The 61,616-nt window shown below is 40.2% G+C and overlaps 1 protein-coding gene across 1 annotated transcript; it reads left to right on the top strand.

The window, feature by feature from the left end:
• The first annotated feature begins 39,335 nt into the window (after positions 1–39,335).
• LOC146723232 (uncharacterized) lies at positions 39,336–43,181 on the top strand. Its single transcript, XM_085482741.1, has 7 exons — positions 39,336–39,628; positions 41,696–41,954; positions 42,123–42,185; positions 42,325–42,427; positions 42,591–42,735; positions 42,923–42,999; positions 43,174–43,181. The coding sequence occupies exons 1-7, from the start codon at positions 39,336–39,338 to the stop codon at positions 43,179–43,181; spliced, it is 948 nt and encodes a 315-aa protein (XP_085338867.1).
• Positions 43,182–61,616: the final 18,435 nt, after the last annotated feature.

Genomic DNA, 61,616 nt, shown 5'->3' with positions numbered 1-61,616 from the left:
GGTAGACGCGAGAGAAGACCGTCTTGTGCAAAAGGTAATTTATCGCCAGATGAATTATTGGACGTAACAGTATCATAATAGCTGCATACCCAGTGACCATCATATTTTGATATACTGCTATGCAAGATTTGTATATGATGTTGCATAGCTGAAATAGGCTCTATTGTTTCGGGATATTGAATCCTCCACGTATCACGAGGACAAAAAAAAGAGTAATTTTTTAATATAGTATTAAATGCATTCGATATGAATATCTTCCAACCACATATTATTTTGCTTGATAATATTTATGTAATTTGATAATATTATATTACATAATTTTTCATTCGTAGAACAATGTATATTACATTTTTTTAATCTCTTACATTTACTTAACACGATTTTTTTATTTTATTTTTTTTTTATTGTATTTAAACTTTTTTTTCTTGCGTTATAAAGATGAATAAATGTATAATTTATAAATATAACAGTAAATAATATTTAATCGCCAGTTGAGAATTCAAAATTGAGGTTGATATTTTCCTCGACCAAAAACTGGCATGTAATTTAAATATTCCTTTATTAATTAAAACACAACGTTTTAATTAATAACCATTACATAAAGAAACATTTAAATTACATGCCGGTTTTTAGTCAAAAAAAATATATACTTTAATTATAAATATAATTTTGAGAAAATATTATTTTTAATAATAATTAATTTTTATAAATAATTATCTTGACTAGAAATAAACAAAACAAAGTAAACAAGTTACAATAATTTTTTGCGTTGTATTTATTTACAATTATATTTATTTACAATCCTATAATTTTATTTAACAAAAAGTTTAATTTACTCTTTGTTGCGAACGCGCGGCATGAACCGTGGTCCGACACGAAGCTGCGACGAACGAGCATGCTCGGCCTTTTTAGGGCCGCGTCTCGCGCGCCGCCTCTCAGATCCTTCACCCTTTTTTTTTTTTTCTTAGAAAGAAATCATAGGAATCTCATGAGAGATGTGATGGATGGACAATAGGATAATTATTGAGTGGACTGTATCTTAATAGTGTGATTGCGCACCCATGTGTGCGTTGAAATTAATGATTTATGCAGGAGGCCGAATTGAAAAGGAGTCTTGAGTTTGATGAACAAAAACAGATCAATTTATTATATCACACGTCAGAAAGTCACCTGGACTTGACACAAACAAACCAAAGAAAAAACAAAAACTCGATATGAGAATCGAAAGCGTTTACTGTACGCGCAGCGAATTTACATTTGACAATTGATCACTTATCGAACGCCTGATTGTGTATCAAGCGTCGTACAAAACAATTATTCGTTTCGAAGCTCGCGATCACAAAAAAGAAAACTGTTTGTTCGATATCGACACCAATGTCTTTTGTCGCAAGAAAAAACAATGTCCTATTTGAAAGTCACGATCGCGAATCGTACAATAACAAATTTGTCCTCTTGTAGACGACCGTTATAATTTATCGAAAACGCGCACATATGATTTAACGCGACTCAATAATTGTCTTAAATTATCTTGTTCACGATCACTTCTCACAACGAAAATTAACTCACAAAATTAACGCAGGATTACAATCGCTCGACGTCAATAATGCAAGCGATCCTGGCCAAATCTTTGAGTCGATAGCCGCTTGCACGTGCACACCGCGTGAAAGATTTTGGAAATCGAAAACACTGTGACGACACTCCTGAGAGAGGGAGAAAGGGAGAGAGAGAGAATGCACGACATGCATTCATATGCAATTAACTATCACACAGAATCCTCCAGAAGAATTCGAATATTCGCAGGAGTCGATCACGTGTACGCAGCGTGCCCAATACAACGGCGAATTCGTCGCGACGGCGTACTACGACAATTGTGAGAGAGAGAGAGAGAGAGAGAGAATGCACGACATGCATTCACCTGTACGCGAATATCGCAATGAATCCTCCAGCAGGATCCGAATACTCGTAATGTTCGATCACGTGCACGTAGCGTGCACGAGACAATGGCGAATTTGTCGCGAGAACGTGTATGTTGCGTCGCGAACGAGATCCGATTACCCGTTAACTTTTCACTCTCGATATGTCACAAAATACCGCGCAAATCTGTTCGTATTTGTCGTGATAATACATTCACGCACTTATTACACCGTAACGCGAATTATTTAGTCTGACTTGCGACCAAAGCCGGCTCTCTCTCCACGACGACTGTCTCCGACGGAATGCCTCATCGATCACGCTATCGACCGTGTGATCGCGAGGGGTACACGCGGAACGCGCTAATTGGCCGAAAATTTGCTTCCGCGACGCTTCCCGCGGTGCGTGCCGCGAGGTGCTGCCGTGTTAGGCCCGCGGCGATTGCCTTTACTTAAATTCTCGACTGATCCGTGAATTTTCGTTTGATCGAGCGCGGCGAATTTTTCTCAATCCTAAACACTCTTCTTTTAATTCTACCCGGAAAAAATAGTTTATGTATAAATAAACGTGAATGTATATAAATATATATATATATATATATATATATATATACATATATATATATATATATATATATAATTTATATAAAAATATATATAATTGTATAATTAAATAAAGCTCGATTAAAAAGTAAAGTATCGTCCAATCGCTGAAGTAAAGTAATGCTTGAACATGATCAATATTTAGATGGGTCACCGCTTGGGAGCATTATTATTTTGTATATATATATTTTGTATATATATATATATATATATATATATATATATATATATATATATACACAAGGTAGTTCAAAAGTCCGGGAACGATCCAAGAAATAGTGGTCTTATGAATAAAATATAAAAATTGCAGGGTTCAACCCGGGAAAAATTTTTTATATATTTGGCAAACTTGATTTCGACGTAACTAGCAATTTTATTTAATTTTTTCACGACGTTTCGACCATTTGGTTGTGGTCCTTATTAAGTGAAAATTCTATAACATAATATTACACAATCGTTTTTATCAATGTTGAAACATACAAGAAACTATCTAAATGTTAAGTTAATAATATAAATATAAATTTTATAAACATATCCATTAATTAAACTGAGATTAACGCAACATCACACCGGTCTTATTTAAAATTAATAGTTAAAAGTTAAAAGAGGAACACGTCTCATCGCTATGATGTTTCGTCAACGACTAACTTTGAAACGCGACACTAAACAATCTTTATTATTTTGTCGTAAACATTTGTCAAATTCTCAGTGTTTTTCTGTAGGTTAACAGTATTATCATGCTTCTTTATGAAGAACATTTTAGCAATCTCTCTCTTTCTTACATGTTTCTCATTATGTAAAATGGTCGGTGATTTCCAATCAAAGTTATGTCCAAAATCACATCTGTGTTTACTCAAAACCGAATGATTAGACTCATGTAATTTAATATTGCTGGCATGTTCCTTCACTCTAGTGCACAAATGTCTCTTAGTTTGTCCAATGTATGAGGCATTACAATTTTCACAATTGATCTTGTATACTACATTCGTTTTTATATCATTAGTTATTAAATCTACCTTTTTTTTTTTTTTTTTTTTTGGTTACTCTGGGGAAACCTCATGGTACCGCTCACCTCCGGGGAGAGGTGAGGGTTATGTGGGACTCCCTGTCCCGCCTGGCCGGTCCGCCGTAGCGGGCCGGAGAGCCGGGACAGGACTTACCGTACTAAAACCCCAGAGGATGTCCTGCTCGGGGCGTTGGATGGTGGGTGCCGAGGATGCTAAGATACCCATGCCGTCTCGGAAACCACCCCCCCCGCCCATTAATCTCCGGGGAGCCACCTCAACCTTGCGGCCGAGACACCTCCCCGACCGCACAGTCATTGACTGTGCGGTGTCGACGCGGTTGCGGCACGAGACGACATTGACCTCATGCCGCGCCTTCCCAAAGAGTTTGAGGGGCGAAGCCATGGCTCGAGAACTTCCGCTCGAGCCATCGCCCCCTGCCCCCCAATGTCGCAACTCCCGGACCCCCAAGAGGGTGGTCCGGTTCGGCGGTTCACTGAGGGAGCCCTCATCAGGGGGGTTCCTCTTAGAAGGAGAGAAACCCCCTTCCGTGGACAGTGTTGCCCTCCCACCGGTGCCTTGTGGCTTCCGGTGAGAGGGCCCCCACACGTCACGTTTCCGTCCTTGAGAGGGGCCCAGGCGCCCCGGACGGAAGGGCAATGCCCGCCCGCCAGGGACACGTGGCCCCCCCTCGCTCTTGGCTCCCGCCGGTTGCGACCTCCCCCCGCCCCGTTAGGGGTCAGAGTTCACCCGCAACCAGGAGGGGCCTCTCCTTCCCGGAGGGTGTGGGGGGGGGAGGGGAGCGCCTAGGCGCTCCCATGTTCTTCCCGACACCTTCATCCGGCGTCGATTGTCGACGCTGGTATGTGGCGGGCCCCCCGACCCCCACCGCCGCGGACGGCCGCACCCGTGGGCACGACCGCCAGCGACGGAGGGGAGAGGGGAGGCACGCCCCCCGCCCTTCGACCTCGCCGGAGGTGCTGTTAAGCACCCCGGATCCCCAACTCGATGCCTGGCCGGCCGTCGGAAGTCCACACAAAGTGGACACCTCAGATCGGACAGGCATTCCACCTCCTTGTAGCCAGGGGAGCCGCAGCGGTAGCAACGGCTACCCCTGTCCACCGCCGAGGTGCACCGGCGCCATGTGTGCCCAACACACACGCACCGGTAGCACCTCGGCGCCCCCATAACATTGGCGACAGTCGCTCTGTCGCCAACTCTCCTCTTGCTGTCCTCGCCGGCAGCCACCCTTGCCTTCCTCGCCTCCCCCCACCCTTCCCTTCCTCCTCCTCACCACTTTCGCCCATTCCCCGGTGGTCCTCTCTCTGTCCTCCTCCGTCTCCGTACGTCCGTCTGTCTTGGTCTCCGTCTCCGTAACAGTCCCCAAGTCCATGTCCGTCTCGTCACTCCTCGAGGCTCTCCGGGCCACTTCTGTCCGGCCAGACCCCCCCCTCCTTAAGGCGCCTCTCGATAATCTCCAGCCGGTCCGAGTTGACCGCCAGTCTCGAGGATATGTCCTCAAGCCTGGCCACCAACTCCCCCGGCAAAGGAGCCCCCACAACAGGCACCTCCTTCTCCTTCTTCTTCTCCATCTCTGTTCCCTGATCACGAAACACTTTTCCGCGGTCAGGGACCGCAGCGACATTTCTCGCGGCTTCCTCCCCGTACCGGACGCATTCGCGACGCGTGAGATCGGAAACGATCCACGCATGCTCCTGCGTCCAGTACTTCACGTGCTCGGTGAATCTCCTCACCTCCTCCTTCACCCGGCTCGGAGCGTCCGCACGCAACCACTCACCGATTTCCACCACGAATTCATCGGCCTCTTCACTTATGGTCTCGCACCCCTTGACGGACCTAAGGAACAGCTCAGTGGTGGGAATTTTGGCGCCAGCCTCATCCCACCAATCAGCCAGATCCTTCCCCCAGTCGAGGCCCGGCAGCATTGCCGCCGGCCTCCCCATGTTCGAGGTCTGAGGCTTTAACTCCATTGGAACCCCAGACCCCACCACCTCCGCTGCCTCGTGCCCGTCGTGCGATGACAACGGGGTAAGGGCCGGGACTATACCCCCCTCCCCGCCGGGCCCTGGGGCATCCAAAACCCCTGGGCCGGTAGTAATCGTTTTCGATTTGCGCCTTCCCATATTGTTTTATTTGGTTTTTTTACTTGGTGGCCTTCCAAAGGTTGCCGGCCGAAGCCCTTTTGGCCCCACCAGGCCCATCCATCCACACACACATTCACCCAATGTCGGGAGCCAACCAGATCTCACCCACAGCCCGTTCGACATGGGAGACCCTGCCGGGGACCAAAGTCTCCGTCGACATGGCCTGTGAGATCATTGATCCAGCGCTCCCGACATAAACACGCACACCAGCTCGGGACCCCCGGGTGCGCGAGACCCGTACCCCACAGGGGGGGTACATGACCCCTCCTGCAGAGTCTCTGACGGTGCCCTCCTATACCGGAGGGCCGGTGTACCTCCCTACAGGAGGTCCGCTCTTAGCACCCCTCGCAAGAGTATCCTCTTGCGAAGAATGAGCCCTCTCACCATGACAAGGTGGCGGACAACGAGAGGGAAGAATTTAATATAAGACGAGTAAGACTCGAATGCCCCCTTTAGTTCTCCCTCTGCTAGGGTTCCCTTCCCATCAAAAGGAAATCTGAGTATCTTTCCCAGATTTCCCTCTTTCCCTCGCGTGTCGTTTACCGGTTATTTATAGTGAAGTAAACGATCTTCCACTAGGCAGACGTCTGTGTTGAGTCAAAGCCGCCACTCCCGCAGATCCCCCAGGAAAATATGGAGCCCCTCCTGCGGGGCTCCTTCTCCTTGTGGGCATAGCTCTTTGTTTTTTCTCTAAGAGTGCAGCCCCCCAGCTGAATAGAGGGCCCAGACCCCACGCATGCTTTATGGGTTGATGTGTGCCAAACATCACCCAGCGTACGCAGGCTCGAATCCGCAGGAGTACGTGCCTTTTTCCGTTCAGACCATGCCATGTCTAACCAGGATGTTTCCATGCTGAATACATCCCGGCACCGGCCGCCTTACGCGTTTTTATACGAGGGGTAAAGGCAGATCCCTGTTTGTATGATGTCTGATCACTCGAGATAAGCTCGAGCAACCATCATCATCTCTACCCGTGTCCCCGCCTTCGCGTTTTTATACGAGGAGGAAGGCGGACCCCTGTTGCTGGCAATGTCAGCCTCTAGGAGCATGTCCCGTCACTTAACATCACCGCGCCCCGGTGGGCATCCGTGTCTCGAAGTAAATGACTGGAAGTAAGTGTGCTTACGAATTTCCGGAGGATTAAGCACAATCCTCACGACCATCTCCTTCCACACCTTTTCAGGTGAGTGAGAAGGTAGTCACGCGAGCAAACCCCAGGCGATCCATGGGACAAGGTCAGCGGATCACCCCGGCACGGCTAAAGCCCGCCGGTACATCACCACTGCCCAAGTCCCACGGTGGGGCTGCGCCTACCCGCTTATCTCCCATCCTGGAGATATAGTCTACTACCGAGGAGACGGTTGTTCCCAGGAGGCTCGCCGGTGCTAAGCCGTCTCTCCCCAAGCCACCGCCCCCCCGTGAGTGCCCCACAAGTGAGGCACCCGTGCCGTGTCTCCATAAGATTTGGGACTTGAGCCAAACTATGGGTCCCTCCTCCTATGGACGGCTAATCCAAAGGAAAAAGCTCCCTCGGATTCGCGCCTAGTGCGCCGCGAGACACTTTTAGAGTCCTCAGCTCCCCTGGCCACGGCTTAAGGACAATTGTCCCCGCCCTACAGGCCTAGGCGTTCACCCGGCGTTCGAGCGTGACCGTAGCACTCGGGAGAGGGGCCGAAAAAACCCCGCCAATGCCCAGAGATGTATGTCGGTACACACACTCTGCCCGAAACCATTGCCCCGTTAGCCGCCGAGGGGGTACCTCGACGTTTCCAGCTCTCACCGCGTAGAGGTGGGGATGGCACATGGACCGACGTCCTTTGAGAGCCTTATTAAATCTACCTCGTTTTATCAATCTATTCAACTTTTTTGGCAAACTATAAACGACATTTAAGTTAGCATTTTTAAGTGACCTTTTAATACTGTCGCTGACGTCTTTAACGTATGGAAGTGGAATTACATAATTCTTATCTTGAGCCGAATTCACATTATCGTTATTATCCAAATCATTACTCAAATTGTCGTTATTATCCGCATTGTGACGGTTAACATTTCTATTGTTATTTAGTACATTAATTCTTTTATTTACATATTTATTAATAATACAATCCGGAAAGCAATTATTAATTAAAATGTTCTTTACAATCTCAATATTCATATTATGAAATTGTTCGTTTGACAGTAAAATTGCATGATCTACTAAATTGTAAATCGTATTAATTTTATATTTAATAGAATGACTTGAAAGAAAATTGATGTATCTACCAGAACATGTAGGTTTCCTAAACCAATTAGTTGTCAATTCATTCCCATTGCGGATAACTGTAGAATTTAAAAAATTAATAGAAGAATTGGTCTCTATTTCATGCGTAAATTTTAATCGTTTATGATAATTATTAAATGTACTTAAAATTTCATTTATTTTAGAGCTAGGTAAAATAACAAACTGCTCATTAAATTGAAAACTAGTTGAAGTAAGTATTACATCAATAGCGTATAGAAACTGTTGCAAATTAAATTTAGTTTTTAGACTTATGTCACTCCAACGACTTTCAATTGCAGAACAAACTAAATCTTTTGGAATATTCGTAAACAACGAACAAACATTCAAGGAAATCACTACGTCATCCTCATTAATAATATAATATAATAACGACAATTTGAGTAATGATTTGGATAATAACGATAATGTGAATTCGGCTCAAGATAAGAATTATGTAATTCCACTTCCATACGTTAAAGACGTCAGCGACAGTATTAAAAGGTCACTTAAAAATGCTAACTTAAATGTTGTTTATAGTTTGCCAAAAAAGTTGAATAGATTGATAAAACGAGGTAGATTTAATAACTAATGATATAAAAACGAATGTAGTATACAAAATTAATTGTGAAAATTGTAATGCCTCATACATTGGACAAACTAAGAGACATTTATGCACTAGAGTGAAGGAACATGCCAGCAATATTAAATTACATGAGTCTAATCATTCGGTTTTGAGTAAACACAGATGTGATTTTGGACATAACTTTGATTGGAAATCACCGACCATTTTACATAATGAGAAACATGTAAGAAAGAGAGAGATTGCTGAAATGTTCTTCATAAAGAAGCATAATAATACTGTTAACCTACAGAAAAACACTGAGAATCTGACAAATGTTTACGACAAAATAATAAAGATTGTTTAGTGTCGCGTTTCAAAGTTAGTCGTTGACGAAACATCATAGCGATGGGACGTGTTCCTCTTTTAACTTTTAACTATTAATTTTAAATAAGACCGGTGTGATGTTGCGTTAATCTCAGTTTAATTAATGGGTATGTTTATAAAATTTATATTTATATTATTAACTTAACATTTAGATAGTTTCTTGTATGTTTCAACATTGGTAAAAACGATTGTGTAATATTATGTTATAGAATTTTCACTTGATAAGGACCACAACCAAATGGTCGAAACGTCGTGAAAAAATTAAATAAAATTGCTAGTTACATCGAAATCAAGTTTGCCAAGTTTATTTTCACTACTAGCGTCCAATATTAATTTTGATTAATTTTTTTATATATGATTATACGAGGTGTGTTCAAAAAGTATCGCGAATTTTGAATTTCCGCGGGTTACGTATATTCGATTTTCGATTTTTTTGTGGCGTTATGTTGGTACTCATGTTTCTCATTTATGCCGACAAGTACGGCCATTTTGAATGTTCAGTTAATTTTTGACAGCTGCTTTGCTTGCACGTGTTTTGGCTCGTCTTCGATTTTTGCTTATTCCAAAAAATGGATCAAAGAATCTGTATCAAATTTTGTGTGTTGTGAACCCATGATTCGTCACCAGTTATGACCTTCTGGAGCAAATTTGGGTAGTCGCGGACAGAGTGCAACATCTCCTGAGCAATGTTAATGCGATGCTGTTTTTGGTCGAAATTGAGCAATTTTGGTACGAATTTCGCGGCGACCCGTGTCATGCCCAAATCATTGGTAAAAATCGAATGGCACGAGCCAATCGATATGTTTAGGTCCTTAGCAACTTCTCTAACGGTGATTCGACGATTGACCAATACTATTTTCTTCACTTCATCAATGTTTTCGTCTGTTGTTGACGTGCTCGGGCGTCCGGCACGCTCTTCGTCGTTCACATCTTCTCGGCCCTCGGAAAACATTTTGTACCACCGATAAACGTTGCTTCGGTCCAAGGTAGCTTCACCATATGCCACAGTCAACATTCGGAATGCGTCCGCGCACTTAATTTTGTTTTTCACACAAAATTTGATACAGATTCTTTGTTCCATTTTTTGGAATAGGCAAAAATCGAAGACGAGCCAAAACACGTGCAAGCAAAGCAGCTGTCAAAAATTAACTGAACATTCAAAATGGCCGTACTTGTCGGCATAAATGAGAAACATGAGTACCAACATAACGCCACAAAAAAATCGAAAATCGAATATACGTAACCCGCGGAAATTCAAAATTCGCGATACTTTTTGAACACACCTCGTATCTAAATAATTATATAATTATACATAATTATATGTGAAATATGTTCATTTTATATATAATTAAATTTATTTATATATAAATTATGAAGTTTATGTATAATCTCATGTCAAGTTATATATGAAACATTATATATATTTATATATGTGAATACTTTATTATATATATATTGCGACCGTCTCTCCGTCCTCTCTCTTCAAAAGAGAGAGAGTGCGAGAAAGACCGCTGCGCAACTTCGTTGCGCCGCTCTCCGTTCTCTCGATCGCTACTCGGTTCGTATATTTGGGCGCCAGGTACGGTCAGGCCGCACCACTCATTATCATCGCAACAACGAATTAGCGGACACGACGGCTCAGTCTCGGAAGCTCGGTATCAACAGGGGGTAGAGTGTCGGGGTTCTTTCCGCAAGGAAAGTCGGAATCGCAGTCTCGGAGAGAGAGAGAGGAAATATCGACATAAACTACGACCAAATATAAAATAAAATAATAACAGTATATTTCCGGTTAATAGTGTACAGAGACAAGGCGTTTCTATAATCTAATTGTCGAGCTTGGAGGAGGTCGCTAGGTTTTCTATAATTATTTAATTACTGTTACTCTCCTCCTTTTGTGGTTCGCTCGGAATCGTGAACGCCATACATTAATTAAACAAACGTTATTATCAAAACTTGGTAATTAATGACTCAATATAATCTTACAATACTGATACGATAACAAGGTGACTGTCGACTCGTTTTCGGTGCCCTCGGAAAGGCGAAGAAGGCAAAGAGATGCTTAAAAACGTAATTACGCGGAAATCGACGCGAGTCCCGTGTGTCTTCTCACAAATTCTCGGTATTCTTTTCAATAATCTAATACGAGCACAAATCCTCGGTATCGCGAAAAGATTTTAATAACCCACGGGTCTCGGCCGAATCCGCGCTTACCGGAATATCGAGGAGGTGGCCTTACAATAATGCGTTGCAGTGGCTCGATGCGGGTCGTCGTCTTCGTGTTATCAGGACACCGGCTTGCCGAACAGTCACTTTGCTTCGGGCCGGCAGGACCTCAGAAGGTCTGCGGCCAAATCCTAACTCCCAAGGGAGCGGAAGGAGCCGCAGCCGGGGACCGAGGGGGGGCCACGTGTCCCTGGCGGGTGGGCATCGCCCGTCCGCTGAGGGTGCCTGGGCCCCCCTCAAGGACGGAGACGTGACGTGTGGGGCTTTCTCACTGGGAGCCATAAGGCACCGGTGGGAGGGCAACGTCGTCCACGGAGGGGGTTTCCCTCCTTCAGAGAGGAACCCCCTGGTGAGAGCTCCCCCGGTGGAACGCCGAACCGGATCATCCTTAGGGGATCCGGGGGTCGCGACCACCGAGAGGGCGGGAGGCGATGGCTCGAGCGGGAGTTCTTGAGCCATGGCCCCGCTCCCCAAACTTTTTGGGAGGGCGCGGCGTGGGGCCGGTGTCGCCCCGCGCCGCAACCGCGAGGGAACCGCACAATCATTGACTGTGCGGTCGGGGAGGGGTCTCGGCTGTAAGGCCGAGGCAGCTCCCCGGAGACGGCATGGGATACCAGCATCCTCGCCGTCCCCTATCCAACGTCCGAGCAGGACACTCGCTGGGGTTTTAGTGAGGTAGGCCTTGGGCCCTCTGGTCGAACCACTCGTGGCTCGATCAAGGGGAACAAGGAGTCCCACATAACTCGCACCTCTACCCGGAGGTGCGCGGTACCATGACGGTTTCCCCAACGTCACTAAAAAAAAAAAAAAAAAAGGACCTCGGAAGGTACGCTGGGGGAGGGGGAGACACTGCGCGCCACCCCAGCCCGATTGCCAGGTTTCGCGGCAGCGTTGCGCCTCGCGCCAGGCTCAAAATCGATCCTTGTATCGATCTCCGTCTGTCGCGACTGGTCGCGGACTCCCTGCCGCCAAGTTCGAATGTCAGCCCTCGGTAGTGACGACATCGCAGGTCCGTTATTGGCGGTCCCGTCCACACCTCGTCTGGCTGCTTGAGGGTGTTCTTCACAGCTTTTCTCCGGGGGGGGGGATCGTCCCAGGATGATCGGTCCCGGGCGATCTCCGTGTTCCCTTCGACGTGTGGTGGCGGGCTTCTCACGGGTGATCATCCTCGTGGAGGGATGCAGGCGCCTTTTTGTTCCTGTTCCGGACTGCTTAGGTTCGTCTATCCTAAAACGCTTCACCGGGTTCGTGCAGGGCTGGGCGCAGGATCAGGCGTATATAGTCATTGACTTAACGCGCCGTGAATGCGCCCGGCTTGGGAGATGTGCCGAAAAGGGCGTTGGCACGGACCCTGATACCGGAAAAAGTTCCGGGATCGGGGTATACAGACAGGGGCGCCCCCTGACCCCGGAAGGGGATCCAGGGATCAGGGGGTGCAGATGGATGGGGCCCCTGGCCCCGGGGGGGGACTTCGGGACCAGGGGACACAAACGGAAGAGGCCGAGGCGATGGAGATCGAGGCCCCAGAACCGGGGGCGGTGGAGGGCAGGCTGGAGGAAATATCCTCCATACTGGCGGCCACCGCGGACCGGGTGGGGCTGGTCGAGAGACGCCTCGGCGTCCTGATGGAGGGGAGAAAAGGGGTCAGTGGGACCCTAAAGGAGGGGATCAACACCACCGCTGCCACCGGGGAGTGGGTAAAGGTGGTGAGGGGGGCGAAGAGAAGGAGGGGGAGGGGAGAGAAAGGAGATTTCACCAATGGTAGGGGGAGGACGACCACTAGTGGTGAGGAGAAGAAGGGGAACGGCGTCAACAGCGACGGTGGGGCGACGGTCGCAAACGCCATGGGGGCCGCGAGGTGTTATCGGTGCCTATTCCCGGGGCACACTTGGCGCCGATGCACCTCGCGAGTGGACAGGGGTAGCCGCTGCTCCCCTGCCCACAAAGCGGCGGAGTGCCGATCCGGCCTGAGATGTCCACTATGCGTGGACTTTCTCCGGCCGGCTCGGCAGCATCATAGGCTTGGGGACCGAGGGTGCCTCGCGGCACCACCTGCGGGGCCTAGGGATGGGGGTTTCCCTCCCTCTTCCCCGTCGTCGGTGGTCGTGGCTAAGGCTGCGATCGCGGATGGCGGCGGGGATTGGGTGAGAGGGACCCGTAAAACCCCATTGTCGTTAGACGCCGGGTGAGGGTGTCGGGGGGGACATGGGGACGCTTAGGCGTCCCTCCCCCCCCACAACCTCCGAGAGGGATGGGCCTTTTTTTTTTTTTTTTTAGCTTTACGTTGGGGAAACCATCATGGTACCGCCCACCTCCGGGTAGAGGTGAGGGGTTATGTGGGACTCCTTGTTCCCCTTGATCGAGCCACGAGTGGTTCGACCAGGGGGCCCAAGACCTACCTCACTAAAACCCCAACGGGTGTTCCTTCTCGCGGCATTGGTAAGGGGTACCAAGGATGCTGGGATACCCTTGCCAACTTGGCACCCCCCTGCCGATTGCCCCGGGGAGCCGCCTCGACCTTGCGGCCGAGACACCTCCCCGACCGCACAGTCAATGACTGTGCGGTATCCTACGCGGTTGCGGCACAGGGCAACACCAACCCCATGCCGCGCCCTCCCAAAAAGTTTGAGGGGAGCCATGGCTCGAGAATACCCGCTCGAGCCATCGCCCCTCGCCCCCCAGTGTCGCTACCCCCGGACCCCCAAGAGGGTGGTCCGGTTCGGCGGCTCACCGAGAGAGCCCTCATCAGGGGGTTCCTCTCAGAAGGAGAGAAACCCCCTCCCGTGGACGGTGTTGCCCTCCCACCGGTGCCTACGGCTCCCGGTGAGAGGGCCCCACGCGTCACGTCTCGTCCGTGAGAGGGGGCCAGGCACCCATACGGAAGGACAAGTCCGCCTGCACGGGATACGTGGCCCCCCCTCTTTAGGCCCCCCCGACTGCGGCCTCCCTCCTTCCCCTAGAGGTCAGAGTTCGGCCGCAGCCGGGGGGCCCCACCCTCACGGAGAGCGTGGGGGGGGAGAGGGTACGCCTAGGCGCACCCATGTCCCCCCCGACACCCTCACCCGGCATCCTACGATGCCGGGGTTTTTTGGGTCCCCCTCCATCTGCGTCCCCTGGTCTCGCCACCTTTTGGCGAGATCAGAGGGCGTCTGCGTCCTCCGGCTCCGGACTTCTTTTCCGGAGGCGGAGGGCGTTTGCGTCTCCTCGTCTCGGGTTTCCCGAGCAAGGCAGTCCTGGAGCTTTCTCTCAAAGGCCGCGTTGTCTCGCTCCGAGATCTCCAGCCTCTCCTCCATGAGGTCCATGCACTTCTGCATCCTCATGAGGCAGGCTCTCCATTCTGCCAGTCTCCCGCAACTGATCTTCGTTGCTTTTCCCTCTTTCGTGCTGTCCTGCACTGCCACCATCTGCTCGATGGTATCAGAGCAATCCCTCCTACTTCGGTTCAGCAGGCAGGACAGCATACCGCCTGTTTCTCCCTCTCCGTACGGCCTGTGCGAGTCCCCAGACCCCAGGGGGTCAAGGGATCCACACGAAGCCGCCATGGACCCTTCATCCTCCGTCGTCTCCATCGCCTGCCCGTCGTACGTTGACGACGGGGCGGAGGCCGGGACGATACCCCCCTCCCCGCCGGGCCCTGGGGCATCCGATTCCCCTGGGCCGGTAAGTTTTTTCTTTTGGGTCCTTCCTCTCATGTTTGTTTTTTGGTTTTTTTACTTGGTGGCCTTCCAAGGGTGGTGGGTCGAAACCCTGAGGCCCCACCAGGCCTTTTGTACCTCTACAAGAGGTACAGACCGCTCTTGGCACCCCTCGCAAGGCTATTCCCTTGCGAAGGGTGAGCCCCCCCACCACGACAAGGTGGCGGTCCACGGGGGGGATACGACGAGATAGACTCGAAGGCCCCCCTTTGGTTCTCCCTCTGCTAGGGTTCCCATCCCGTCAGAGGGATATCTGAGTTTCTTTCCCAGATTTCCCTCTTTCCCTCGCGTGTCGTTTACCGGTTATTTATAGTGAAGTAAACGATCTTCCACTAGGCAGACGTCTGTGTTGAGTCAAGGCCGCCACTCCCGCGGATCCCCCAGGGAAAATATGGAGCCCCTCCTGCGGGGCTCCTCCTCCTTGTGGGCATAGCTCTTTTACTTTTCCCCTCAAGGGTGAAGCCCCCCAGCAGAATAGAGGGCTCAGACCCCGCGCTTGCCTTAAGGGTTGATGCGGACCTCAGCACCACCCAGCGTACGCAGGCTCGAATCCTCAGGAGTACGTGCCTTTCCCCGTTCAGACCATGCCATGTCTCACCAGGATGTTTCCATGTTGAATACAACCCGGCACCGGCCGCCTTACGCGTTTTTATACGAGGGGTAAAGGCGGACCCCTGTTTGTATGATGTCTGACCTCTCGAGCATGCTCGAGAAGCCACCATCATCCCTGCCCGTGTCCCCGCCTCCGAGTTTTTATACGAGGGGGAAGGCGGACCCCTGTTGCTGGCGATGTCAGGCTCCAGGACTTTGTCCCTTCGCCTGACATCCCCGCGCCCCGTTGGGCATCCGTGACTCGATGTACCCCGGGTGCTTCCGGTTTTTCCGAAGGGTGAAGCATAGCCCCTCTTACCCTTGTTGCCTTAGCACCAAGGGAATCTACCCGAACCTCCCGGTGGAGGCGCGCGATCTACGTTCCCTAGCCGCTCTCCGGTTTTTCAGGGGGAGGCGGACCCCCGTGCTGTCGACTACGAGTAGCCCCGAGGATGTTTCCATGCCGATAACACCCCCGGCCCGTGTACCTCCGCGTTTTTATACGAGGGGAGAAGGCATACCCCTGTGCGTATGATGTCTGATCACTCGATGTTAGTCGAGCAACCATCATCATCCCTGCCCGTGTCCCCACCTCCGAGTTTTTATACGAGGGGGAAGGTGGACCCCTGTTGCTGGCAATGTCAGGCTCCAGGACATTGTCCCTTCGCCTGACATCACCGCGCCCCGCTGGGCATCCGTGACTCGAAGTGCTAAAGTGTTTCCGAATTTCCGAAGGGTGAAACACAACCCGTTTCCCTGTTGTGAAGCACCAGGGACTCCTACCCGATCCTCACGGCAGAGGCACGCGATCTGTTCCCTAGCCGCTCTCCGATTTTTCAGGGGGAGGCGGACCCCCGCGCTGTCGGCTGATCGCAGCCCCGGAAGTGTTTACGAAACAGAAACACCTCCGTCCCGGCTACCTCCGCGTTTTTATACGAGGGGGAAGGTAGACCCCTGTTTGTATGATGTCTGATCACTCGAGTAATTTCGAGTAACCATCATCATCCCTGCCCGTGTCCCCGCCTCCGCGTTTTTATACGAGGGGGAAGGCGGACCCCTGTTGCTGGCGATGTCAGCCTCTGGGATCATGTCCCGTCACTTGACATCACCGCGCCCCGGTGGGCATCCGTGTCTCGAAGTAAATGGCTCGAGGTAAATGTACTTGCGAAGTTCCGGAGGATCAAGTACAATCTTCACGACCATCTCCTCCCACACCTCTTGGGTGAGTGAGAAGATGGTCACGCGGGCAAACCCCAGGCGATCCATGGGACAAGAGCGGCGGAATCACCCCGGCACGGCCAAGCCCACCGGTACATCACCGCCGCCCAAGTCCCACAGTGGGGACTGCACCTTACCCGAGCATCCCCCATCTTGGGGATGTAATCTACTACCGGGGAGACGGTCGTTTCCCATGAGGCTCGCCGGAGCTAAGCCGTCTCCCCCCAAGCCACCGCCCCCCCGTGAGTGCCCCACAAGTAAGGCACCCGTGCCGTGTCTCCATAAGATTTGGGACTTGAGCCAAGCTATGGGTCCCTCCTCCTATGGACGGCTAATCCGAAGGGAAAAGCTCCCTCGGATTCGCGCCTAGTGCGCCGCGAAGCACCTTTAGAGTCCCCAGCTCCTCTGGCCACGGCTTAAGGACAATTGTCCCCGCCCTACAAGCCTGGGCGTTCACCCGGCGTTCGAGCGTGCCCGTGACACTCGTGAGAGGAGCCGAAAAACCCCGCCGATGCTCAGAGATGTGTGTCGGTACACACACTCTGCCCGAAACCATTGCCCCGTTAGCCGCCGAGGGGGTACCTCGACGTTTCCAGCTCTCACCGCGTGGAGGTGGGGATGGTACATGGACCGGCGTCCTTTGAGAGCCAGGGAGGGGCCTCCCTGGCTGCGGGCAAACTCTGCCCCTAGGGGAAAGAGGGAGACCGCAGTCGGGGGGACCTAGGGAGGGGGGCCACGTATCCCCTGCGGACGGACTTGTCCTTCCGTATGGGTGCCTGGCCCCCTCTCACAGACGTGACGTGACGTGCGGGGCCCTCTCACCGGGAGCCATAAGGCACCGGTGAGAGGGCAACACCGTCCACGGAAGGGGGTTTCTCTCCTTCTGAGAGGGACCCCCTGATGAGGGCTCCCTCAGTGACCGCCGAACCGGACCACCCTCTTGTGGGTCCGGGGGTTGCGACACTGGGGGGGCGAGGGGCGATGGCTCGAGTGGGAGTTCTCGAGCCATGGCTCCGCCCCTCAAACTCTTTAAGAGGGCGCGGCGTGAGGTCGATGTCGCCCTGCGCCGCAACCGCGAAAAACCCGTACAATGACGGGGGGAGGGTGTCGCCTTCCGCGGAAGGCGACACCCTCCCAAGGAGGGAAAAAGGCGGGGAGGCGGCTAGACGGCATGGGATTCCAGCATCCTGGCCGTCCTCTGTATAACGCCCGTGAAGGACATCCTCTGGGGTTTTAGTGCGGTAGGTCCTGTCCCGGCTCTCCGGCCCGCCAATCCCGACTCTCCGGCCCGCTACGGCGGACCGGCCAAGCGGGGCGCGGGCCGGCCAGGCGGGGCAGAGAGTCCCACATAACCCTCACCTCTACCCGGAGGTGAGTAGTACCATGAGGTTTCCCCAGAGTAAAAAAAAAAAAAAAAATAAAAAAATAAAAAAAAAAGGTTCGTCTATCCGGGGCTGTAAGGATTTCGCTTGCAGTATCTCATCCTTATATTCTCGGTACTGCGTATACCTGATTACTCTTTACTACTCACCGACCCGGTCGCTCAGTCTCCGTTCCTCCCTGTCCGGGGTCGTCCCTCTGCTGTTTGCCTGGGTCCTCTTCTTCCTAAAACAATGTAAGCTCTCCTGGCCCACCACCTCGACTGCCGCTACCGAATGAGGGCGAGTCAGCGAAAAGGTCGCTGCTTACCCGTACAAAACGCAAAATTCAAAACGCTCTCAGACGCTTTCCGGCCGGACGCGTCCGCCCTTGTGACGAGGTCAAAAAGACCACGTTACAACTCTCCTCTTCCTGGGAAGGACCGAGAAGATCTTGGACATCGACCCACATCGATGACCACCCACTCGATCACTGCTCTCTCATGACGAAGGACCAAAAACCCAAAATACACTCCTGCCATGATCTCCACCCACGAGGTCCCGAATCACGCCGACAGTCATTTCTACTCTACTATTCCCGCGATATAAGAAAGGAGTCCTGCTCATCGAGACCACGACTCCTCAGGGGGGTGAGGGTGTCTTAGGATGGGTTAGAAGTTAGGGCTTAAAGATTGGGCCTCTCGAATATCTTAAAAATCTTTTCATTACTATCAGGTACACCATGGAGTCTCTCTGTACCGCCTCACTGGGGGTGGTAGTTTCCTCTCCTAGGTAACATAAAGAAAAAAATCTCTCCTTTCTCTCCCCTTGCAAACGCGCTTGCCAAAAAAAAAAGAATCGGGGGGAAAGAGAGAAAAAAGAAAAGAAAATAAGAGGGGAGGGGTACCCCGGGCGTGAATGGGTGGCCTAACTAATCCCGGCGAGACTGCCGATCGAAATAAATAAATAAACAACCAGAAAAAAAATGGTAGCCAGCCACAAAAAAAACAAAACAAAAAATTAGAAGTGTTTGGGGGGGGGTGTTAGGAGTACGGAGTTGGGCGCTGTCCTCGGCGTCCGTCCGTTGCGCTCCGGTGGCGGTCCCCGGCGCGGTCCGCGCTCTTCTTGGCTGGGGTTGTCCCCCTCGTATGTCGGTCCGCATCGCGGGCAGGTTTTCACCGTGGCCCCCCGCTGCCCGCACCCATAGCAGAAATCGCTCTGTCGGGATAGCGGGCAAACGGCGTATCTATGCCGCCCCCCACAATTCCAACAGCCCAGGGGCAGTTGGTCGGTAATGAGTGCCTCGTCTCGGGATCTTTGGCGGGAGGGCGTCCGCGTTCTAGTCCGCGGCGGCGAGGAAGTCTCGGGGCGGTGAGGTGATGTGGCAGTGTCGGACGTCTGCCGGGCGGCGCGGGACCAACGCAACACAAAATACGTTTGCGTGGCCCTGTTGGTTCCCGCCTCCACAATTAGAATTTGCTGCCCGAAATCGTGTGTTGGAAAGCGCACCCTGATTTCTCCGTCCGCCTCCGAGAGGGTTGTCTGAGACCCTGCCTCCCACGTCTCGGGAAAATCGCGGACTACCGCGCCACGGGTTGTAGACGTGTGGCGCCGGACGGTCTCCATCACGTCCGCCATATCCGCCCACAACTCGGGATACTCCTCGTCGATTCGCTTGACGAGATGGCTGTATCGCTCCAGGAAGCGCCGCCACTCTTCTTGCGCCTGCTCCATCGTCTTTACGCGGGATGTTTTGTCTTTGCTCGGTACTCTATTCAGGGTCGGGGGAATAATAGGGTTTTAGATTTTGCGTGTGAATCCTCCCGGCGGCTGACCTGTCTAGACGAGTCAACTCATAAACTATGGAGGATATTTTCCTCCCGATCCGGAAAGGACCTTCGAATTTGGGTGCCAATTTTGCCGCGAAGTTATCTGCGGCCGACAAAAGAACGTGCCGCCTTTGCAAGACAAGTTCACCCGGAAAAAAAATGAAAATTGCGAGGTCGACGTCTAAGGTTATAATACGTCGCCTGCCTCTCCTAAGCTTCCTCCAAATTTTCGCTAACCTATTCCCGAATCAACTTAAGCCGTTTCATTTAATTAGACCAAACCGCGGGATCTGTCGCGTCGACCTGAGTCATCTCGTTACCTCGGTCTCGCAGTCTTTCCCTCGGCGCCAATTTGCGGCCCAGATTCAGAAATGCCGGAGAAGTTCCTAGCGAGGAATGCTCCGTGGTATTATACGCGAACCTAAAGTCTGCAATATTCATGTCCCATTCCCTATGATTTCGGTCAACAAATGCGACAATCATGGTCTTTAGGACCTTATTCACCCTCTCGACGAAGTTTGCCTGAGGGTGATATGGAGGGGTGGTATCGTGACGTATCCCGTTATCACGGGCAAATTCCTTGATCTCTTTATTCGCAAACTCGGTACCGTTATCTGTAAGCAAACATTTGGGAGTGCCCCAACGCGAAATAACTAAGTCTACTAAGGACTCCCTAATTTTTAGACCTGTCGCGGATCGGAGAGTTTTACATTCTATCCACTTCGTGAACAAGTCCTGAATAACTAAAAGGTAAAAATAAGATTTAGAAAGACAGGGCCAACTATAACGAGCATATTAAATTAGTGAGAGATGTAATGTCAACACATAATTACTTTATTTGTTAGTAAATACAATGATAATAATAAAAAATAAACGTTTCGGCTGTTACCTCAGCCTTCTTCAGTAAATATAAAAAAACAATAAAAAATTCTTTTAAATAAAATTAAGAAATATTACGCATTAGAGTCTATTTTTTAATGAACCTTTGGTTTGATGAGTCATTAAATTTATATTGGGTTACGCTTATATCATTTATTAAAATAGATATTGTTTCTGATCGGCTAACCATTTTTTAACTGAGATGGTAAACTTTTAAATATGTCAAAAAACATGTAAACGAGCTCACTGTTGTTAGTAGAACAAGTTGACAGTCCACTCCACGTCATCAATCCTTTTGAACATTATTAGTTGAAAATAAATGAAAATAAACAGTGAGCTCGTTTACATGTTTTTTGACATATTTAAAAGTTTACCATCTCAGTTAAAAAATGGTTAGCCGATCAGAAACAATATCTATTTTAATAAATGATATAAGCGTAACCCAATATAAATTTAATAACTCATCAAACCAAAGGTTCATTAAAAAATAGACTCTAATCCGTAATATTTCTTAATTTTATTTAAAAGAATTTTTTATTGTTTTTTTATATTTACTGAAGAAGGCTGAGGTAACAGCCGAAACGTTTATTTTTTATTATTATCATTGTATTTACTAACAAATAAAGTAATTATGTGTTGACATTACATCTCTCACTAATTTAATATGCTCGTTATAGTTGGCCCTGTCTTTCTAAATCTTATTTTTATAATATTACACGAGCCTTGTCTTTAAATATCTAATTGTATTCTTTATTAAAACTAAAAAGTATTTAAAACCGGACTTACTACGCGGCAAGGGATCCATGATATCGGCGGCGATACCACCGTCCATGGAGCTTCCGCTATTCGCCTACTCATTAGTCCGGCAGGGCTGGCCTGCTCGACTTTTGTAAGTTGGCACGTGCCGCATCTCTTAACGTAACTAACGACATCCCGAAACATTCGCGGACAATAATACGAGACCGCGAGACGCTGATAGGTTTTATCGATACCGAGGTGTCCGGATTGAAGAACGTCATGGGCTTCGTGTAACGCTTCCTTTCGCAACTCACTCGGTAGCACTAACTTCCATCTGTTCAAGTCTTCTACTATGTCCGAAACGACCGGCTTAGGTCTTAAGAAATACAGTCGGGCGTCTATTATCCGCCACTGATGGTAGTGATTCGGATCGCGCGCGACTTGCTCAAATCGACGCTTGTACCAGGTATCCGTGCTCTCGGGATCGGGATCTTCTTCTATCGCATCCGTCGTCGCGACTACCGCCTCGTCGCTCTCGACTTCCCCCTTGTAACTTCTCGATAAAACGTCGAGCACGTTGTGTAGAGCCCCTTTTTTATGAATAATTTCGTAGTCGTACTCCAATAACTTGAGGGCCCATCTGGCTAATCTGCCCGTGGGGTTCCTCAAGTTGTGGAGCCACCTTAAACTACTGTGATCTGTTATCACTGTAAATTTGTACCCTTCTAAATATGGCCGAAATTTTTTTATGGACCACACCACGGCCAGGCACTCTTGCTCGGTCCCTGTGTATTTCTTCTCGGGGTCCGTCAGAGCGCGACTCGCGAACGCGATCACTCTCTCCCCCTCCTCAAAATTTTGCGTCAGCACGGAACCCAATCCTACCGAACTCGCGTCGGTTTGGAGTACGAAGGGCCTCTCAAAATCCGGGCACGCTAGGACCGGAGCCGTGGTCAAATGTTCTTTAACGATTTGTACCGCCCGTGATTGTTCTTCCCCCCACTCCCATCGCTTGTTCTTTTTAAGCAGCCTCGTGAGGGGCTCGGTAACGGTAGCTAGTCGCGGTATGAATCGCCTATACCACGAGGCCATGCCTAAAAATCGTTGTAGTTGCTTGATATTTTTCGGTATCGGAAACTCTATCACCGGTTGCGTCTTGTCCGGGTCTATTGTAAGCCCTTCTTTCTGCACGATAAATCCGAGATACTCAAAGGGATGCCGGAGGTCTACTTTTACCGGCCGAACCAATTACATTTTGCCACAACCAAAAAGTTTTTATTGCGTTAATAGAATAACAAACGCTTTTCCACGATTAAAATTAATACAATAATAAAGTAGGAAACTGTCTGAATTTGTAATAAAAAGACAAAAAATTTTTAAATATGAGTTTTTTTTCTGGCTTCTCGCGTCACGTCATAACAATATTTGCTTGTATAAAAATTTCATAATTCATACGTACAAAATAAGACAGGTTCCTACAAAAGATTGCATAAAGGAATATTAGTGAGCTTGCAGAAATAAGTTTAGAAGCCTAATAAAAAAGATCTTGGTTGTGGAATATTTCATTCACATGTGTATGTGCGAAATGATATTTGGGAATAATACAAAGCAGAAAATTAGTTGCGCAATGTCGCGATAGATGGAGCTGCAATCGTGCAGTTAGACAAGGACAGTCATATTATCTTTGTCTCTCTCATACATAAAATAATATCACGCAAAACGTCTGCTTCTTTGTCCACATAGAGTTTCCTTCAAAAAAGGCTGGATGAAAAGGTTAGTATATTTTTTTATATGCATGCATGTATGTATGTATGTATATATGTATGTATGCGTATGTATGCGTAGAAAATGTTTATAAAGAAATATATATATATATATATATATATATATATATGGTAGATTGTATATTTCCTTTGAAAAATACATGAAAATATGCATATATTATCAAAATATATAAAAGAGCAATACTGAAATTGTGTTCAACTATGTCATAAAGAGACACATTTATATATGCAGGCGTGGATTTACTATAGAGGCTTAATGGGCTATAGCCCAGGGCGGCAAAATATAGGGGCGGCAAAATATGGAGACACGACACGCCGCGGCAGAATGCCGCGGCACGACGTGCCGCGTCGCGACGTTCTGCCGCGGCGCGGCGCGGCGGCGCGTCGTGCCGCAGGACCGCGTTTCAGCGGCTGAGGTTCAGCCGTACGCCGCGGTGTGTCGTGCCCACCGAAACCCTATCTCGCGAGAGAAATAAGACTCGATTGTTACATATATGAGGCCGAGCCCGGTAACCGGCAATGATACGTGAGAGTTAGCGTGCAGTAATATATTTATTTATGTTCTTTTATATTTTAATATGAAATAAATTTCTTGATTAGTATATATATATATATATATATATAAATTTGAATTATTAATCACGGCTTTTTTTCTTTGTTTTTAAAATTTCTTCTTTTTTATAATTTGTATTAGACTGCTACCGCAGTCTTTAATTTTTTTCTTAAATATTAATATTATATAAGAAACATGAGTGACGGACGAAAACGGTTAAGTGGAAGTCAGTACAAGAAATGAAGGTTGGATAAGGCTGAGAGAGAACGTAGTGTCATAGAGAAAACTCTTAAAATTGATCATTTTTTTAATCAACCTAAAGTTGTTAATTAATTAAATAACTTTGAAGAACCAGCAATTCCCATTGCTGGTTCTTCAAAACAGCTGGTTCCCATTACTGATTCAGATAATATAAAAGAAATCGTACCAACAGCGTGTGACATAGACTCTAATTCTAATTTCACCTCCAAGTCCCCAGAGTCAACTACCTCGTCTTCTATGATTAATATCAATCAAAGTAATAATTTTGCAGTTAATTCTAATGTGATTGTAAAGGATCCAGCTTTATGGGTAATAAACGATGCTACACGTAAATACGTTTTGCAGCATGAAATCAACCAAGATGTTCATGATAAAAGTTTTGATTTATCTCGCTCAAAGAGACTTTGTGGTAAGCAATATCGATATTTAAATAAATCTTTATTTAAAACCCAACTTGTCATTGGCCAAATAGTAAAGCGATCGTATTTAATGTACTCAGAAAGTTCTGGTTCAATCTTTTGTGTTCCTTGTCAATTATTTAGTGGAACTACAAAAATAGCAAAAGAAGGATTTGACGACTGGAAGCATGGTAATGATGCATTGAAAAATCACGAGAATTCTTTTGAACACAAGTCGTGTGTTTTAGAAATGGAAATGAGATCAAACACTCTTGGAAAAATTGACACACATTTTTCTTATCAAATAGATACAGAGAAAAAGTACTGGCGCAACGTTTTAAAACGGGTTGTAGCCACTGTCCGTGCTTTGGTAACTTCAGGTTTACCTTTAAGAGGTCATATCGAGAAGTTTGGTTCGTCAAGCAGTGGTAATTTTATAATGTGTCTTGAACTTATTTCTGAATTCGATCCTTTCTTGGCAGAGCATATAGCTAAGTACGGTAATCCAGGTCAAGGCCACACTTCGTATTTATTTTCTAATACATATAAACAGTTCGTTAAGTTAATGGCTGAAGAAGTAACAAAACAAATAATTAAAGAATTAAAAAGTGCCAAGTATTTTTCCATTATAGTAGATTTAAGTCCATACATATCTCATACCGATCAACTTGCAGTGATTGTGAGATATGTTCTGAAAAATGGACATCCTGTAGAGAGGTTTCTCTGTTTTGTTCCGAATGCTAGTCATAAATCAATCGAACTTTTTGATACTATTATCACTGTGCTTGTGGCTTTTGATATCGACATTGCAAATTGTAGAGGTCAATCATATGATAATGCCGCGAATATGTCCGGAAAATATACCGGATTACAAGCTGGAATTAACAAAATTTCTCCAAATGCTGTATACTCTCCCTGCTCAGCTCATTCCCTTTTTTTTTCTTTTACGTGGAAATGCGCGACCGCATACCCGCCACCTCGGGGGAGGTGGACAGGTTATGTGGGGCTGGGATCTACGCCGCCGGGACTCAAATGTGTCCCGGAGACTCCTCCGACCCACTAAAACCACACGGGTTGCCTACCGATGGCCTTTATGAAGGTGTCCCCGTTTGCGACAAGCATTTGAGGGAACACCCTCGGCCTTGGGGTGCCGTCTGTTTATGACGGCACCCCGATTCTCGAGGTGGGGAGGAGTTATCCTCATCCCCACCTCCGCGGTGTGTTGGGCAACCACCCCACCAGCACACCGCCCTAACGACAGGGGTCGGAATGAGGGCCGGACCCCCGTCCGGACACCTCACCCTCCGGCCCCCCCGTGATTTGTTGGAGGTGGCCTCTGGTGTGAGACCACCTCTTGCACGGGGGGGGGGCATTTCTGCTCATGGGTGGGGGACTAGGTCCCCACCCGTCGATCATCTATGTGCTTAAGGGGAAATATGCGTGACATCTCCCCTCCGCACTCCCTCCTTCTCTCTCGCAGATGTCCGGGAGGGGGGAAGAAACATCCTCCCCCCAGACTTGCGCCACCTACCAACTGCGGCGACGGGCCAACCTCCACTTAGCCGAAAGGGACGAGGTGACCCGCCGCCGCACATCCGCGACAAACTCCGCGCAAGGGCAGGGCCCCGGCGCTACGCCCATGTCCAAATTGTGGGGGGGGATCAGTTAAGGTGTCCCGAAATAGAGCAGGCCCCTAACTCCCCCCCTTCCCCCGCCCGTCTCATCCGAGCCTCAACGAGGCTCGGGATGGCGGGAGACCCCCGGGGGGGGAGCCCTTGCGCGACTCCCCCCATGGGGGCCGGTGTTGCTCCAGCCCCCGCGATTGTCACCCTCGGGGCCGCCGCCGCCCGCCCATCCGAAGATGGGCCGAACGACGACGGGGGATCCGGGAGCGGCATGGGGCCGAGACGCCTCTTACGAGGGCGTCTGGGCCCATGTGTGGGGTCTCCCGCCATCTCTCTCTCTCTCTCTCTCCGCAGCCGCCTTGCTGCCCATGACACGGGAGGAGAAGTGGCAGAAGGCCTGCCACTTCTTCTCCCTCTCCTCACCCTCACCGGCTATCGCATCAACGATAGCCGGTATCGTGAGGTACCCTACCCGCAACTCCGCCCGGAGCTCGCGTCGCTCCTCCGCCCAGGCGGGGCACTCTTGCAGTGTATGAGCGACGGAGTCCGGCGCGGAGTTGCACGCGCGGCACGTTGGTGCGGACTCGCGACCGATCCGGAACAGATACTCTCCGAAGCAACCATGCCCGGAGAGTATCTGTGACATCTCGTAAGTGAGACCACGGCTGCCGTCCATCCATCTATCGAAGACGGGTTGGACGGCCCTGACGATCTCCAAGTGGCCGTAATCGGCCAGTTGGCGTTACCACTGCGCCATTAGAGACCGCCAGGCTTGGGACCTGGCCACCTCGACTTCGCGGTCCAATTCCTCGGAGGCCCCTTTGGGTACCCCCCGGCGGATCTCCTTTGTACGTCGGTACAATTTGGAGTACATCTCCGCCAGGAGGTCCAGTGGTGGGACCCCCGCGAGGATGAGTGGCCTTTACTTGGACACAGTTCAAATAGACACGGTGCAAATGGACACAGTGCAAATGGACACGAAGTTATATACCCAGAATACTAGACACTGTTAAAATATGCACTATTAATTTGTACACCGTTAATTTATACACCGTTTATTTGTACACCAAAATTTGTACACCAAAATTTGTACACCAAAATTTGTACACCAAAATTTGTATACCGTTTACTTGTACACCGTTCAGATGTACACCGTTCATTTGTACACCGAAATTTCTACACCGAAAGTTGTACACCGAAAGTTGTACACGGAAAGTTCTACACGGAAAGTTCTACACGGAAAGTTATACACCGAAAATTCTACACGGAAAGTTCTACACGGAAAGTTCTACACGGAAAGTTATACACGGAAAGTTCTACACGGAAAGTTGTACACCAAAAGTTATACATCGAAAGTTGTATACCGAAATTGTTGGACATCTTAATTATTTTGTGAATATTAATGTTTTTATATTTGTTACTTATTTTTTATTAACATTTATGAAAAGAAGCTTTGACATACAGATATAAAAGAGATAAAGGATGGACTAATGAGAACATCGAGCAGAATCAAGACGCAAATTTGTTGAAAATTTATTATAAAAATGAGGGATAAACAGATAATGTGCGAAAAAAAATATAAATTTAAGACATGTTTTTTATTTAATATTCAAACAAGCTGTACAAAAGTTTTTTGCGTAATATTTTTGGCAATGTTCACAACTTTTATAATTGTATTTTATTGTATATAATATAGAACAGTGTTTTTATTAATGTAGTATTTATTTTATATTTTATTACTCAATATAAAAAATACCACGTTTAATATTCTATTATTTATATTATATATTTATAATATATATATTATTTTATAATACTTTAACGTTATATCACAAAACTAAACACAGAATCGCAAAACACTAGACTTGACACACTGAGGCCCTGCGCACAATAGGAAAAATATTAACTATTAAATACCTAAATAATAAATATTTAATATTAAATATTTAATATTTTTCCTATTATGTCTAAGGCCTAAAGATAATGTTATAAGAAAAAGTTGTCAAAATCCATTTTTGGTGTTAAATACATTTCTAGAAAACAAAATCTGTACGTAAAAGCAAATTATGTATACTGATTGATAATTCACTATGAAAACTTGTATTTCCGTAATCAAACGTCCTTGAAATGTTAATGATTACATAATGGCGCATTATATTTTAACAAGGTAATTATTTTAAGAATAACAGTATATTTTTGTACTATTGCTATCTTAACTTAAATTCATATTTAAGAAAGACAATTCGCAATTTCACCATAAATGCAATATTATTACAACGTAATATAAGAAGAGGTAGTCAAATACCTCTATGGCATTACATATATTGCTTGAAAATAAAATGTGGATGTAAAAACATATTAAGTATATTGATGGAAGAAAATTTATTACAAGAAAACTTGTACTTCTGTAATCAAACTTAAATTTTTTTAAATCTTGATTAATGTAGAAAATAAAATATACTAGTAATACAGTATGTTGTACAAGTGTCATTTTGACTGTAACACAAAAGTATTTAAACTTATGTAAAAATATTGCGTTTCATAATACGCGTCACATTTTAGCAAGGCAATTATTTTAACAGTAACAGTAAATTTATGTAATATTGCTATCTTATGTATTTAAACAACTTAAACTCATAGTCGGACAAGACATTCGCAATTTTATCACAGAGATGCAATACTATCACAATAATATTGTAAGAAAATGTAGTCAAAACTATTTTTGGCGACAGCTTATGCAGTAATATTGCGTGTTTAAAGATATAATTTATAGAAAACAGTCTTTTTACGAAATATTGCTTGGAATCGATCTTATGATTTTATAACTTGAACATAACTTTGAAAATTTACATTACATATCGGACACCGATTAGCTTCTAAACGTTTAATACATTGGAAACAACAAGCAAGATGACCACATGGTATGAAAACGTGTGTTCGTTCGTCATTATAACACAGAATACAAGTGTCCGAGGAAGATTTTTCTTTAGATGCATCTTGATTATCCTGCAGCGTCCAGTCCACAGTATGATATGGAACATCTACAGATGCATTGCTGTCATCTGTGTTTGTGGGAGAATTTAAATATCCGTAATCATCTTCTGGAGTTTCGTATATTGATGGATTTATACAAAATAAAAGAAAAGGAAATGTAAAAATAGTTTATACGTGCGAGATTTAAATTCATATCTTTAATTAGCTTTTAAATAATATAAACCTTTGATACTTGAGAATTCAGTCTCAGAATGAGAATTAATATCGATTGTCTCAATTTCCTCATGCGTAGTTTGCGCAACTGTTACATATGTAATTTCTCCCTGTGTATCGGAAGAATTTTCTGTGTTTTGATCTAAAAATAAAAAATTAATTGGATTATTTTATATAAAATAATTTTTACACATTTTTATTTAAATATTTAAATTAGTAACAAAATATTGCGCAAAGAACGTTGAGATAGGAAAACCAGAAAAATGGCAGACTTGTATAAATAAATAAATGTGTATATATATGTATATATATCTTTCTTAATTATCTTTCTTATATCTTTCTTAATTATCTATATACAAGTTGCTATATAAATTAAATAATAAAATATGACAAAATATTGTTAATAATATTATACCTTGTATATTTGTAAAGTCAGTTTCAAAATTAGAAGTAATATCAATTGTCTCAGGTTCCTCACGCGTCGGTTGCGTAAATATTGTATGTTTGCGCGAACGCGTGAAGGAGAGCGCGTATTTGAAGGCCGAAAAGAATTAATGACTCTTTAAAAATTAACACAGAGTTTACTTTAACACAAATTAAACGATACAGTAATTTTACAAAAGTTCTAATAGATAAGCACAAGACTAAGAACAAGAGATCGATTTCCAAGTGAGTGTGCGGTTAATAATTGCGGTAATTTCTAAGCGGTTTGATAGCGGTTGTACGTACTGAGACTCGAGAGACTAGCCCCGCAATTTTGGTGGGCGCTTCTTTTATCGGTGCGGTACTGAAGCCCCACTAATTTTTACTTCACCAATTAATTTCGTTTGTTTAAAAATGTTCGAAGGTGACGCGAGGGCGCCTGTCTTTATTGGCGGCCCCGTTATTTACGCGAAACAAGTACGCACCTGACATGCGCGAAACGCTCGATAGCGGGATCGATTGGCTTTCGGAAGCCACGTGATCGAACGGCGCATGTCTATTACATCGATAATCAATGCAGTAATCGTTGCTTTCGGTTGATCAATGTTGTTGTTATTGACAGCTTGTTAGGCTAATCCTGATTTATCGCCTACTTGTTTATATCGGGCGAGCCCTTTTTTCCGCGGTTTTTTCGCATATTCAAGTAAGAAAATATCGATTTTTAGACTGAAAATACAAACTTAGATAATTATATTAAATTTTCTTCTCAATTTCGAACATTGCAAGTGTGTCTTCTGTCTGTGTATTGGAAGAATTATTTGTGTTTTGATCTGGAAATGAAAAATTAATTTATTTTATATAAAATAATTTTTACACATTTATATTTAAATATTTTAATTAGTAACAAAATATTGCGCAAAGAACATTAAGATAGGAAAACAAGAAAAAAAATGGTAAACTTGTATAACTAAATAAATATATATATATACATATATATATACGTATATATTTTCTATTTATCTATATACAAGTCTGCTATATAAATTAAATTTTAAAATATGACAAAATATTATTAATAATACTATACCTTGCATATTTGGAAATTCAGTTTCAAAATTAGAAGATGTAATATCAACTGTCTCAGGTTCCTCACGCGTCGGTTGCGTAAATATTGCATGTGTGACTTCTGTCTGTGTATTGGAAGAATTATCTGTGTTTTGGTCTAAAAATAAAAAATTAAGTTTATCCATTTTTTTTAACAAACTTATTGTAAACAATAATTAATATTAAGATGGAAACATCTGAAATAAACTTGGATTTTAAAATATGAAAAAATTTGATACCTGCATCTCTTCTGGATACATTTTCTTGTCTTCTACGACTAGATTCTCTTCTAGATGAATTTACATTTCGTAATCTTCGTCTAATAAAATTTTGCCTTTCTGAAATAAAAAGAATAAAATAATTTATAAGAATATTGTAAGGATAAGTTTAAAAATCTAGCAAAAATACTTGAATATACGAAAAATAATGATGAAGAAAAAATGTTAAAAATAATTAACGCTAATTTGATCACTAACTTTAAACAACATTTATATATTTACCTGTCTGAAGTGTGTCGTCCAAATTATCTGCAAATAACTCCATGTTTGCAGCTTGTACAATATTACTTGACTCAGTATCTAAAAAGATAAAAAACTATTATACACATTTTTATTACAATAAGTTTATGGTAATTTATAGTATGATTATTTTTTCTCTCCCTATTTTTAACTTTTATTTAAATTTAATGAAAATAAAATTATAATAGAACAGAAACCTAATAGTGATTTAGATATAATAGTATGGATACAATTAAAATTGCGCTATGAATGCTTCGAAATATTATTCTATCTCTGTTCCATGAGAATAAAAATAGAATGTTTTAAAGCACTTGTAGCGCAGTCTTGATCGCAACCTATATTTATAAAATAATATAAACATAATATATTCAATAAATTTATTTACCTTCTAATAATGGCATTTGTTCCATTTGAAATATGTCGATATTCGTGGTAAACATCAGCAGGAAATCTTTTAGTGGCAATCTGAAAACAATTTAAGCTTTAATATAACTTAAATTATGTATAACATAATCCTTTTACTCAAATGTAGATTACAAAATTATACCTTTTATTAACTAAGTCCTGTTGTGCATTAATAATTTTGGTATCGCGTTCTCTATTTGCCCGTGAGCGGTTTCGCCGAGATCTAATACCATTTTTTAAACGTCGAAAATCCAGCTCTTGATCCGTGATGAAATTCGATAACTTTTCTAAAAACAAAAAATTAATTAAAATTAATATATAAAGTAAAATATATTGAATAATTTTTATTAATAAACATAAAAGTTGAGAAATAATATATAATTATGAATATTTGTATAATTATAAATATTTAAGAAAAATATATTATCGTAAATCTTACTTAAAAATGTCCAAATGTTAATATTCCTTTTGCCTAGTTTCTGAACTGCAGTATTATGAAAACTTTCTACTATGTTGTTTGTACGTACAGGGCAATTATAAGTACTAATTTTTGATGTCATATTTGACCAGGTAAGTCTCAGGTAAGATGTAAATTGTAAAATAATTGGATATTCAGAAGAAATTGAATCAGCTTCAGTTTGTATAATAAATAACGCTTCGTGAAACATTTCTGGTAGCAATAAAGGTAATGCCATTGTCATAGAAAGTACCGTTTTTGGAGCATTTGAAAGATGTAGTTTTCGCCATTTACGCAGTACAGCCTATAAAAAGTACAATGTAACTTAAGTTCAAGTAATATAATGTAAGTAATATTTGTTATAAAAATAATAAGATTAAGAATTTTTTGTTACGGCGGAATAATAAAACTATATAAAAAAATATTAAAATTTTTAAAATATTTAATATTTTTTATTAACTTGATATATGTACATTTCTCTTAACAATTGTTATACAGAGTGTGACATATTATTCCTTACCAAAGAAATAAGTTAAAAAATTTTGAATTATTTTTATCTACAACAGTTATTAAAGGAGTAATTATTGAATAATGTCAGTCAATCAGCACCAATTTTTAGCTAAGCACACATAAATAAATCATGTGCAAGATAGTAAGTGCTGATATATATTAAAAAAGTAATTCAGAACTTTTTGATTCTTTTTTTGATAAATAACATACTGCGTGGTATCTTTAAGAGCTTGTGCATACCTGATTAAAATGGAACCAACATCCAGTTAACTTTGCTCTGGGAAATTTCGTTCTAAGCGATTTAGCTGCAGGCACTTCAAAATCGCTCATTATAAAATTAATGTTTTGTTCAAGTTGTGGTACGAGCTGTGTTATTTTGTCCCATAAAACATCATACATATTAGTTGTGCGCACATCACATAATATGAATAACGTAACAATGCCCTGAAATGATAAATTAATTTTTGTTTCAAAAATTTTAATAAGATTTCAATTAAAATTTTCAATTAAAAAATATCTTACCGTATCCATGTATCGTATATGTATAGAATAAAGTTGCGCAATATGAGGCTTATGTGGGAGAACCTTTAAAAAAATTTGACAACTTTTTTATGACTGAAAAATATATTTTATATTTTGCCATTAACCCTTAAGGGCCTTCCACAATGGAGTGTTGTAGGCCGTAGTCGTAAGGAATTGACCTATCACAATTGATTATTTTTGAAATAATTGACTGTGGTTTGTCAATTTCTTACGACTACAACCTACAGCACTCCATTGTAGAACGGCCTTTAAGGCCATTGCACGTAAAAAATTTTAGTCGTAACAGTAAGATTCGACCTATCACGTTGCTCGATTCGGCCATCCATAACCGTAGCAGTAAGAATCAAGTAACGCGATTGGTCAAATCGTACGGTTACGACTAAAACTTTTTTACGTGCAATGGCCTTTAAGGTCGTTCTACAATGGAGTGTCGTAGGCCGTAGTCGTAACAAATAGACGAACCACAGTCGATTATTTCAAAAATAATTAATTGTGATAGATCAATTTTTAAGGCTTAAAGCTTGAAACACTCAGTACAGATTGGTTCTTAGTTTTACCTATTTTATTGCGTGTCAAAATGATTAAGATACTTTCCTCTCTCGCGCATTTCTCCTGACAGTTTAGAAAATAGCCCCTTTTATGTTATGTAAAAATGCTATGTTCAAGTGTCAGCCGAGACAAAAAGGAATGAATACGTTTGTGCAAGGGAGGAAAATTTTCATTTATCTTGACACGCGCGATTCTAAAAAAAGATCGCACAAAGCTCTATCTATATTTAATATATCTATAGTGACATAAACCGTTTGTTTCACTATATCTAGCTTAAGAATATCTTGTTTAATGCATAAAATATCTTGAAAGGAAATTAATAAGGCATACATACATATTGCAAAAAATGGTACAATTTTGAAAAGAAAGAGGAAAAAATTTAACAAATTTTCTATACAATTAATTACTGAGTAGAACGCCACGTTTTTCTTTTGGTTTTATTTATAAATGGTATATATATTATTTTTAATAAACTAAATTTTGATTTATACGTCTTGCCAGAATATTGACCTTTTATGAAATTTATCAACAGAATTAAAAATTTGCAATTTATATGTATGCACAGTGTACCACAGTCAATTTTTTTAAAATTAATCTTATTCCGTTCATCTTTATATTTCTTCATTAGCCTAGTTTACACCAATTATTTGATACACATATCAAACGCCGTACTGACGAATCACAGCCATTCTTCTAAAGAATAGAATGACTATGATTTGTCAGTAGTACTTAATACGCGTATCAAAGTATATTGGTATAAACTAGGCCATCATGAAAAAACGTCACGGTCACGTGAGCCCAACAGGTTATGGCTCGTGCATTTTGCACACGTCCATGCTTACGACACGTGTTTCGTTTGTGAGAAAAAAAAGTAGATCGCGCATAATTCTGTCCTAAGTCCTTAGTTTAGTTTTTTTCATGAAGTTCGCGAACGTATGTAACATTATTGTTCATACATTTACAGTAGAATAGATGTTTGTTTCTTAAAGCTACGATCAGAGTTAACGTAAATTATTTTTACGCATTTTTTCCCAATTATTATTTTTAAATACATATTCTAACATATTCTGTTCATTATCGCAATCATCTTTACAATTTTTATCGTAATTGCAGTGATGTTGTCGTTTTTATTATGACGTAATTTTGCCTCGTATGTTTGAAAAGAATAATCATATGTTTTGAAGGATTTTGAGAAATGTTAGGATGAAACCACGTTTCTTAGTACTTATTCTTTATACTGCCCGTATATTTTTATGATTTAATAACAATGAAAAAAACATGCGGTATTTGTTATTACACATTAGTGAACGTGTTTTAAACATTAAATTAAATAAAATTTAACTTATATACTAAATTATATTTACGTCGGATCTTTAGATACATATGTTTAGCATTTTTGAAGAAACTGTTGTTGGTGTAATTTGCTCTATAAAATCGCATTGTTGTTTAACTATATAAATATTTTTCAATTACAGAAGGACGTTATGCCTGTATGTTATTCTACAGCAGTTGTCGTCTTTTGTTGCAACCTTGCTTGTGTAATATTTCTGAAATGAATTGTCTTACTGAGGAGAATTACACTTGAAAACATTTGAAAAATTGATATTATTTTAACACTCTGAAGTGTTACATTCTCCTCACTCTCTACATTGCTGTAACCAGATGTAAGTAATTTATACTATAAGAAATACTACATTTACATTCACATTGAATATTGAGATATATAATTACAGTACTATGCTGAATTATTAAAGTAAAAATTTGACATTGTTTGAAACAAAAACTATGTCGATCGATTACATAGAATTTCTACATACAAATTTTAAAAATTTGAATAACTTTTCTACAAAAATATGTGATAAGAATATCAAAAAATTATACGTATTCTTGTACTTGCTTGTTTCCTTATATATCATAAATTTTGCTTATAAAAAGGTTTTTTATGCAATATTTGTTACGTGTTTTGCGATTATCATTTCTTGTTTTTTCTTAAGACTGTATTCATTACTCAGTCAGTAAATAATGTTTATAAAATAAACACAATATTTGTAAAAAGTATATTTTAATCTTAATAATTTTTATATCTATATATAAATTCATCAATTTGTTTCATTAATATTTTTTGTAATTTTAAATTGCAGTGAAAAAATTTGTAATAAATATATGTAAGCAAATTTTTGCTAAACCTTCATAAAACTTTTTTATTATAAATATTTACTAAATAACTTACTGTAAGTGTTATATAAAGTATTTAATCTGTTTTAATAATATTTCAAATATATAATATTTTCTATGATTTTTTAAAATGTATGTAAAGCATGTACATTAAGAATTTATATAATATTTATAAGTTAAACATTTATAAATAATTTCATTGATATTGTCTGCTGTTTGGATACGCATTAAGTAACTTAAGTATATTTTGTAGACTAACATACAAAATATTTTGGAAGAAAAATTAGGACACATTTTTCATTAAAAGAAAAAAAAATAGAAAATTTCTAAGAAGGGTAAAATGAAAAAGTCATAATGTTTACATTTTTTTCTAATAGATTTTTCAATGAGGCAAATGTTAGATACATTGTTTGTTTTAATTATAAATGCTATATAATATTTTAAATAAGCCGAATTTCAATTTATACGTCTCGCCATAATATATAGTTATCCTTGTTTGTAAGTCATCAGCAGCATTGAAAATCTGTAATTTATATATGTATTGTGCAACATAAAGTCAATTTTTTTAGTTAAGATATTTTCTGTTTATCTGTATATTTTTTTTTTATTTTGAAACAATTCATGTATTTAAAATCGTATAAAATAGCGTTCAAAGATAGTAGGTATTGCAACTAATTTATAACATCTTAAGGTTGTACTCAAAATAGTCTTATATTTCTAATGAATTACAAATACCGACAATAGATTTTCAATACTAACAATGAATTTTAAAACACGCGATTTTTCACGTGAGTCATACAATGTGTCTCATGTGTGAACATGTTTCCCGCGCTTTTCTCTGTATTTTGTATAAATTTACATAATGCATGCGTTTGATAATCTAAATCTGAGACGTTGAGGTCTCCGTTTTTCTTATCCTATCTTTGTTATTTACGAAAATTAATTTAAGATATAAAGAGATTAAATAGTATTTCGAGATTTGGAATATAAAAAGAAAGCAGGCATCATTAGCTATCCATCGTATTCAAATAGCGCGCGCATTGGCGGTCTTCTTCTTTTTACGTCATCATGACGTGTGATTCCAGATTAGGTGGAAGCGTTTACGTGAGTCCAACAGGTTATGGCTCGTGCATTTTGCACACATCCATGCCTACGACACGTGTTCCGTTTGTGAGAAAAGTAAGTAACTCGCGCGTAATTCTGTCCTAAAAGCCAATTTCACCAACCTCGTTTAACTTTAACATTCGGTTAAACTATATCTTTGTCTCTTTTTAAAGAACGTATCTGAAAAGAGACAAAGATATGTGTAGTTTAACCGGAAAATAAAGTTAACCGAGATTGGTGATATTGACTCTAAGTCCTTAGTATAATTCTTTTTTCATGAAGTTCGCGTACGTATGTAACGTTGTTGTTCGTACATTTACAGTAAAATAGATGTTTATTTTAGCTAGGACCAGAGTTAACGAAAATTATATTTTGACCTATTTTTTCCAAATTATTATTCTTAAATACATATTCTAGCATATTCTGTTTATTATCGCAACCATCTTAACAATTTTTGTCGTAATTACAGTAATTTAATCGTATTTCTTATGTCGTAATTTTGCCTTGTATGTTTGGATAGTATAATGTTATATGTTTTGAAAGATTTCGAGAAATGTCAGGATAAAACCACACAACGTTTCATATTACTTATTTTTATTCTACCTATATATTTTTACGATTTAATAACGATGAAAGAAACATGCGGTAGATGCTATTATACATTAGTGAATGTGTTTTAAATATCAAATTAAATAAAATTATACTTATATACTAAATTATATTTACATCGGATCTGTAGATAGATATGTTCAGCATTTTTATTTTTGAACAAATTGTTCATGTAATTTTTTATATAAAATCTCATTGTTGTTTAACTATATAAGTATTTTTCAATTACAGATGGACGTTATGCCTATGGAAGAAAGAAAGATACTGCATTTATATATAAGTGCTACTCTGCGTAGCCTGGATGTTGTTCTTTAGCAGTTGTCTAAACTCTTGTTGTAATCAGCCTTGCTTGTGTAATATTTCTGAAGTAATTCGCCTTATTGAGGAGCAATATACTTTAAAGGTTTTCAAGAACTGGTATTGCTTTTCCACTATTTGGTGATACATTTTCTCCAACTGTTTCTCCATTACTGTATCAAATGTAAGTAATCTACACTGTGAGAAATATTACATTTACCCTTACATTGAATATTGAAACGTATAATTACATTACTAATGTAAATTTGACATTGTTGAAAGAAATACTGTTGATCAATTACATAGATTTTCTATATAAAATTGTTACTCATTTGTATAACTTTTCTGGAAACATATGTGATTAGATTATATCACGGCAATATATTTTTCTACTTGCTTATTGTGTCATCAATATTCATCAATACGTTTTATAATTAATTTTGCAATAATTTTAATTAAACAAGTTATAAGGATTTATTTTTAATATGTCAGTAAATATTTGTGAATTATTTATTAGAAATATTTATTTTTATTTACTATAAGTTTTATATAAGATTTTGAGATTTAATATGTATAATAGTTTTATGATTCTTATTCTTTAATGTGTATAAAGTTTGTATAAAATATTCACTTATTATTCTAATAAAATTAAAAATAGTTTTAAATAATTTTATCGTTTTTTTCTGCTGTCTGGGTACGCAATGGTTAACTTATAAATAACTTGTAGACTAACGTACAAAATATTTTTGAAGAAAAATAGATACGTACATGTTTTTTAAAAGTGAGATTTCTGAAAGTAAAGATTAAAAGTTTCTATTATCAATTATTTTCTCATATAATACATTTTTCAGTGAAACAAACTGCGTATACATATTTCTTTCGTTTTCATAAATCTTTTTTACATGTATTTATGTATGTCTTAGGTATTTATTTAAGTATGTCTAAAAATCTGTAATTTATGTTGCCATAATATTATATTGAGTCTGTTTCTTTGTAGCAGAATTCTTTTTATTGTTGGTCGTTATTCTTTCTTGTTTTCTTATTTTAGTCATAATAACACTTTTGTTATAGTTGTTTGTTTTGTTTGTCTTTTTTCTGGTATGATTTGTCAAGATATTTTTATATTTTCATTTTAAGAAATTTTTGGAATTATCATGTCTTAATAAACGCTCACTTAGTCGTTATATTTTTGAAATAAATTGAATGGTGATGACATGTAATTATAGTTGGTATTATAGTATATTTTGCTTTAATATTCCAAGGATCTTTTAATTTCAGACAAATGCTTAAATTGTAATTATTACTGAAACAAGCAAGAATTTTTTATATCTTTTATATTTTTTCCTTCAGCTTTACTTAAAATATAACTATTTATTTTAATTATTATATTTAAGATGGATGAAATACGTGGAAAACAACCTGGTACCACTGTTTATGTGTACAAAAGTTATACTTATAACAAAGATTCTCGCAATAAGAATATTCTGCGATGTAGTACTCGTCGCTCTTCAAAATGTCCTGGCACTGTATATATTGATAAACATGATAAAATACAAATAATGCATGATCATAATCATGTTGAGACACAAGAAAAAATAGAACAGTATACCATGAAACAAGAGATGTTGAAGCTTTGTCGAGAGACACATTTATCTTCAAAAGAATTATTCGATAATGTTTGCAGAAAGTAAGTCTCAATATTATTATTTATTACAATTAAAATAATGAATAACAACTTTTATATATATGTATACAGGGTGTTCTAGACCTTGCACACCAACAGTTAGAGACGTCTTCCTTAGTTCATTTTAAGATGATTTTTCTTCAGCAAATATGTCGTGAGAGGTTATCATGTTTTAGAGACTTTCAATGTTTATCATTATGTATCTGTAAAAAGCTTAAATTAAAATTTTATTACACTAAATTTCACCTAAAATTAACTGAAGAATGTAAAATTAATCAGCTCCACAAAGTAAAGTTTCCGAAAAACTTTTTTTAAATAGCTTCTAACTCATATTGATGCCTCGACATTTTTGCTAATGAAAAATCGTTTTAAATGATCTCAAGAATATGCTCCTGACTGTTGATGCGTGAATTCTGAGGCACTGTATATTCTTTGTACGTTATTTTGTATATACATGTCTATAGATACATATATATACAAGGTGTCTGACATAAGATATCCCACAAGAATATATAATTAGAGATCTCGCTAAACTAACAAGGGGACACTACACCCAGTACATCAAGAATCAGGATGCCAATTTTTTTGGTGATTCTAGAGGTCAAAAAAAGGTATACGTGTTTCGGCGTTTTGTCGAATGCTCCGTAGTTTTTGAGTAAAAAATTTTTAAAAAATCGAAAAGTGCAGCAGCGATTAAGAGCTAACTCGTAGGTCGCAAGTTCGAGTCCGTGTCTTGTTACTTTTTTTTTGTTTTATCTTACTAGTTTTGAAAAAGTGTTGTTGTTTAAATATATTTAAATATATATAATGTGTAATGACAAATATAATTTAAATAAAAATAAGATATAAAAACAAAATATTTGAAAAAAAAATTTTTTTATTGTAATAATTTAATTACATAAATAAATAAATATATTTAAACAACAACACTTTTTCAAAACTAGCAAGATAAAACAAAAAAATAGTAACAAGACACGGACTCGAACTTGCGACCTACGAGTTAGCTCTTAATCGCTGCTGCACTTTTCGATTTTTTAAAAATTTTTTACTCGAAAACTACGGAGCATTCGACAAAACGCCGAAACACGTATACCTTTTTTTGACCTCTAGAATCACCAAAAAAATTGGCATCCTGATTCTCGATGTACTGGGTGTAGTGTCCCCTTGTAAGTTTAAAGTCCTATATTTTCAAATAATCGCGTAAAATTTCGAAATATTAATTAAAAAAGATCGGTCAATGAATGTATGATTCACGTGGTTAGGCCGTCAGATATTCAATCTATATTTATATCGAAGATTTTGCTAATAGAAATTTGATATGTCAAGATCAGAAAGATCCAAAATGAATCGTGCACCTACTGGCTAATTTTTAAAAATAAATATATTGAAATATTTTGTAGTTTGCAAAATAATTTATATATATATGACTTTTTAAATCAGTTTAACGAGATCTACTTATATATTTTCGGTGGGACACCTTATATCATATATACCCTGTATATATACATTCCGAAACAATTTGCGAATCAAAATATCATAGCAAGATAGTTTTCGAAAAAATAAATTAGCAAAGTATTTTTCATTGTAAACAGTATTTTTTAAGATATAAAGATTTTAAATTTACAATTTACTAATTACAGATTATGGTTAAACGGACGCTTGTGTGTGAGTCGCGCGTCAATTGTGTTAGTAATCTCTCACTTTAGGTGTCCGTTTAACCGTAATGTGTAATGATGAATTTTACAATCTTTATATCGCAAAAACTACCGTGAAATAAAAAATTTGTAAATACATTTTTAATTTATTTTCAACCTTTTTGCTATGGTATTTTGATTCGCGAAATTTGAGACACCGTATATATATGAACATATACATATATACAGGGTGTTCCAGAACTCACGCATCAACAGTTAGAGGCGTGTTTCTGAGATCATTTTAAGACAATATTTCCTCAGCGAAAATGTCGAATATTATCATTTTTTGGAGACGTCCAATGTTTACTATTACATATACACCATTTATATATATATATATATATATATATATATATATATAAATTGCTTTGTATAGATATCCTGAAACAGCCATACGATTGTCATACGCTTCATTAAAATCTACATTGTACCGTGAGAGAATCAAACTTCGGCCAAGTTTACCAAATAATATGGAAACTCTTGCTGCAAGTTTATCCACATATGCACCTCTTGAAGGATTTTATAAAGGAATTGTAACTTGCAGCGATGGAAAGAAAGCACTGATATTTACAAGTAATGAGCTGTTACAAGAATTGCAAAAGTCAACAGAACTTTATGTAGATGGCACATTTAATGTAAGCTTATATAACAAGTAAATTTATTATTTAAATATATAGAAACTTTATATATCATTATTACAAAGTATATTATTGTTTTTATATATATAAATAAATAATTTATATATATTCAAATAAATACAATAATTAAATACAATACATTTATATTATGTTAATTGATTTTAGATTGTTCCACGTACACCACTAATGAGCCAAATGTATTCGATTCATACTCAATATATGAATGTCGTATAGAGTACACTGTAATAATATGTATAATTGGTTTGTTTAAATATCATGTGCATGTTTTTTAATAAGTAACAAACGAAAATATATAAAAAAAATAATTGGAGCTTGCATTTTAAATCAAGTGTAATAAATAGTTAGTTTTTATGATTGTCCTGCAAGAACAAATAATATAGTAGAAAATTTCCATAACATAGCAGGAAAAAAATTTGGCAAAGCTCATGGAAACGTTTGGAATTTCTTAGGTAACATTGCTATACTTCTAATTTTTTGAATAAAATGAAATAAAAGCAAAACATTTTAATTGCAAAAAATTATTAATGTGAAATACTTTTGATTAACATTTTTTTTATTTTAAAAATAGTTAACAAATTATTGAGTGTTATAACAAATAATATATTCTTATAGATAATCTACGCAAATTGATAATTGACGAAGAGATAAAACTCAAACGTCTACAAACAATCAAAGTAGGTGAGTGGCGTGCAACTATTAAAAATAAAAAACGGGATTATAAAATACTGGAAGCTCAAGCAGACTTAACAATTGGCAGGTTAGCTAATAATAAAAAACGTGTTTTATATTTTTTATTTGATAATATTAAGATTTAATTATATTAATATTATCGTATGCTGCTAATAATTAAAATTTAATTATTATGGTATATATAGTCTGTTAATATTTCCTTCTTATGTATCATATCTTACATGTAATAAAACTGTACTTTCTATTTCTCGTAGGTTAAATCTTGAACATTTCTTACGTATGTTCACCGATAGATGTGAAAACTTTGTGAAGGCTACATTTCTTTATAAAGGTATATTTTTTAATATAATATATTATTTTGAATTTTTTCATTGAAGTATATTCTATTAATATGGTTATAGTATATTCTATTAATATGGTTATAGTATATTCTATTAATATGGTTATAGTATATTCTATTAATATGGTTATAGTATATTCTACTAATTTGCTCTTTATTATTCAGAATATTAATATTGCATTTTTTTTGTTGCAGAAAATAACAATTATGAACATAAATTGACATCTGACAAAAAAGATGATCTGTGTGCGCCTTATATAACAAAAAACATATTACATAATATTGAAACTGAAAGAGAAAAGAAAAAAACAATAATGCCATTACAAGAATTACCCGATCATGAAGAAAGCAATAGTTCATGCATGACACGTCTAAAGAGAAAGCTGTTAAACACTAATAAGGGTATGCAAATTTCTATGTTATGATAATTGTCAAGTTCTTTTAATTTAATTATATTAAATAATAATATTAAGTTTCGTATTTGATTTGTGATATTTTAATGTACGTTTATTAAAGCTTACAATAAATTATAAAACTAATTATACAATATTCATTTTGAAAAATATATTTGCATATAATTTTCTAATTTGTAACGGTTCACCTTTCCCGACGCCGCGGATCGGCTCGCCGGTTCCAGGATTCGGGAGGAAGGGGGAGATTCAGACTCGCTTATTCCTTATTAACAATGCTTTGGTTTATTCAAAAAGAAACAAGTAAACAAAATGATTGTTGGCATAAAGCCTAAATAGAGAAACTTATTGACTACTCGGTATAAACGAAATGTTTGTTGGCATAAAGCCCTAAATAGAGAAACTTATTGACTACTCGGTATAAACGAAATGTTTGTTGGCATAAAGCCCTAAATAGAGAAACTTATTGACTACTCGGTATAAACAAAATAAGGAGGCGTATAGCCTGTAGCGGTGTCCGGAAAAGATTTACAAATTACCCGGTATAACTTTGAGATACGGTGTACGGAGGCGTATAGCCTATAGCAGGAAGAAACCGGAAACCGGGAAACCCGGCGTAACAACGAGAAACCCGTTGCCCGGCGTGTAGCAGGAAGAGACCGGAAACCGGGAAACCCGGCGTAACAACGAGAAACCCGTTGCCCGGCGTGTAGCAGGAAGAGACCGGAAACCGGGAAACCCGGCGTAACAACGAGAAACCCGTTGCCCGGCGTGTAGCAGGAAGAGACCGGAAACCGGGAAACCCGGCGTAATGACGAAAAACCCGTCACCCGGTGTATAGCAGGAAGAGACCGGAAACCGGGAAACCCGGCGTAACAACGAGAAACCCGTTGCCCGGCGTGTAGCAGGAAGAGACCGGAAACCGGGAAACCCGGCGTAACAACGAGAAACCCGTTGCCCGGCGTGTAGCAGGAAGAGACCGGAAACCGGGAAACCCGGCGTAACAACGAGAAACCCGTTGCCCGGCGTGTAGCAGGAAGAGACCGGAAACCGGGAAACCCGGCGTAATGACGAGAAACCCGTCACCCGGTGTATAGCAGGAAGAGACCGGAAACCGGGAAACCCGGCGTAACAACGAGAAACCCGTTGCCCGATACTAAAGGTAGGAGGCCAGAAACCGGGAAACCCGGCGTAACAACGAGAAGCCCGTTGCCTGGCTAGGAGGTCCGGAACAGGACTGGTGCCGGCTCATCCGTCGAGCCGGCTTATATACCCTGCCGGCGGTTCCCCCACTCTACATCGAGGCTGTGGTGGGGGTAACGCCGGCGTCGTAGTGGGGCGCCTCTGGGGGTTGTAGTGGGGCGCCCCTGGGGTAGGGTGACCCGTGTATCGCTTATGTTTTTGTGTTTAGGGGCGCCTTAGGCGCCATAGCCTCAAGTGGCGGGCGGGTGATCGGCCCGCGAGGCGTTAGTAACGGCCACGCCGTTACAAATTTATATTTCACTTTTCTTTTAAATCATTATTACTGTTTCTTGAATATTTTTTACTAACTATTGCTTTGTATTTATTGACAGAAAATTCCTACGAAGACGACTTACACAAAAAAAATATTAATTTTACTAAGTTAAAAGAATTATCTGTGGTTTTACACAAAATTGATGAACCAATAAAAAAACATCACAGAATTTAATTTGTACAAGGTAAGTTTAATACAGTAGTTTATATGTATATGCTTACTTTATAATTAAATAATAGTTAAGAGTATACGCCTGGAAGATAGAAAAAATAAAAAATTGTTAATGGATTTTATTATGATATTAAAAATTTATTACTATACGTTAGGTTATTTATTTATCTAAGAGTGTGTTTAGATGGAAATTACTGTAACTTTGTTAATATTAATAATTTTTTAAAAATTCGTTATATATATATATATATATATATATACATATATATAACACGTATGTGCAGAACATATCTGTAAAATTAATTACTAATATCCTTCTTTTTTTTTATAAATGATACGTTGCTTTAAAAAATATTTTAACATATTTGCAAGATAATTTTACTAAAGATAATACACAGGAAGATAAATAAACAAATATTAAATTTTGCCCACAAACACAGATGAAAGCAATGCATCTGTAAATGTTCCATATCATGCTGTGGACTGGACGCTGCAGGATAGTCAAGATGCAGCTAAAAAAAAATCTTCCTCGGACTCTTGTATTCTGTGTTATAATGACGAACGAACACACGTTTTCATACCACGTGGTCATCTTGCTTGTTGTTTCCAATGTATTAAACGTTTAGCAGCTAATCGGTGTCTGATATGTAATGTAAATTTTCAAAGTTATGTTCGAGTTATAATATTATAAGATCGATTCCAAGCAATACTTTGTAAAAAGACTTTTCTATAAATTATATCTTTAAACACGCAATATTACTACATAAGCTGTCGCCAAAAATAGTTTTGATTACATTTTCTTATAATATTACTGTGATAGTATTGCATCTCTGTGATAAAATTGCGAATGTCTTGTCCGACTATGAGTTTAAGTTGTTTAAATACATAAGATAGCAATATTACACAAATTTACTGTTATTGTTATAAAATAATTGCCTTGCTAAAATGTGACGCGTATTATGAAACGCAATATTACTACATAAGTTTAAATAATTTTGTGTTACAGTCAAAATGACACTTGTACAACATACTGTATTACTAGTATATTTTATTTTCTACATTAATCAGGATTTAAAAAAATTTAAGTTTGATTACAGAAGTACAAGTTTTCTTGTAGTAAATTTTTTTCCATCAATATACTTAATATGTTTTTACATCCATATTTTATTTTCAAGCAATATATGTAATGCCAAAGAGGTATTTGACTACCTCTTCTTATAATACGTTGTAATAATATTGCATTTATGGTGAAATTGCGAATTGTGTTTCTCAAATTTGAGTTTAAGTTGTTAAGATAGCAATATTACAAAAATTTACTGTTTTTGTTAAAATAATTGCCTTGTTAAAATATGACGCACCATTATATTGTAAGATCGTCCTTGTGACAGGGGTATTCTTGATAGGTTGGTGTCAGGAAAAAGCGTGGAAATGGTTCTCAAAGGATTAGGCGTAGTGATCACTCGGTAATAGGAACAATCAGAAATTTATTGCCAGGGCCGAGTACTTCGTGCGAGTCGTGGAAAAAGACTGCGTATTAACAATTGCTTTCGCGTGTCTTCCGGTGTCGCCGGCCTCGCTGGCCAATCACCAAAGCGCTAGGTCACATGTCGCTAGGTAATCAGATTAACACGGTAAATCGCCAATGAACAGGGAAGTAGCCGCGGCGCGCGCAGCATAACACGGTATATACAAAGCGGCTTAAACATAATCGCAAACCCTTACAATATAATCATTAGCATTTGAAGGACGTTCGATTACGGAAGTACAAGTTCTCATAGTAAATTATCAATCAGTATACATAATTTGTTTTTACGTACAGATTTTATTTTCTAGAAATGTATTTAACACTAAAAATGGATTTTGACAACTTTTTCTTATAACATTATCTTTAGGTCTTGCACATAATAAAATATTAAATATTTAATATTAAATATTGAATATTTAGTATTTAATATTTAATATTTAGTATTTAATATTTAATATTTAGTATTTAATATTTTTCCTATTGTGCGCAGAGCCTTAAGTGTGTCAAGTCTAGTGTATTGCGATTCTGTGTTAAGTTCTGTGATATAACACGTTAAAGTATTATAAAATAATATATATTATAAATATATAATATAAATAATAGAATATTTTAAACGTGGTATTTTTTTATATTGAGGAATAAAATATAAAATAAATACTACATTAATAAAAACACGGTCCTATATTATATAAAATACAATTATGAAAGTTGTGAACATTGCCAAAAATATTACGCAAAAAACTTTTGTACAGCTTGTTTGAATATTAAATAAAAAACATGTCTTAAATTTATATTCTTTTTCGCACATTATCTGTTTATCCCTCATTTTTATAACAAATTTTCAACAAATTTGCGTCTTGATTCTGCTCGATGTTCTCATTAGTCCATCCTTTATCTCTTTTATATCTGTATGTCAAAGCTTCTTTTCATAAATGTTAATGAAAAATAAGTAACAAATATAAAAACATTAATATTCACAAAATAATTAAGATGTCCAATAATTTCGGTATACAACTTTCGATGTGCAACTTTTGGTGTACAACTTTCCGTGTAGAACTTTCCGTGTAGAACTTTCCGTGTACAACTTTCCGTGTAGAACTTTCCGTGTAGAAATTTCCGTGTAGAACTTTCGGTGTACAACTTTCCGTGTAGATCTTTCCATGTACAACTTTCCGTATAGAATTTTCGGTGTATAATTTTCCATGTAGAACTTTCCGTGTAGAATTTTCGGTGTATAACTTTCCGTGTAGAACTTTCCGTGTAGAACTTTCCGTGTACAACTTTCGGTGTACAACTTTCGGTGTAGAAATTTCGGTGTACAAATGAACAATGTACAAATTTCGGTGTACATCTGAACGGTGTACAAGTAAACGGTATACAAATTTTGGTGTACAAATTTCGGTGTACAAATAAACGGTGTATAAATTAACGGTGTACAAATAAATAGTGTATATCTTAACAATGTCTAATATTGTAGGTATCAAATTTTGTGTCCATTTGCACTGTGTCCAATTGAGCCGTGTAGAAAATTTTGTGTCCATTTGCCCTGTGTCCATTTGCACTGTGTCTATTTGAACTGTGTCCAAGTGAACCACTCCCGTCCCGGTCAACGTTATTATCAAAATACAAAACACAATATAAATAAAATTCCTTTACAAAATCATACATAATCATGCACGTATATACGGGCGCATTTGATCCGGTGCTAGTATTTCTGTATAAGGCCGCTGCGTTAGCTGGAACCCGTCGACGTCGGCGATGACGCAACGATCGCAATCCAGAATTTTTTTTTCACGATATACGGGCCTTTATATTTTGGTATTAGTTTTTTATTTATTCCGGCCGCCGTTTCTACATTACGTATTTCAACGTAATCGTCAACGCTATACTTACGGACCGCTTTTCTGCGCAAATTATATCGCTCGGCGCCCTTTCGCTGCGCTTCGCATATCTTTTCGCACGCCTTATCACGAAGCAAGTCAAGATTTCGCTCGGTATCTTTGTCTAATATTTCTCGCAGAGAATCATTTAATTTACCCCTTTGCCCAAGACCAAATAACAAACGAGCGGGGGGTCTCGACTGTTGCCCTACAAATAGTATTAACAGAGAGAAATTAGGGATAAACCGGCGAAAATAACTAGCCAGTCCGACAAAACGTTGTACGTCCTTGGCGTTTCGTGGCACCGGGTAATCAACAACAGAAGCAATATTTTCGTCGCTCGGCCGGATACCGTGCCGGCTCACGCAATAACCTAAATATTTAATATCCGTCTGAGCAAAGTGACATTTATCGAGTTCAAATTTTAACTGATTCGTACCAGCTATCTCAAATACTCTAGTCAAAATTTCGATGTGCTCATCCACATCTTTCGTCGCTATTAGTAGGTCATCCAGATAAATTATTATTTTGTTTTCGCGGATCAACGAATCAAAAACCGTGTGTATGTAACGCTGAAAAACTCTCGGAGCATTAGCCAGACCGAATGGCATTCGTAAATACTCGAATTGCCCGAGAGGTGCTACGAACGATGTATATTTCACGGACAATTCATGCATTTTCACATGATGAAAACCGTCCTTGAGATCAAGGATTGTGAAATATACTTTGCCTTGTAGGCGATCGATATTATCGTCGATTAACTTCGTTGAAAAGTTATCACGCACGGTAATTTTATTAAGCTCCCGATAATCCACACACAATCGACAACCGCCGTCTTTTTTTCTAACCAGAACTATTGGACTCGCGTACGGAGAATTACTTGGACGTATAACCGCTCTACTTATTAAATCATCCAAGATTTTACGCAATAACTTATCTGCAAATGACAATTGACGCGGCCACGAGTTTATAGGCTGTTCATGCTTGAGCGCGACTATCATCTCGACATCTGACGTATTTTCATCTACTCGCATTTTTTCGAGATAACATGATTTATCTACTTCTTTAATTCGTGCCGACACATCCTCTCCGATCGCCGGATTAATTCTCAGCTCATCACACGCGTGAACAGAATTATTATCGCAGTCGATGTGCATTAATGCGTTAATCGCGCGCGTCTCTTCGGCGCTCTCGATTTTAAATGTTTCTCCAAACGTAACACGCAACTGCAAACAGTTTAAAAAATCTCTTCCAAGGAGAACATTGAACGCCATTGTACTATCCGGTACTACGTGAAACTTCATCTCGATTCGCACGCCGTTAACCTCCAATTGTCCGAGAAAAGTACCGTCAATTTTTAATCGTGACCCGTCAATGCCGCAGAACGATCGCTCGCTTACATGAGAAAAATGTGATTCACACGGAATTACATCGCCACGCACAAGACTAATCGGTGACCCCGAATCAACCATCGCATTTACCACATACACATACTTATCTTTTGCGTTCAGGGGCATAATTTTCACGCGCGTCATGTAGGGCTTCGGGAGATCTACTGGGTGCACCACACTCGTCGTGGCGGCGCGCGCAAAGTCTCTCGCCGCCTCCGACGTCGAAGCCTGATTTCGTTTCGGGCATTCTCTCGCAAAAAGCTCCGTCGACCCGCACACAAAACACGTCCTTACATTCGGCACTTTTTTGCACTGGGCCGCAAGGTGCCCCACCTCATAACACCGGTGACACTTTCTCGCTCTTCCAGCCGCCAGCGCCTCAGTCCTCCTGCTGCCGGTGGTCTTCAGTCCATCCTTGTTTGTCTCACTCGCCTTCCTTCCATCAGGTTGAATCTTCTCGAACGCCTTGAGTAGATCAATTCCTCCTTGACAATTCAGCATACATGCCTGGTTTCTTAACTATTGATCCGATACGCCCTCGATGATATAGTCGAGGATTTCGTCTCCTGCGATCGGTACTCTGTTAGCTAGGATCATTTTGTCATGGTAAAAATCACAAAATGATTTACCAGCTCTCCAGATTCGCGATTCGAATTCCCTCCTCATTGCCAGCTTGCCCGGACGTAGGTCGAACATCTGCTCCATTTCTTTAATCAATTCTTCCATGCTCAGTACAAGGTACTTGGCTCTTGAGTAGAACCAAGAGAGGGCACGTCCCTTCAATCTCGAACTGATTAATATCCGTGTAGCATTCTCGTCCAAATTATAAGTGTGTTTCAATAATTGAAGCTGCTGTTTCCATCTCCAAAAAGTGTTTTCAGATCCGTCAAATTCGGGCAGCAGTTCTCTAATGTTTCTAACGCCGCCTGCTGTCAACGATGTAACGCTGCCCTCCGATGCCACGTTGCTTTCCACTGCGGGGGACCCTCGCGTAATCTCTAATTCCCGCCGCATCAACTCCCGCTCTCTCCGCCAACATTCTTTTTCACGCCTCAATATCTCCAACTCCTGCCTCATCACAACGACGCGTTCCTCCAGATTCATTGCCGTGAAGCTCCTGTTCTCCGACGCACGTGCCTCCTCGCCCGCCGCCAATGTTCCGCCGTCCTCCGCGACTTGACGCGAACATCCAGGACTCAAGCAAACCTCACGCCGCGCATTTCCCCGCGCCTCTTCTAATTCTCTCCACACGTTCGGATTATATTCGTTCAACCGCTTTATTAATTCGGCTTTTGTTCCACTCGTGGTCAGTCCTCGTTGACGAAGAGCGTCTTTTAAATCAAATACGGTCATATCGTTTCCCGGTTCCATTTTGAACGACTTTCCTGTCAGATCTCAAGGTTCCTTCAACGCCAGGGCGAGCCACGATCCCACTTCTGATGTTGTAGTCAATAGGTTTCAGGATCTCGATCGGGAGATTGTGTTGTCAGGATAGACCAAGGCTGAATATATATCCCAACGTTAAAGTATATGTATATTGTTTATTGCGAGACTTATACATCTTCAAGTCGTGCCGTGAACGATGATTCAATCCTTCCGAGCTGTGTGTTACAATTTCGCCGTCCGTTCCAAGTTCAAGAGAAGAAGCGTCTTGATTTCTCAAAATCGGCATATATACCCGGTGTTAAAAACCTTCCCACCCGAAATATCGGACCAATCAGCGTTACCTTCGTTTATCGAGCAGAGATGTGTATTCGATTTTTCAGATAGACAAAGGATCGCTCAGAACGCGCTCGAAAATAAATAATACCTGATAAGAGGTCAACAAACAAAACACGGAGATCAGATAATCTCATTCTCAGTTAAAGTCTCTATCTCTCTTATGAGAGTTATAAGAAAATGCCCACAACGTAATGAAAATGAGCTACAACATAATATGTGTCATGAAGAATAATATCAATAGATGAATTAGATAATATTACTCCAGTTAAACTTTCTATTGTAAATAAAAAAATAAATCTTATTGCCCATCAAAAAGAAGAATTATTATTGATTTTAGTTCCATGAAGTGTAGTAATTTAACTAAAAATTTTAATTCCAATGGGAATAGCAATAATTATAGTAGCTAAAGTAAAATAAGCTCGTGTATCAACATTTAATCCAATGGTAAATATATGATGAGCTCAGACGGACTTCCGTTTCCGGTTGCGTGGTAGAAGGTTGAAGGATTGTCGGTGTGTAATTCTAAGTGAAGTATTAGAGGTGTGAGGGAGAGAAAGGGGGAGAGAGAGTGAGAGGCTGGAGATAGGGAATGCAAGGGGAGTGCAAGCAAGTGGGGTGAGAAGGGAATAGAGCAGTGAGAAGGAAGAGAAGTGAGGCAGGAAGATAGGTAAGGGGAACGAGGGGATAGGAAGGAACTAGGAAGGGGGAGAGCAGGTGTAGAAAGAGTGGAGAGAAAGGGGACAGGTGTAGGTCCGGAGAAAGTCACTAGTAGCAGAGGAACGAATCGTTGGTATAGGGGAAATTATTAGGCATAGAGTATAGGAGATATAGAAGAGAGATGGAAAGAAAAGAAATGGAGGAGATAGAAAGAATAAAGAAGGCGGAAAAATGGGAGAGAAGAGGGAGCACAGGGACGGCAGAGGAGGTGTTGAAAAGGAAAAGGGAAGAATTAGAGAAAATAGGATTAAGAAAGGAGAGAGAGGAGATAGGGGATTTAGAGTGGGCGTTTAAGAGAAGCAAAAAGGTGATAAGATCGCCAGAGGTAGAAAGGAGAGAGGAGGCAGGAGGGATAGGGGAGACGATAAAAGAGATGGGGAGGGAATGGAAGGAAGAGATAATACAGGAAATGAGGGAGATAAGAAGAGAGATTAGAGAAGAGATTAAGGAGGGAATAAGAGGACAGGAAGAAATAAGAGAAGAGGTAAGAGGGTTAAAGAAGGAAATGGAAGAGAGGGAGAAGAGATGGGGGAGGGAAAGAGAGGAGTTTATGGAAAGGATTAAGGAGATGGGGGAAAAAATGAAAGAATTAGAGATGGGAAAGAAGGAGGGGAGAGGAAAAGAGGAGATTAAGGGGATGAAAGATAGGATTAATAAGATGGAATGGAAATGGGAGAGAAAAGAAAGGGAAGAAAAGAGAAGGAATGTTATAATTAAAGGAGTTAAGGTAGGAGAAGGGGGGGTGAATGAAGGGAGGTAGAGAGTTTTACTAAAGGAGATAGGGGTAGGGGGGCAAGTAGAGGAAGTGAGGAGAATAGGGGAAGAGAGAAGAGACGGGACAAGTACAGTATTAGTAAGGGTGGGCGATATGGGAGTTAAAGGGAAATAATGGAAAAAAAAAAAGAAGATTGAGAGGAAGGGGGGAGAGGATTGAGGAGGATCTAACGTGGAAGGAAAGAAGGATGATGTGGAGATTAGGAGAGATGGCAAGAGGGGAAGAGAGAGAGGGAAGGAGAGCATGGGTAAAATATGGGAGAATTTGGATGAAGGGTAAATGGTGGAGGTGGGACAAGATAAAAGGAGAAATAGAGAAAGAGGGAGCAGGGGATGAGAGGAGGGAAGAGACCAGAGGGGGAAAAATAAAAGGAAAGGAGATGGAGACAACACAGGAGACGGGAAAGAAGGGGAAGGAAAGAATGGGAAAGGAAGGGTGAAAAAGAGAAAGGGAGAGAGGAGAGAAGGGAGAGGTAAAGAAATAGAAAGAGTCGGGAAAGAAGGAAAAAAGGAAGGAGGAAGGGGGGAAGGATGGAAGGTGGCATATTGGAATGTAGCGGGTCTAAAAAATAAAGACGCGAATTTCTGGGAAACAATAGGGGAATGGGATGTAATGTTTTTTCTAGAGACATGGGTGGATGAAAAAGGATGGGAAAAATTAAAAGGGAGGATGCCGGGGGGATTTAAGTGGGAGATGCAATATGCGAAGAAAAAGAGTAGGAAAGGAAGGGCAATGGGTGGAATTATAACGGGGGTGAGAAAAGGGATAAGAATAGAAGGAAAGGGTAGAACGGATAAAGGGGGAATGCTGGAGGTGATGATAGAAAGAGAGGGGGAAAGATGGAGGTTGGTGGGAGTGTACATTAACGGAGATTTGGAGGAGAAATTAGAGGAGATGAACGAGTGGATGGAGGAGGAGGGAGACAGGGTCAGAACGATAATAGGGGGGAATTTTAATGCAAGAACGGGAAATTTAGGGGGAGGAATAGTGATGGGGGAGGATGAGGGACAAGAGGGAAAGGGGAGAAAATCAAAAGATACAAAGGTAAATGGGGAAGGGAGAAGATTGATGAAAAAGTTGGAGGAGAGGGGGTGGGCGATAATGAATGGAGGAGTAACAGGAGATGAGGAAGGGGGGTGGACGTATATGGGGCCGAAGGGGAGATCGGTAATTGATTACGTGATAGGGAATGAGGAAGTTAGAGAAGAAATTACGAAGTTAGAAATAGGAGACAGGGTGGACTCGGACCACATGCCGGTGGTAATATGGATCAGAGGGAAAGGAGGAGGAGGGGAAGGAAAAGGAGATGGAGCTGGACGAAGGAGAGGAAGGAGAAATTTAGGGAGAGAATAGGAGAAATATGGGAGAAGCAGAGGGATGAACAAGAAGAGGAAGGGGTGGAGGGGGAGTGGGAAGAGAAGAAAAGGAAGATACAGGAAGTGCTAGACAAGGGGAAAGAGGGGGAAGGAAAGGAGAGAAAAAAGAAAAAGAGAGGGTGGTTTAACAAGGAGTGTAAAAGAGAGAAGGGGGAGGTGGCAAAGGAATTGAAAAGGTGGAAAAGGATAGGGGGGAAAGAGGAAGAATACAGAAAAAGAAAAAGAGTACAAGAGATTATGTAGGAAGAAGAAAGAGGAGGATAATGTGGAGTGGACGAGGAAGGCAATGGAAGCGAGGACGGAGGGACAGGTATGGGAGGTGGTTAGGAGGGAAAGGGGGAAAGGCAAAGGAGGAATGGGAGGAGGGATTGAGATAGAAAAGTGGAACAGATATTTTAGGGAGCTATTAGGGGGGTAGAATCGAGAGTAGTAATGAGAGGAAATAGGATGGAGAAGGGGAGGAAAGAAGACCAGATAGAAAAGGGAGAAATTAGGAGGGCGATAGGCAGGTTAAAGGAAAGAAAGGCGGTGGGGGTGGATGGGATACCGGGAGAAGTGTGGAAATATGGAGGGGAGGGAATAGAGAAGTGGGTATGGGAGATATGCAATAGGATATGGAAGGGGGAAGGGTGGATTGGGGAGTGGAGTGAGGGGCTGGTGGTGCCAATTTTGAAGAGGGGAGAGGGAAGGGAGGTTTCAGAGTATAGGGGGGTAACGTTGACACCGTCATTATACAAAGTGTATGCGTCGGTGTTAGCGGAGAGATTGATGGGGGAGGTGGAGGAAGGAGGGATGTTACCACCGAATCAAACTGGGTTTAGGAAAGGGATGGGAACGGTAGATAATATCTATGTTCTGAATTATTTGATAAACAGGCAAATAAGCAGGAAAAGAAGACAAATGGTGCTATTCTTCGTGGACCTGAGAGCGGCGTTTGATTCGGTGGACAGGGTGAAGTTGATGACAGCGTTAAGAGGGAGGGGGGTGAAGGAAGAGACGGTGAGGAGATGTGAGGAAGTGTTAGGAGAAATAGGATTCAGGGTTAGAATAGGGGAAGAGGTGTGGGAGAAGTTTTGGACGGGGAGGGGGGTGAGACAAGGATGCCCTTTGAGTCCTCTTCTCTTTAATATGTTGATGGCGGACATGAAGGAAGAGATGAGGAAAGGGAGATGGGGAGGAGTGAGGCTAGGGGAGGGCAAGGTCTACACGTTAGCGTACGCGGATGACGTGGTATTGATGGCAGAGGATGAGGGGGGATGAGGTGCATGATGGAAAGGTTAGGGAGATATCTGGAGGAAAAGGAACTGGAATTGAATGAGAGGAAGTCGAAGGTGATGAGGTGCAGGAAAGGTAGAGGGAGGTTAAAAAAGGCTAGCTGGGTCTGGAAAGGTAAAAAATTAAAGGAGGTTAAAGAGTATAAGTATTTAGGATATATAATACAAAGGAATGGGAAGCAAGAAGGACAGGTAAAGGACAGGATAAAGAGAGGGGCAGTAGCTATGGGACAAGTATGGGGGATAGGTAAGAGGAGATTTGGTAGTAATTGGGGGAGGAGGATATGGCTATTTGATGCATTAGTATGGACGGTTTTAGGATATGGGGTGGAGATATGGGGATGGGAAGAGAGAGAGGGGATGGAAAGGATACAAGAAAGGTATTTGAGATGGATGTTAGGAGTAGATTGGGGAACGCCTGGTTATATGGTAAGGGAGGAGCTGCAGAGGGAAAAGATAAGGACAAGGATGAGAAGAAGGGCGTGGGGGTATGAGAAGAGACTAGAGAAGGGTAAGGGAGGGTGGCTGGCGAAAGTATTTTTGGGGGAGATCAAAGAAAGGGCAAAAAAAGGAGGGGTATTGTCAGATTGGGAGAGGGGAAGGAGGGATTTCTTTGAGGGTAAGGGGATGGAAATAAGGGAGATAGAGGAAAGAAGAGAAAAAGGGGAGTTCAGATGGGCAGAAGTTGAGGACTGGGAAAGGAAGGAGCAGAGGGAAGAGAGGATAGAAAAAATAGAAAAGTCGGAATACAATAGATGGTACAAGCAGGTCAAAGGGGAGGGAATACCGGGCTATCTAAAGAAAGGGTGGACGGAAGACAGGTGGAGGAGAATAGCAAGGTATAGATTGGGGAATGGGATGAGGGGAAATAGATACTGGGAAAAAGAGGAGGAGAGGAAGTGCAGAATGTGTGGGAGAGGGTTGGAAACGTGGGAGCATGTGTGGGAGGAATGCATGGAATGGGGAAGGGAAGAGAGTTGGCAGGAAATGGTGAAGGAGGTGTTAGGAGAGGAGGGAGAAGGGGAAACGTGGCTAAAAAGGTTAGAGAAAGCAAGAGGGGAGGGTGAAGGGGAGGATGGAAAGGATGGGAAAGGAGGAAAGGGGGAAGAGAGAGGGTAAGAGATGAGGGAAGAGAGAGAGGGAGAGGGTGGGTGTGAGAGAAGGGAGAGAGAGGGAGAGAGAGAGAGGGAAGAGTGAAAGAAGTGAGAAAGGGTAACAGTAACCGGAAGCGGAGGTCCCACTTAGGTTAAGGAGTAAATAAGATGGCGAAAATAGTATATAAGAAAACGTAGGATAAGAAAGACTAGGATAAAAGGGTCGGGTGTGTGTAAGAGCAGGCAGGAAGTAGGTAGGGTGGAAAGGCGAGGAAAGGCATGGTAGACGGCGAAGCAAGTGGCGTGGCGATTTTTCTTGTTATGACTATATATATGATTGTATATATGATTATATAGATTAAATTAATTAGATTTAAGTTGTAGGATTAAGTTATAGGTTAAGGTGGAATGTAAATGGAGGTATAAAGGTTTGGGGCCGCTCCTTTAAACAAGAAAAAAAGCGCCTTGTAATCTCTGATTGGAGCAACAATAAACATATCTAATCTAATCTAATCTGATGAGCTCAGACAACAAATCCTAAAAATCCGATATTAAGGCATAAATTATTCCTAGAGATCCAAAAATTTCTTTTTTTCCTCTTTCGTTTATAATAATATGAGAAATTAAACCAAATCCTGGTAAAATTAAAATATAAACTTCTAGATGATCAAAAAATCAAAATAAATGTTGATAAAGAATAGGATCTCCACCTCCAGAAGGATCAAAAAAAGAAATATTAAGATTTCGATCTGTTAATAATATAGTAATTGCTCCAGCTAAAACAGGTAAAGAAAGAAGAAAAAGAATAGCTGGAATAAAAATTGATCAAACAAAGAGTGGAATTTTATCAATTGAAAAATTTTTATGATGTATATTTAAAATTGTTAAAATAAAGTTGATTGCACCTAAAATTGAAGATATTCCAGCAATATGTAATGAAAAATTGGCTAAATCAACTGATGGTTCATTATGAAAAATATTAAATGCCAATGGAGGGTATACAGTTCAACCTGTCCCTACTTCATTATTAATAAAATTTCTTAATAAAAGTAAAGAAATTGAAGGTGGTAATAGTCAAAATTTTATATTATTTATTCGGGGGTAAGCTATATCTAGTGATCCTAACATTAAAGGTACTAAAAAATTTCCAAATCCACCAATTATAAATGATATAACTATAAAAAAAATTATAATAAAAACGTGTCTAGTAACTATAAAATTATAAATTTGATCGTTATTAATTAAAGGGTTTGGAGATCCTAATTCTAATCAAATAATCATTTTTATTGAAGTTCCAATTATTCCTGCTCATACAGCAAATAAAAAATATAGAATTCCGATATCTTTATGATTAGTTGAATATAATCATTTATTCATAAATAAGATTAAAATAATAAATTAATAATTATATAAAAAATATTTTATCTGATTTAAGTAATAAATTATAAATTTATTTTAAAAAAAATTTTCTAATATTATTATTTTATAGTTTATAAAAAATATTAAATTGCAAATTTAAAGAAATTATTATAAAAATAATTAGAATATAATTTATAAGATTTATAATAAGAAAAATTATATTATAAACTTTAAAGATTTAAAGTTTAGAAAAATTAACTTAAAATCGTGATATTATAAAATAATAAAATATAAAGAGGAAAAAAATCTAAAAAATAAAATTAGATAAGTATTTTTTTTAGTAATATTATTAGAATTTTTTATATTAAATTTGAATTTATTTATATAAAAAAATATTAAAATATGTGATATAATAAAAGGCCAACTTAACGAGCTTATAAGATTTTAATTAAAAAAATTTTTTTATTAATTTACGTCATAATATACAAAAGATAAGATAAACGTTTCGACTGTACGACAGTCTTTTTCAATATCGTGCTAATATGTCAAAAATTTAGTCATATCGACCTTATTATAAATACAACATTTATGAGATTATCATATGACGAACGCAGTACAAAATTCATGTTTGTTGGCTTGAGTTAGAGCGTCAGATTTCTGTATGTCATGCTGTTATATTATGTAACGACACTGTGAATCAATTAATATATCCGCTCAAATATTACATTTTAGATTTTTAATAAATAGTATTAACTTATTTTTTTGTCACGAACATAACACTTTTTTTAAAAAATTATTTCTTTTTAAAATAACATAATCACAATGAGTACTTTTTAAAAAACAAATCGATATCTGTATCTCACAATGTCGGCGCGCTGTATATATACCCAATTTTTAAGATGACGTAGACAATTTTTTTAAAATATCAAAATAAGAACTGTCAAGACGCTCGGTGTCCTTTTTTAGGTTGATACTGTTGTTTTCTTCTTTAATATATATCATTTCTGATATCAACCTTTTATAATAATTCTTTTCATAATCTAGGATTTTTGTGTCGTTCCAATTGAAATTGTGTGTAAATTTTACAATATGATCAGAAACCACCGAGTGCCTTGTAGAATCTAATCTAATATTATTTTTATGTTCATTTACTCTTGTACCTAATTGTCTTTTCGTTTGTCCTACATATGTAGCATCACAATTATTACACGATATCTTATATATGACCCCCGAATTATTTTGGAGCTTATCCCTGTCTTTTTGCGTTTTTATGACTCTGTTTAATTTCTTTAGACATCTGTATCCTACTGTTATATTTGATTTCTTTAATTCTGATGCTACTAGTTCCGAGATTCTTTCAATATATGGTATCGCTATGAATTTTTTATTTCTGTCGTTATTTATGATTTCGTTATTTATATCTTGAGTCATTTCTTTGTTTAATCTATTAACAATAAGGAACTTCAGTCTATTATTGATTTCTGAGAAAATGAGATCAAGAGGATAACTATTGGTCAATAAAATCTCTATGATTAATGTTAAATTTTTACTATGAAAACGGGGATGTGATAATAATATTGACCGGTCTACTAAATTATATATTACACTTTTTTTGTGGCATATAGGATGATTTGAATGATATGAGAGTGTTCTACCCGAAAATGTTTTTTTCTGAAACCAATCTATATATATTATGTTATTTATAATTTTGAGTGAGATATCTAAAAAACTTATGCTACGGTTATCCTCTCTTTCTATTGTGAATTTTAATCTATCGTGACAATCATTAAATTTTTCTACTAAATATGTGACTTGATCTTCCGGCAAGCAAACCAAGATATCATCGACGTAGCGATAGTAAAACTTTATATTTACATTTATAGTTTCAAGAATCCTAGTTTCTACATCTTGCATGACAATATCAGCAATAATTGGAGATAAAGGCGATCCCATAGGAGTTCCATGTATTTGTTTATAGATCGTATCGTTGAACGTGTGAAGTACGTTGAAGTCAAAATGAATTTAATTACATTAACAAACTTATTTTTGTCTATTGATGTGTGGTTTTCAATGTAATGCCATCTATTATTTATGCTGTCTATTGCAAGGTCCAAAGGAACATTTGTGAACAACGATATCACATCCAAAGATACGATTGTTTCATTATTATTTAATTTAAGATCAGACAATGCGTTGCACAATTCAAAACTATTATTAACATGACTTTTCTCTTTGGGTAAACTTGTCACTAAAATGTTGTGTAAATATGCAGCTAAATGATGTAGTGCTGTATTGACCGACGATACTATTACCCTGAATGGAACATTTTCCTTGTGAATTTTGGGCAAGCCATATGCTTTAGGAAGCACTGAATCACTGGAACTTAAACAATAATATTTAACGTATAAGACGGGCAACAAGAGCCAAATCGCGGATGACAATGCGTTATCCTAACGAAACTAAATAATTCTTCGTTAGAATTAAATACCGGTGCACAAGGCACCAAATTTTTACTTGGACACGGCCAAGATTTTAAATATGAAATAATCTCATATTTTGAGATTTAATTTCAATACCCCTTTAACCCCCCTACGGAAAATAAATAAATGAATGCAAGAGAAAAATATAGATCCGAAAATCGCTGAATCGGGAATCGAACCCGAGACCTTACGCTTGCCGGGCGACTGCTCTTCCAGCTGAGCTATTCAGATCCTTTCGATTCTATACTTTTCTCTGTTATATATATTAATGTTGGTAAACAAACGCATTTTTTAAGCCAGCGTGTATCAAATATAAGAGTTTTAACAAGGCTCTGGCCGTGTCCAAGTAAAAATTTGGTGCCTTGTGCACCGGTATTTAATTCTAACGAAGAATTATTTAGTTTCGTTAGGATAACGCATTGTCATCCGCGATTTGGCTCTTGTTGCCCGTCTTATACGTTAAATTTATATTTATATTACAGAGCCTTGTTAAAACTCTTATATTTGATACACGCTGGCTTAAAAAATGCGTTTGTTTACCAACATTAATATATATAACAGAGAAAAGTATAGAATCGAAAGGATCTGAATAGCTCAGCTGGAAGAGCAGTCGCCCGGCAAGCGAAAGGTCTCGGGTTCGATTCCCGATTCAGCGACTTTTCGGATCTATATTTTTCTCTTGCATTCATTTATTTATTTTCCGTAGGGGGGTTAAAGGGGTATTGAAATTAAATCTCAAAATATGAGATTAGTTCATATTTAAAAGCCTGGCCGTGTCCAAGTAAAAATTTGGTGCCTTGTGCACCGGTATTTAATTCTAACGAAGAATTATTTAGTTTCGTTAGGATAACGCATTGTCATCCGCGATTTGGCTCTTGTTGCCCGTCTTATACGTTAAATTTATATTTATATTACAGA

The sequence above is a fragment of the Nylanderia fulva genome, unplaced genomic scaffold (assembly GCF_048542155.1).
Source record: "Nylanderia fulva isolate GAGA-0341 unplaced genomic scaffold, ASM4854215v1 Scaffold218, whole genome shotgun sequence".
Lineage (NCBI taxonomy): Eukaryota > Metazoa > Arthropoda > Insecta > Hymenoptera > Formicidae > Nylanderia > Nylanderia fulva.
Note: the sequence above shows the minus strand (reverse complement) of the source record. Positions and strands in the feature narration are given on the sequence as shown.

Coding starts and splice junctions, on each gene's coding strand:
- LOC146723232 (XM_085482741.1), top strand. CDS start 39,336: ATGGATGAAATACGTGGAAAACAACCTGGTACCACTGTTTATGTGTAC. Junction 39,629..41,695: donor TTCGATAATGTTTGCAGAAA/GTAAGTCTCAAT, acceptor TGCTTTGTATAG/ATATCCTGAAACAGCCATAC. Junction 42,186..42,324: donor ATACTCAATATATGAATGTC/GTATAGAGTACA, acceptor TAAATAGTTAGT/TTTTATGATTGTCCTGCAAG.